The sequence below is a fragment of the Malurus melanocephalus genome, unplaced genomic scaffold, assembly GCF_030028575.1.
Source record: "Malurus melanocephalus ecotype Western Australia unplaced genomic scaffold, MMel_1.1 scaffold_245, whole genome shotgun sequence".
Lineage (NCBI taxonomy): Eukaryota > Metazoa > Chordata > Aves > Passeriformes > Maluridae > Malurus > Malurus melanocephalus.
In genome coordinates this window covers 590931-652388 of record NW_026623477.1, presented here as the reverse complement: position 1 = coordinate 652388, position 61458 = coordinate 590931, and the positions used below count along the sequence as shown (strand labels likewise).

The 61458-nt window shown below is 45.6% G+C and overlaps 2 protein-coding genes across 2 annotated transcripts; both read right to left on the bottom strand.

Annotated features, from left to right (window-relative positions):
• Positions 1–8691: 8691 nt before the first annotated feature.
• SNTN (sentan, cilia apical structure protein) lies at positions 8692–11908 on the bottom strand. The gene is made up of 4 exons (XM_057375326.1): positions 11783–11908; positions 11158–11192; positions 10279–10418; positions 8692–8867 (listed from the first exon to the last, which is right to left on the bottom strand). The coding sequence occupies exons 1-4, from the start codon at positions 11890–11892 to the stop codon at positions 8709–8711; spliced, it is 444 nt and encodes a 147-aa protein (XP_057231309.1). The 5' UTR covers positions 11893–11908; the 3' UTR covers positions 8692–8708.
• Positions 11909–15653: 3745 nt separating this feature from the next.
• On the bottom strand, positions 15654–58158 carry SYNPR (synaptoporin). Its single transcript, XM_057375318.1, has 5 exons — positions 58002–58158; positions 44100–44224; positions 27710–27908; positions 18814–19005; positions 15654–17811 (listed from the first exon to the last, which is right to left on the bottom strand). Exons 1-5 carry the CDS (start codon positions 58023–58025, stop codon positions 17545–17547), a joined length of 807 nt encoding a protein of 268 aa, XP_057231301.1. The 5' UTR covers positions 58026–58158; the 3' UTR covers positions 15654–17544.
• Positions 58159–61458: the final 3300 nt, after the last annotated feature.

The window sequence follows — 61458 nt, the reverse complement described above, 5'->3', positions numbered from 1 at the left end:
CTCCCCATGACCAACGATCACAACTGGGGCTGTGCCCTTCCTTGACACCAGGTTCACACAGGACACTTGTTCTTGTAAAGATAAACCCTTTTCATCTTTGCACTTGCWCTTCCAGACAGGCTCCTTGCAGCCCCAGCTTTCCTCACATCCCCAGGGAACCATTACCTAATGAATAATTGAAATCCCTGATTCTGGAGCATCATCTCAGAGCTSCCACCACGTGAGCATTTGGCTCCCACCACATGCACCTGTGAGAGGGGGGTCTCTGGAGAAGGAGCTGATGASTTTTCCATGGTAATTACCTTCAGCGAGACGCAGTTACAGCGCAGCAGTGTGTCACAGGCAAAATGGCAAAGCAGCAAGGCTCTGCTCTCAGCGTGGCCCCCCTCCCTCTAAACTAATGGGCTGTGTTACAGTGGAGGAGCTTCTGAGGAGGGGRAAAAAAAGAGAAAGGGTATTAAAAGAAAAAAAAGTCGTGTGTGCCAGGAAAGTCCCAAACCCTCATGAAATATTTGGCACCCTTTGGGTTCTAACTAGCAGGGAAGGAGAGAATAGAGATATTAAGCTATGAAAAAGACTGGCTTTGTACTCTTTACACTCTCACGGCCAGTAAAGTAATATTCAGTTCACAGATATTAAAAAACAACAACAAAAAAGAGTATTTTTCAAGGATTTTCCACCACAGATGCCAGTCACAGCTGCCTGTGGTGGAGTGACAACCCTGCTCTCGTTAGTGTCAATACCAGAGACGAGAGAAATGCCAAATGTGAGACTGGGTTTAAGAGAGAGCCTGCTGAAGGTTAGGAGACTGTACCTGCAGGCTGGGAAAAGCTTTGTCAGGAGCAGCAGCAGCAGCAGGGAGGGACCAGGCTGGCTCCTGGCAGAGGAAAGCACTGTCACAGCAGCAGGGAAGAGCAGCAGTGACCAGCAGAATGATTGCCTGCTCCATTTAGCAGCATTTTAATGCCAAAGGGCTTTTAACAAAGCCCCTCTCCAAGGCACTTAAAGCTGCTAGCATGTCACAGGATGAGAACGAGGATCCTTTAATGCATTAATAAATAGAGGGATAAAAAAACCAAAACCCACAAGGCTAGGAATAGGCTCCAGTTTTTCAAAGGAAAAGCAAAGTGTCCAGTGATTTGTACTGCTCACTGTAGTTGTAAGTGGCCTAGAAAGTCATTTAGAATCAAAATGGAGTTTTTAGGTGACATAAGGCAGAATAATGAAACCTGAAAGAGATTTTCTKTGTATATCCACATAGAGATATTTTATGTGTGGATATTTTATATGTGTGTGTATTAGTAGTTACAGATTTTACATGTATACGATATTACAGCTTGTATAGATAAGTCAAAATACATTATATCTATTCTTAAATTAACATGTTTTATGTACATACACTGGTCTACATAAGCAAATACCCCACYCCTTTTTCTAGCACCTTTCCCTGGGTACCAGGCTCCAGGGCAGATGTGGAGGGAAGCAGAACAGCAGCCTGTGGGGCTCCATGGGGGTATGCCAACAGAAGCACCTTAACAGCACGTTAAATACATTCCTCCAGAGCAAACCAAGAGCCAAACCAACTGCCTGGGCTTCCCTGTGACCCCAGAGGCCAAACCCTTCCATTCTCCCCCGGGGCAGCACCAGCCCATCTCTCCTTGAGCGAAATTTGAGCTGTCACAGATTTGAGATGCTGCCATGGGTTCACAACTGTTTCAATCCATTCGCTCATTAGCTGAAGTTCAGGCTCTCCTCCATTGCTTGAACAAACTGACTTCGTGCTTCAATTGATTTTAAAGCACCTCTCAGCCCCTGGTAGCCCCTGGTACTCATTAGGATGCACACATMTGCCCAGGAATCTTGTTATGAAATAATTGTCAACAGCAAAATGCTCCCAGGTTGCAGCAGAGCACACAGACAGATCAAGTGGCTTCCAGCTCAAGCTCTAGGTGCTTACCAAAAAAAAAAAAAAAAAAAAAAAAAAAAAAAAAAAAAAAAAAAAAAAAAAAAAAAAAAAAAAGAAATAAGATGTGCCTGGACCTTTCTAAGGCTACCAGGATGCGAATTTTGTGCTCAAGACAGATAGACAATTGAACCAGGTCATGGACACCAACAACCCCCATCTCAGATTAATACCAACATTTATTTTCTGGTATATTAACAGATCTCTGGTGCAAGGAGACATTTCACATACCTGTAAGGCAGCACAAAATTGCTCTCCATCTGCTCAGCCTGGGAGGCCCAGCACCCTGACCTCTCTCCCAAGAGCTCTGCAGAAAAAGGGTGTTTTCCTTTTATCTGAATTTCCAAGCTGATTTGAAATATGCAGCAGCCGAGAACTCCCAGATAAATGCCTGAGGAAGAGCTGCTGAACATTTTTCTGGGCTTGTAAAAAGGAGAAAAACAGCCAAAATGTTCTCCTGTGAAGGCTTTGGCTGTACCAGTTGGGGGTGAGGGGGCAGCAKGTGCGTCCAGAGCATGGTTGCCACCCATGAAAGATAAAAAACACTTTCCTTAGGCATCCCTTATCATAAGGAAAATGGTCACTTGAGATTTCAAAGATCTCCAGACTCTCCTGGCTTGCTTTCAAGTCCAAAGCCCACTGCCCTGTTACTCCAGTGTCTCTCCACTCCTGCTGAGGAGATGAATCCCCCCAGCCCCTGCATCAGGCAGCACAATCCTGCCTCTCTGCTGCATCTCCCTGCCTGTGCTGGGGCATCAGCAGACCCCAAACACCCACCCCAGCACCCCCAGCCCCACTTTGCACCCACACACTGCCCAGGCTCTGTGGGGCAGCTTCTCCCTCCTCATGGACCAGCTCAGAGCATCATTGCTGCTCCACCAGGGTCCAGCACCCTGACACAGCACAGCCTGGGAGCTTCTGGGTGAATTCAGTTCCATGTGGAAGAGCTTTCCTTTTGACTTTTGACATCCTCAAACAGGGATAAGATGTCTGCAATTCTGCAGTCTCAAGGGCTGGAATAAATATTGGAGAGGAATTAAGCGTTTCTCTTTAATTTGCTGTGCTTACCCACTCTTCCCCTCACGTACACTTGAGCACTCCCAGCATTRCTTGGCCTCAGGCTGCATTCAGCAGAAGGCTTTAGGTGCTCATTAATTAATGCTTAATTTGTGTGGGCCTCTGCTTACAATTCTTATGCAAATCCTTATCAAATTGTGTTCTGTYTTCAGCTGAGCTGGATCCAAGCCCTAAAATGCTAAAAGAGGAAAGACAAATTGAGGAGCATWCGTGCAGGTAATAAAGCCTTTCTTGTCCTCAGAGGTTTTGCAGTGACCTTGGGTCATGTGTACTACAAGTATAAATTTAGAGGAGTGATAAAGAGCACTGTAATGGCTGAGTCTTGCAGAATGTAAGAGCTGCTGTTGGAAAGCAACTACCAATAAACACTTACTGATGTGCTGGTTATTAATGTGATGTTTTTATATAAATGCTTCTTCCCCTAGAAAGAAGATAGATTTTTACCAGAGGAGAAAAAATGAGCTTTTTCCGTATAATTGAATCACTGTGTACATTGCCTGGTATTAACACAGCATTTGACAAAGCCACATCTAGTACGATCTGTTTTTAATTTGTGCTCTTTATTACAGTTTGTTGTAGCTGCCTAATTAAAATTTGTCAGGGAAGTAATCAGCCTTATTTCCGCAGTGAGATCAGTTTAATAAGAAGGTAATTTTGYAATTTGTTTTCATTAATTAATTAGGCAAAACTCTATATAATCCACGTAGTGGTGTATAAACCATGGAAGCCATGACAGCAGCTACAGTGTCCAAGGAAAAAAGGGTATTTACCTGTGGACATTCTTCCCCCAGTGGGAYTTTTGCCCCTGCCAGCTTCAGAAAAACAAGCTGTCATATAATGCTTGACCTGGATGTCTCTGCTAGTGCAGGTTTTCTTCAAACAAACCTCAAAAAGAGCATTATGTGGCAATGGAGACAGAACTGGACCAAGGAAAATTCACCGGCAAATGCAGGAAATGGGTCAGCATTCACACACAGGCTTCCTCCAATAGTCCCAGGTGTCAAAGTAAAGATGTCAAAGCAAACAAATCTCATACTCCTGGGAAAACAGATCAAAGAAATAGTGGGAAGGGTCTCTGGGCCACTACTGGAGGAAGAGGGATGGCCTCAGGGTTGGGCTGTAGGTTTTTCTGCTTGTCCCCACTGTAAGAACACTTGGACTGTTCCCAGTAATAGTCAGCTTCATTTTCCAAACTCAGGCAGAGACCTGGCCTCCATCAGTTTATCCAGGCAAATCTGCCTTTCCAGAGAGCTCCTTTTTCAGTTTGTGACATTGACTAACACTTGACAATGCTCCCAATAATATCATATATCAAGACCAAAYTCTCCAAAGACCATCTAACACGATGCTTGCTCTGCTTTGCTCCAGTGATGCTTGAGCACCCAGAGGCCAAACAGCTTCTATGTGCAAGAGGCTGCAGGAGTGGAATAGCTCCTGGCATTCTGTAGGTCATTTATTGACATCTCAGGATAATCAGAGGCAGGATTTTGCCCTCTGATGARCTGCTGCAGCTGTTTGGGCTGCTGGTTTTACTGGAGGGTTGGAAACAAACCCACTTGAGGAACTGCTTCCCTCCACCCAAGGGGTCCTGCCCTCACATTGATTCCAGGAGCGGCTTCCCAGGGGCACGTGCTGTGTTTTGTGTTTCTCTACACATCAAGACAGAGCCAAGAAAGTGGAATCATGGCAARGGAAGAAAAACGAAGAGGCAATCACAAATGGAAATTGGTGCCTTGGTTCCAGGGTTTGTGCTGTGCGTGTGAGAAATGTGAAGGTGTCCCCATCCCTGCAGGGGGCTGCTGCCATCGAGTGAGAGACACCTTGGGGTCCCTCGCTGCCCAGAGGCCCTCAGCACTCTCCAGGTCCTGTTTGAGAYTCTGTGGATCTTTGACGAACCATACACACTCATTTGTTATAAACCCAAATTTGCATTTTGGCCCACAGGCTGCTGAACATCATTTGCTGATGACCTCTGCTGGATAAGGACTCAGTTCTAGGGCTACAAACATGTGTAGAGGGGTGAGGGAAGAGCAGGTGAGCAAAGTGAGGAGACACAATTTCACTGGAAACCTTGTAAACCACTGACTGCAGTAGAAGTCAATGCAGGATTAAAAGCTGTCAATTCAAAAAGCCACAAAAAAAACCCCTTTTCTACATCTATCTTCCCTGAGCTTGGAATGAAAGAAAACATTCTCAGACTGCCTGGTTCCCTCACCACCCTGACTCCAGTGCCCCAGACATGAGGTCKTGCTGAAGGTACAGTAACTGCAAGACAGTTGAAAATATGTTTCTCTCCCCTGAAAGACTTAGGAATAATTGTACATACAGTGTGTGTGGCCCTGGGCTCCCAGAAGAAAGTTCAACRTGCAAAACCCTGCCCTGACTCCCCTCCTCAAAGTCAGTGCACTGAGATGCCAGAGTTCTCTTGCAATCTGCGAGAGCCCCTCAGAGATTAGRCTAAAGCCAGATTTTAAAAACTTTCCAAGTCCAGCAGGCCAAAGAGTTAAGGCCAGTTRCAAAGAGGTCATGGGGAGAAAGCTGTAGGTGTGCTAATTAAAGTATGAGAAAGAGCCTGCCTTCCTGAGCTGATCTTTGGAAATGGAAGCTGAAGATCTGAGGCTGGAACTCTCCCTGACCCCGCTTTCTCCTCTGGCAGTCATCTGAAAGCTCATATAACTGCAGAGATGATTCAGACTTTTCAGAACAGAACTTTAAGCTTAGATCCAAAGTTACAGAAGCTCCCAAGGTTCACACCTGAACACTCACATGGCACAACCCTGAGAACACAGAGGTCAGGCCTTGACTGGCTGCTCTTCACACACCACKTCCACTTCGAGGGCATCAGATACTRATSTGATTCTCCACGTGCTGAGGCAGAGGAAGCTGTGGATTTTATCAATTCAGCTGCTGCTCAACTCCTCAGGACTCGCTGGGCTCTGCTACGAGAAATCAATGATGAACTCCCTTTGCTTCCAACAGGAGTAAGCGAGGAACAAAATAAAGCACAACAGTAGCCTTTAAAGCCAGCTTACAGCCAGATCCCAGAGGATGCAGCCAGACACGCTGYCTGCACCAGATCAGCTTCAAAGCCAACAGCTGAGAGTGCTCAGGGCAGCCACAAATAGTCTGAGTTAATAAAAGAGCATCTTCCACAGTCAAGCTGCAAACTTCTGCCTACTCTGAACTAAAAGAAGATGCTGGGGCTTTTCCAAGAACGTCCTTCTGCTTTTGAGCATCAGGTGGGACTTTCAAGGATGGATGCAGCTCGAGCCTTGCACATCCTATTCACTTTGCTCAGAAGTCATCACAGTGCCTCTTGGCTTCTGTGTAGCTCCAGCTCTGCTACATGTGCTCAGCAAGGCACTCRATTTTTCTGTGCCTCAGATTCCTTCCCTACCATTTGAATATCTTTGGTCTTGAGTTGTTCAGGAATCGCTTCTTATTTTGAATTTTCACTGTGCTTAGCACAAGGGGCTTTTGATGCAAGCCAGGGTCTCAGGATGTTGCTCTCAACACACTGCATTGGGATAAAAAGAGTTTGCACATGATGAGATGACAAGAGTGAATTGATCTGATAAAAGGCTCTTAAGTCATTRATTCAAGTCGTGCATGATTTAGAAACATTTCAGCAATAACAAAAACTCTGTTAGAGCCTTAGCAGTTTCAAAGAACTTTTCCTTAATTGGCTTCACAATATTTTTCCTTTCAGTCTTTTTTTATCTTTGATAACAGAGGGATATTAGGAAATTTATGCTTCCAGCATCACCAGTGTCTCCTAAACAATCTTTTCAGAGGTGTGCTGTGTTTTCTTTGCTTTAGTAGTGGGAAAGCTGCCTAGAGGCTCACATTCAACCCATCTTTCTACCCCAGAAAAGGAGCATAAGCTGCTATTTTAAGCTTYCACAAATCTACCTGGTCAAAAAACAAGGGAATGGGGAAAGAGACTGAGTAACACCAGGGGCACAGTGTAAGTGATAAACTGAGACTCCTGCACAGATGATGCCAGCTCTGGGAGGTTTGATGGGCAGCAATCACAGCCCTGGGTCACCAGTGCCTCAGTGGGGGGATGCCCTGGAGGGACACACCAGGGGCAGTCAGACAGACAGAAATGCTGTGTGCTGGCTTTGTCACTCCTTGCCACAGGCTGGATGCTGCCCGTTCTTGCATCCCACCACCCCAGCAAAGGGCCTTGCTAACACAAGGTTTTATTTGTAGCAGGACCAGTTGTGAATGTTTAGCCTCCAGACCAGGCCATGTCCTGGCTGAGCTCCAAACCCCACACCTGACCTGCTGATCTTCACTCCAAACCCCACACCTGACCTGCTGATCTTCACTCCAAACCCCACCATATCCATTTGCATTTCTTCTTTCAGCTCCATCCCACACTGCACAGGCACACAGCTTCCTTCTCCAGACAATTAGCTGCTGGTCTCCTACTGCAACAGGTCTTTTCTTCACATCAAAATCCATTACAAAACATCCTCTTAGCTCCTGGAAACACTAAGAGCCTTTTTATGTCAAGGAGTTAAATCTCGTTACTCAGCTGGCATTAATTTCCCTCTTTTAACACCAAAGGATTTGATCCCTTCCTGTTAAAAATTCGTGCACCAAAGCTAAATCAGCCTTGTCTTTTCCTTTCCAGCMAAGGAAGAAGGAAAAATTGAAAGTGCTCCAGTGTTTTGCTGGCTTTTTCATCTGGGTAGAGGCTTATTAAATCCTCACAGAGACCRTTCTGCTCCTGGGGCATGAGATGAGTTTTTGTGTCCTGAAGGGATGTCACAGTGGGGAAAAATGTTGGCTCTGAGCCAGGACCTTGTAGGTAGGAATCAAACCAAATATTAGGATGATGAGCATTTAATATGGAGGCTCTGACATAACCAATATCACCCAGTTCCAATAAAATTTATTGGCCACTCTTTTTCCCCACCATCCCTGGTCTGGACCACCTCTTATCTGATTCCTGCTTTTCAGTTTGATGGAACAGCAGACTCAGCTGAAATGTTTGAGTCRTTCAAGCACAGCACTGTCAAAGTGCCCTGCAAATGATGGACTTGAAATTCCTTCTACTGTGATCTCTAAATGAAGAAGCAGTTGGAGGAAGAAATAAAAGTAAAAAAAAGAAAGCTCCCTTCAGCAGGGTTGATGGTGGGGTGGAAACAGGCTAAAATCAATGTTTACCAAAGACAGCAATGGGTTTTGTGGTCACTGCCCACTGTGAAATCTATCACTGGTAAAGCACTGAGCAGGCTGAAGCCCCCTGGGGTAACTGGGAGAGCACAGGGAGCTCTGCCCAAAGGGATGGAGCTGCACATCTCAGCAGCTCTGTCTCCATCATCTCCCACATCACTGTAGGGAGAGGATGGAGAGGTCTGGGAGAGCATGGGTGCCATACCCCTGCATTAAACTGGGCTGGGAATGTCATCAGCTGTTATCTGGTCTTGAACCCAGCAGGAGCCAGTCACTCTCCCAAAGCATGAACACAACAGACACAAATCCCCGAGCACCACCTTGATCAAGTGTTTTGAGAGAGGAGTAAGTTCAGCCAGGTTTGGACACGACTTTATTCCATTTTAATGGAACCAGCACAAGGTACCCAGGCACGCCGTGGTATCTCTCACTCATGCTTTCCTCATGCAGTGCCGAGCCATTTCTTCTTTAAAATCACAGATCATTTTGTGGTTTTCACATTTTTGATCTCCTGCAGCAGGTCAGACATCAGAGTGAGACTGACTAACAAGATCATGAAATCTTCAAAATCAATTTTGTTCTCTGACTCCTCATCCAAGGAAGAAATKATCTCCTGGTATTTTGGTTTGTTTTCTTGACCCTATGGAGGATTTTAAATGAAAAAAAATTAAGCATGAAGTTCCTTTTTTATTGCATCATTTAAGAAAAAAAAAGACATCTATGTAACTATAAATATATTTTTCTATCTTCCCATTTGGATTTTTATGTCCACATTCATATTAGTTTTTCTAAAGGTAGTCAAAGAAAAAACAGAAGTATTATTGCAATCAGAAAGGAGAACAGTCCTCAAACCTTCCACCAGAATCCAGAATAGATCTTTTAAAAGACACCTAATCATGACTGAAAATCTGACAATGATGATGATATGCCTGGTAACTGCTGGGAAAAAATTGAATCTTGTGTCTTGATAAAACTGAGGGAAGGAAATAGCCAGCCAACCCTCCTAAATTTAATACTCATGTATATACAAATATACATGGTGAAGGTGTCAGAAACTGTTGATTTTACAGGCAGAACTTTAGTACTGCTTTTCTTGGTCCTGTTGGGCATTCCTGTTGGGATGTATTATTACAATTATGTAACACATCGATTATTCATGTTTCCTTATAAAAAAACCTTGCTAGAGTTCCAGGATAGTTTTTAAGCTTAATAATCACCAGACCATCTCAAGATCCCAAGTTTAATTGGCTAGTGATATTTTCAATTATTTTTCAATAAGGTGCCTAGTTTCTAATTTGGTGCCAATTTCCCCTTCCTAAAGTCATGTGATTTTGTTAGTTTTGGAAACAAAGGTATTACCTCTCTCATTTACTTAGYTGAGCTCTTTTACTAGTCCTGTATAGCTTTTCCTACCACTTGATAAAACAGGGGTTTTTGTTTTTGTTTTTTTGTTTTGCTTTCAGTTTCAGGGTTTTTTTTTTTTAATTTAGGGAGGGGAAAAAAAAGCCCAGCAGGAAGTTTACAGCCACAAATGCTGCTATGGCTATTTTTTACCACCCCCAGCTGGATGGGTGAGGGCATTCTGTCCCTCTCTCCCAGCAGCCCCACCACTGACTGCAATGACCGTGGCACAAGGTTGGCTCTCAGTGTGGGGTCAGTGCTCTGGCAAATCACCAAACACCTCATTAAATGCCATGAGTGTCTTCTTTCCATAAATAAAGCCTCTTGTCWTCATCCTCCAAGGGTTTTTATTTGTTTGTTTGTTTTATTTATTTATTTTTTTTTTGCAATTGCCCTACTTTCTCTAAACAAATTCCAGCAGGCATCAGCTGTGGTTTATTGCTGTCCCCCTCCTTCCGCCCTGTGTTGAGCTCAACAAAAAGCAACAAATCCACTGAATATATTTGTACCAAATCCCTGCAATCTCCCTTGGGATTACCCCATGGACTGATGTTTGCCCAGCTGCAGGACAGAGCCTGAGGTRCCATTCCTGCCCCCAAAGTGCCCAGCCAGGGCTGTCCCAGTGCCACCCACTCAGCAAACCCCCTCACCTGTATGAAATGGCAAAACTGGGACTGCAGTAAACTCTTGGTTTCAGATTTGCTCAGYTTGCCCTCGGGGTCAGCACAGTTGTTATACACCAAAGCTGCTGTAGCAAAAGCCTTTTCAAGGTCTGAGCCTTTTCCTAGAGCTGGAGGGAGGAAAAGTTTATCCAAAAAAAAAAAGCGGCTTTTGAGATATAATTGAAAGGAATCTGTCAGAACCATCCTAGGTGGGTGGAAATCTGTGTAGTTTCATTAAAGTTAATGAGACTGAAACTGTTTATACCCACAGAGGACCTGGCCCAGATTTTATTTGGAGTGGGCCAGCAAAATGCCTCATGTCCCGTGGAATCACACCCCRAAGGAAGCTTTTCTTTGGAGCTGTGACACAGCATGGGGCTTGAGACCCACCTGGTCTGTCCCAGCCCTGGGCATCCAGCAAGGRCCTGCCACACCACGGGGACAGGCCATGGTGGCCATCTCCTGGATGCATTTGGACTCCAGAGTCCTGTGTCAGGGAAACATGGCCCATTTGGRAATGGCTGCACAGGAACGTCCATGYCTGAGCATCAGTGCTGCACCTCAGCACTGTGGCAAACTTGGGATTTTGGCTTGATTCATTCCCCCCACTCCTACATGGCTCCTAAAGTCTGCATGCTGACAACCCTCAAAGAGGTTAAACAGATGACTTATGTTGTRGTTTTTAATGAAAAGGCAAGCAGAAAAGGAGAAGGGACAACACAGGAGCACAGGGACGCATGAGACCCTCTTGTCTTGCATCAGCTGAGGATCTGCACGGCTTCTGCAGCCCCGGGACATCACCAGAACCTTCTGCACGTGGGCTGTGGAAGACCTGAACCCCAAAGGGGCAATGAAGGGTCCCCTTACCTTTTATTGATGCCAGCTGCTTGGCTATGGGTATGCTGGTGGTGAGAAAGAAGAGAGGCACAATTATCACTTGGTGAGTTGTGTGTGGATATTTAATTTCTCCATGAATGAGCTTGCTCATTTCTGTTTCATTTAATCCCCCAGGGACTCAGGGCTTCCCAAGGGAGACTGCCTTTCCTTCCCAGTGGGAAACAGCCTCTACAAGCAGCACAAGAACATCACACAGCTCCTAATCCCTCACCTAAGCCTGGAGTTGTTACTGAAGCTGCTTATTAATTAATTTTAAGTGAGGGWCATTGCAACACACTTCATCTAATTTCTTCAGAACATGAAAGTGCTCAARGAAGTTTCCCAGTTTTAAGCCCATTCCCAGAAAAGTGCAGAGGGGTTTGCCATCCCCTCCTTGACAGGGCTGTCATTTGGAGCAGGCACACAGCTTTTATCTCCAGCAGGACTCACATTTGTGCGMATCACCTCCCTGCTTTCAATCAAAACCTAAAACCTGCTTACCTTCCGCTGAAGTCCTAGAAACTAATTACAGAGCATGTGATAGAGACAAACACATCCAGATAATTYCAAGACAAATGGCAGATCACCCAGCTGCCAGAACAAAGCGATGACTTACCCCTTGGGCATGCCTGCAGCAGYCGGAGGGCTTTTTTTGGTGGCAGCAGGAGCCGGCTGATTGACGGAATACTGCTTCGTGCTGGGAACACTGGCTCTGCAGCCACACATCTCGAGGCCAGGCTGTTTGTGATCTCCAAGCAACTGGAGTAACAGCAAGCGGGTGGAGTGAAGCTGTGSCCCGTGGAGGCAGCCTGCCCGCAGCCATGGCTATCAATAATGTAAACACTACCTGGGAATCGTGGAGCCAGCTCAAGACACCCGTCTGCAGCAGCTCCTGGAAGGCACTGCTGGGCTGGCAAGCACTGGGGCTTGTATTTTATAGCGGAATTTGACAGAAACAAAGCAAACTCATGATGGAGTCGGGATCCACTCCGGCCTCTGGGGATGTAACTCGTCAGGAATAAGTTAGACACTGCATCCATTGATCTATATAAATTATGATTTTAATGAGAAACTTTTCYAGTGTGGGATAATTTAACTTGCCCCAGGCTAAAAAGTGAGCTATTCCTAYGGCCAGGACCAGAAACCAAGCATTTCCCAGTTCCCGATCCAGCATTTATCCCAGGTGAGCACACTCCTGCTCTAATATTTATTCTATTTCCCTGTCACAGTGCACAGAGTGCTCTGCCTCCAAACCASTTCCAAAGCAGCTTGCTCTGCTGTGGTTCCTCCTGCCCGAACAGAGAGTGCCTGCCTCCAAAAGCAGCACGGAGCCATATGGCAGAGCAGTCGCACGTTGGAGGAACTGGAAGGGCTCCGATGAACTTTGTGATTTATTGGCATGGATATCGCTATTAGAAAACACAGCTTGTCACGCTGCCGAGCTCCAYGCACGGGCTCCTCTCGGCAGATCCTTTCCCTGGAGGTGTCTAGACAGGATAACTTCACCTTTAATCCCAGGGTGGTCTGTTAATAGGGAGTGACTTCAACTACCTCATCCAGCTCATCATTCCCGGTGAAAGGATACAAAGCTGATGTTAAAACTATCCAGGATGAGACTTTATGTAACAGGACAYACAAAGGAGACTGCAACAGATGGCCTAGAGAATTAAAATGTTTTCCTCATTTAGTAGAAGCTAAATTACTGAAGGCTAATGAATAAGGATGTTCACCACCTTACYGTTCCTGGATTTTAATTATCTTAAAAAGCATGGGAAAAGAGAACCTTTAATTTTCCATCTAAGAGTGTCATTACTCAAACAATTCAGAGCCTTTTTCTGAGAGGTTTAAGCTGTCTTAGATCTCTAGTGCATTCTTTAGGACTGGCTCATGAATAAAACAGAGCCTGTAATTGCAATGACGCAGCCAAAACACATATAATCAATGCTCATTATCCCATCAATTAACACACTAAAATTAAACAAGAATTCAGGCTTAGTAATCTGCCATCAACTAAAAAAAAAAMYMAAAAAAAAARAGAGAGTCYTGATATCATGTTGAAGTGATAATTCCCTTTCACATCTGTTGAACCATACAACGAGGCTTGAAAAGCCTTACATCCCGGTTAATCCGTGGAATGGGAATGTTTGGTTTTAGTGTCCAAGGTAAAAAATGAGAGTGAGAAAGACTCAGTTGCCTGTTTATCAGTGGCAGGCAGTGCTGTGAGCGGGCTGGCAAACGCAGCTCTCTGTGTTTTGGGATCTTTCCACCGTAGATCAGATTTCCGCTCRCAGTTGTTTTAATCTCACCGACTTTTGAGAGCCTGAGCTCTAGAACAGGTGATTTGCTTTGCTGGGGTAGTAACGAGTTCAAACAAGCCTAGGGTTCATTATCCCTCTAGGATACASTAATTAGTGTACGCAGGAGCGTTTTTGCCTGACAGATAAAGGGTAGCATGAGGATAACCCTTCCCTTTGCAGATGATCAGCTTTGAAGACAGTGAGATTTTGGCTGTGCGTGTTGCTCGAGTATTCTGGTCAGCAAGGTGTGTGGGGAGCCAGGCCATCTGCTCTGTAGCTATTTTGATACACACTATTTATGTTTGAAATATCCAGGTGCCTTTATCGGTCAATTTTTAGCATGTTTCACACGTTAACAATCTTGTCTGYGCAAAATACGCAACCTGCCACTTCAAACTGCWAAATCTTTACAGGGAGTTCACTTAMAATAATTGCCACKGTAGAAAGCCACAGCTTCTGYTTCWCTTTYGGTGTTTTCCCAGAGTTTTCCCCTCGTGTTTTAAGGAAATGGTTTTTGCATTTCAGTAAGGCTGATGTTGTGAAATGTGTGTTTGTGACAGAGCCCTGGCTCCCCTAGAGATGACCCTGACCTAAAATCTCATTAAGGSGGGACACAACAATRAAAGTGTAAGAACAGAAACTAAAARCAACCAACAGGATGTCTCCCCACTGAACTATTAAAATTTCATATCAAAATGCTAAGATCTTCATAAGGATAGACAGCACTGACAAATGATGGGATAATCAGCACCAGATATTAATAGCAATATTAATGCTGGRGTTAGAGAATTGCAAAAGGAAAAGCTCTTGGGTTTAGCAGAAGCAGAGAATAAAAAGAAATCCTAAAAAAGAATAGTTAAGTTGGGGAAAGCACAAGCTAAGTAGACCATCCATTCCCAAATATAAAGAATTTTGACTCAAATCTATCTTAAAACTAGTGGACAAAGATTGTGACATGATACGGCATAATAGGAGAAGAACTTTTTCAGAAAAGGATGAAACAATGTGGCAGTTTTTACTCAGTAGTTCTTAATCTGTCTGTCATATTAACTGTGAAACTCTGGAGATATTGTCAGGAGCAGACTACAGGGAGGTGCAATGCACGTTGATGCCACTCTTTCATCAGCACATCACAGCTTCAGCCAAGATTGATTCAGGGCTACAGCCCGGATTGCTCATTCAATTTGAGAGCCTATAAAGATTGGAAATAATTAGCWGGCAATTACAACATGAATCCATGCAACAGGAGCACAAACTTTCTGCAAGTCTTTGCCATCACTGAGGCTCTTTTATGGGCAGATTGATGGGCACGCTGAAGGAGATTTGGTCATCAGGAAAAATATCACACACAAGAAAAACAAACCCCATCAAGTCAGGGCAGAGCCCTGGGCTGGGTTTGCATCTGAACTCATCCTGGTTKCCTTGGTGTGCTGGGCAGGAAGTGAAGCAGGATCCAGTGGTACCCAGAGTGACCCTCTCTGCCCTCTCCAGAGCCTTCCCACAGAGGGAATGATGCTCCAGCCCTGCAAAGTGCGTCCCCTCCCCAGCCAAGGGCAATGGGGAACCCCAAACAGCAGGTGAATGTGCCCCTTCCCTGGCACCTGGGGAGAAAGTCCCGTGCTCCCTCCTCCCCACACACTCACAGACRTACCTGCCTCTCCTCCATAGCTTTACACTTGCTAATGCAAACATGTTCCTAACTTTGGTAGCTGAGAAATGGGCTATAAAGAGTAACACATGGGAAAACAGGAGGGACAACACAGAAGATCAAGGAACATGTTTTTTTTTTTTCCAGGCTGACCTAGTTATTTAACTAACTGGCAGAGATGCTAATGATGAAGTAGGAAAGCAATGAGGCTGCCAGCAGCACTTTCACAAAGGATGCTCAAATTTACTTCGCTGTTTTTCTTAAATCCAGGTAACATCAAGCACAGTCTTTTTCATCAGCTGCTCAACTCCTGGCTGCGCAGTCACTATTCCCAGCTCAAATAAACTTTCAATTTCTCAACAACTGCAAAAGGATGTGATAAGACTCAAATCCAGAGGAAGACAGGAAACATTCAGATACATTTTCTTACATAACACAGACAAACACATGCATCATTTTTACTTTCATTTTTGCTGCTGCCATACTTTATTCATCTGAGAAGCTATAGATGAAGAAATTGTTTTTCCTCTCATTTGGAATAGGAGAACATTTAGATATTCCAGTTTGTTTTCTCTACAGCTCAAACATGGCTTTCCAGCAATCCTCAGAACTGCAATGGTTTGCACARTACTGGGCTAGTCCTACTGACAGTGGAAAGAGAGGTAAAGAGGCAGGCAGGTATTAAACTGCACATTTTTAATTTTTTTAAAAAACTTGTGATACTGACYTTTAATGACAGGTGTCTGCAGAAGTGTCGTACTCCACCGTACATTAAAACAATCCCCATAAAAGTGTCGGAAAACAGTAAGAATATGACCAATAAGGTCAGGCACAGGAATTGTTATTTTTCTTTAATAGTTATCTTTGTTGTTTGGCAGTGACATTTCAATATTAACATACTCTGAAAACATGCATTGTATGCAATAACTTTATTAGGGTCAAATAGATATCACAATATAGATTCATCCACCGAGTAGCCATAAATCGGTTACAACAATCATAGAAGAGACTAAGCTGTTTTAAGCTAAGATGCTTTCAACATTACAGCTCATACAATAAGATTATATACTGATACACTTTGATCTAGAAATGCAGATGATCAGTTTTGATTAGTACATTGTGCTTCAGGCTTTYGTTTGTGTCAATGCATCCCATATGCTGTAGTGAGGGAGGGCTGAATTTCCCAGGGAGGAATCCAAACAGGCTACAAGTCTGGCTCTGGCTCTTTTGGGAGGAGCTCCTCCGAGCCCGAGTTATTTGGTCAATCCAGTTACATTCTCCAGTAGCACCAAGCTAGCGCTCAGAGCAGCGACCTAACAGAGGGATATCTAACAATCTCGAAACAGCACGGACAGAAAGGTTTTCTTCTCGTGAGAGGGCATAAAGGAATATTTATGCTTTGTAAGGTCACAACAACACGTGCGGTTTTCATGTTGCTGTATCCAGCGACAGGGTGTTTTCACATGGTTTTGTATACTGATATCTGCACCTCTGTTATCTTAGTTAAATAAATACCTTTGTAAACATATAACACAGTTACTTGGTCCTTATTCTCCACAGCTCACGTTAAAAGATTCACAAAACATCCATAGAAATAGTGATTTATAGAATGAATACTTAGCGGAGTTAAATGGAATAAACATTGGTCAGGTACCATATATACTACTGAATGCCATTTCAAGGAAAAAACAGTTTAGTTACAAAGCATTCAGAACTTGGGTAAGCCATATATTCAACTCTGCAAAATATATAAAAGATGCATACTTCTTTTAAACAGACATTTAACAAAATGTAGTGGCAGAAGTCGAGAAGTTCCATTTACACAGTCCAGACATTTGGTAGTATGAAACTGCTTATCCATGCACTAAATTACGGATGGATGACTCAGTTAACTGAAATAATAATAAAATCTTCTGAAACAAAAAGGTATAACCAAAACAAAYGCTCTGAAGAGTCACAGACAGGCAGTTTTGAAAATTTAGGTGCAATGTTACATGCATGGATATACAGAATAATCTGTAGAAATCATAGTAAAACACTTCCGTTTTTTCACCAAAATGCAGAAGGAAATTCAATTATATTATGCATATTAAATACTACAGACTTGAGGCTACAAAATGCTTCTACCATCTTAACACATACAAAACTACCATAAAGTTATCTCTACAGTACGTACTACAACAGCGACTCCAGGTCACCAGCGAGGAGCACATCCCCTGTGTCTGGCTAGTCAGGGAAAAAAAAGGCCAACTCCAGCCCACTGGCCACCTCCCATCTGCCAAAGGAGGTGGGCTTAGACCTTCAATGGACATTAAACACYGTGTTGTAGTATTAATTTATGTAGAACCCTTAAAAATCTGGCGCCACTGAAACTTGAGACCTGTTAAAACTCTCTACGTGTGAGGGATGCAAGAGCTTGTGCTTGCGTGAACCCTAAATTTGATTAGCGAAGGAGGTTGGCCCRCTCTGCCCGTAGCTCTGGGACTGGCCATATTCACCCACCTGGCCATAGGAGCCTGGCTGGTTGTAGCCCCCAGATGGCCCGTAGCTGTCTTGGTTGTAGCCACCTTGGTTGTAGCCGCCGGGCTGCTTCTCCATGGTGTCGGCGGCGTGCCGCTGGCCCGAGGAGTGCCAGCCCGTCTCCTTAAACACAAACCAAATGTTGCCTGCCCACAGGATAAAGTTCAAGTAGCCAAAGACCTGCGTGGGAAGAAGAGGAGCTGGTCACCATCAGCCACGGTCTCACAGCCCARCCTGATGTTATGCACAGTTCTGGGAGAAGGCAAAGCTGCTCCCAACCCCTCCTTCCCAAGGACGAGAGGAAATGGCCCCAAGTTGTGTGACAGGAGACTCAGATTGAACATTAGAAAAAAAAAACCTTTTCACTGAAACAGTTGTCAAGCAGTGGAACAGGCTGCCCAGGGAAGTGGTGGGGTCACYGTYCSWKGGGGGTAAGTGCAGATGTGGCACTTGGGGACACRGTGTAGCRCTGGACATGGCAGTGCTGGGTTAGTGATTGGACTCTAAGATCTTTYCCAATCTAAATGATTCTATGATTCTCCCAAAACCCGCTGGAAAATGTTCTCAGCTTTGGAGCAAATCCCCAAATTTACCTCCCTTAGCTGTAGATCACAAGGTGTCTGCTTTGCTTTTTGTTTCCAAAAAATGGTTGAGTTTGAGGCCAAAATAAGGGTTTTTTTTTGTTTGATAACATAATGTAGTTTAAAGAAACTGAGGAAAGATAAAATTGAAAGAAACTAATTAAAAAGAGGTATCTTAATTGGTCAGCTGGCCTGGAGGGGATTTTTTGTGGGTTTTTTTTTTTTTAACATTACAAAGTACAATTTGATATTGGGTTTTTATTTTTATTTTTAAAGGAATCTGTAAGGCACAAACCTTTCCTTCCTAAAGCAGCACACAGACCCCTTCCCAAAAGCRTCACAATGATCAAATTAAAAGCAGAGGGGCCAACCAACGCATTTGGACAGACACTTTGCCTTCTCCCCATCCCAGCCCTGCACACTCATCCTGCTGCTGCTCCTGCTGTGACTCACAGCCTGCCTTTCCCCGCAGCAAGGCTGCACTTCCAATTAAATCATCTCAGCTAACTGGTTTGCACCAGTCAATTTAGGTCAATACACGGCTAAAAGATGAAAATACATCGCAAGGTAAGGGYGAACAGCAGCAATCAAAGTCACTTACAACCGAAGTGTTGAGGCTTGACATAACAGGGCTGCGAACGGGCAAGCATTTGTTGGACTGCTGTTTGCAGGCAGACATCAGCAGCAGCACCTCATCGGGGTCAGTGGCAACCTTTACATCTGACAGTCCTTTAGCCCAAGCGGATGAGCTCACTAGCCACAAGAATGAGAAGACCACTGTCACAATGAAATCCTAAAAGACAAATTAGTTAGAAGCATTATACTGGTGTGTCCATTGGAAAGGAAAAAAAAATATTAAAAAAATCACCAGAAAAAMCGAAAGCTTGTGTCAGAGGGGAGAAATACCAAGAGCTTGTTATTTGGTGGAAGGTTGTGTTACTGTCATCACCCACTGAGCTGATTTTCAGAAATGCTTGACATGCCTAATGGAGCAGAGCCCCTTGGCTGACATTTGCACCTCTGGCCTTGAGGCAAGATTCCCACAAACACATGGCTGGTACCCAGCAGGCTGAGCTGYCTTGAAAATGTGTCTGTTCACAGCACCAGGCTGATGGATTGGGATGAATTACAAAATACACATGCCTGTAAAGAAGATGGGCCCTCCTAAGGGCTGGGTCTTGCCCTGGTTACTCCTACAGACAGCCGGGGTGGRTTTGCAATAGGAAGTGTTTCTGTCTCAGGGAGAACCTGAAATTGGCTAATCCTCAGGTACCAGATGAGGAGTTTTCTCACCAGCCACAGGTAAGGCCAAATGTCCCTGCTGCATGAGCCATGCAGCCACTAATTACCATGAGTGAGCAAATAAACAGCAAGGCTTGCCAAGCAGAGACACCCCCCTGGCCTGGTAAGGCACTGGTTCCTAATTCCCATCCATGTGAAAAGGAGGGAGAAGGTGTGCTGTCCCTCCAGGTTCCAGCACCTCTGAGCAGCTCTGCTCTGATCCACTCTGCTCACTTTCCCCTCGGAAGACTCTCAGGAGCACGCACAGGCATAAACTTCTCCTTGTCTTAGCCAGAACAAGTGGCCAAGTGACACTRTTGTTGTGTGGGTTTGGGGGGAAAGGAGGGAGGAGGTGTGATTTTTCAAGCTTTCTTGTGTCTTGCTAAAACAGAAGAGCCTTTCTGCTGTCATATTTCATCCCATCTGTCAGCCCACAACAGATGGCAGAGGTGCCAAAGTCTAACATACCACTAACTGCATCGCTGCGTCTTGATATCCCACCTCCCGTGGGGCTGCCTCCCCTTCCCCCTTGCAAAATGAAGGTGTGCATGGAAGGAAGGGAAAACATTCATCAAAAAACCCATGTTTTGGGTTGCCACCAAAGAAATCAGCAATCCCTAGGAAACATCCTTCTCCAAGCACTCCTGGCATTTGGGGAAGGGGCACCACAGGGGTGGAAGGGGCACCAGTCGCCGCRGCCGCCGCACGAGCGAGCCAGGAACAAAGGATGCCTCCACTCACGCAGATGGGATTGAATTAACTGTGCTTGGATGCTTTCCCAAAGGACACATCCTTCYCTTTTAACAATTTGTTTTCTGCAGGCCTGTGTCTGCCACCGAGCTCTGAGTTCCCCTGACCTCCTTCACGCTGCCCAAATGGGCTCTCTTGAGGAGCGTGACGCCCAGGAGCTGACAACTCTCTTAACACCCAAAGAGACTCCGTGTGGGCAGAGCCATATAGCCCAAAGTAATTCTTCCTCTCAGGGAGATTTCCAGCTAAAGAAATTATCGTATCTCGTATGTCTTAGCARTGAATGAGAAACAGATTCCTAGAGGCAACAGTTCAATTGCAAACAGTTCCTAAAAATTCCAGCTGGTGGAAACACCAGACACCCGCTGAGCTGCGGATGATGGTGGGAGATGCTCTTTATTTGCTGTGAGGTTTGACATGCTGTCCAGCCAGATGCCAAGCCCCCAGACAGGTTCTGACTGACAGGACATGGGGACACAGCAGAATTTTGGGGAATGTATTTTTTATATGACAAACAACCCTCTCCCAGTGCCACAGCACTTGGAGCCTTTGCAAACTAAATCCAGCTCTGTAATCAGTGCACTGGCAATGCCAAGAAAAGAAATRCATAGCAGCAGGTAGAAATTTGATGCAAGCAGAGGCAAACTGACTAAAACTAATGTAACACCGGAGATTAAACTTGCTAAAAAGAGAGAAATTTTAAAAGCAAGCCAAGTTCTTGAAGCAGGTGACAGCAGCAGGGGTAGAGACCTGTTGAGCTCACAGGCCCTGTGTTGGTGAGGTTTTTGCACAACTCATGGCACAAATGACTGCATCTGCATGAGCCCCCTCACTGACTGCTGGTAGCCCTGGGCTGTTAGTCCTTCTAGGAACATCCCATCCCACCATCTGAAGGGATGGTCCTAAAGGCATTAAGTATTTCATGTTATTTCTTATGTCTTTTCTTCTCCATCACAGCCCAAGCTCCAGCCTTCTCCTGAATTCCTCTCCTCCCCTGTGGCAGGGTGCTCACAGCCTTATCTCACCCCCAAATTCCCCTATTTCAGAGCAGMTCAGAGCCTTGGGGAAAGGGTTCTTGCTCCTGGGATGGCAGGATCAGCTCTTGCATAGAGGAACTCCCAGAAGCTGTGAAGTCTGGCTGGGTGCAGGAAACACACAGAGCCAGAAGTGAAAGGCAGCACCGGGGACTCCAAAGGAAACCACACAGCCTGGCCACCAGCTGGCCAAGGGAACAGCGCCAAAAACTCATGGAACACTGGGATTGTTTCAGCAGGTGTTCTCATCAGGGCTTCATGGCCAGATTCAGGCTCTTGAAGGATTTGTTCTGCCTCCTCTGCACAGTGCAGAGAGCAAAATGTTCAATTCTATGACTAGAGGAAACTTGCATCTTCCTATTTATTTTGAATCTTTGCGAACCTTCAGCTTTGGCTGGAACTTGAACCTCTCTTGTTTTCAAGTGGGTTTGCATTTCTGGCTGAACATTTTCACAGCTCTGGGTGGAACAGAGTTACAAKATAATGACATGCTGAAAATAAAAGTGAATTTCAAGCTAAGCTGTTCTGTGGCTTAATGTCTATCTGGGGAATTTCTCCTTGGTAATTAAGGCCGGAGTGCCTGCATACTAAAACAAATCTTGCATTTCAATGTTTAATATCCCTATAGCAAGGGTGAGTCTTTTTTTCCTTTGGAACAAAGTAATTTTTTGTAGTTGCTCTCTTAAAGTGGTGTCGATAGATCTCTTCAGTGTGTATTGTTTTACGATTACACTACACTCCTAATTGCTAAGTTTCTCACTCAGATCTCAGCTGAGATACTTTGCTCTGCCTACAGGTGCCTTTGGGAAGGAAGGAAAATAGGAACATGTAAAGAAAGGCAAAAACTGAAATTTAAAACACTCAGAATATCCAAGGAGGGACATTTTAAGATCCTGAAGTATGTGCAAAAAAAAAAAAAAATTCTTGCTGCCTTTTTCAAGTTGAAACTAGTTATTACTGAGTTTGCCAAAAATGCCTACTTGGAACAATTTTATACATTTTAAGTTTTAGAATAGAACTGWGAATACCTTTTCTTTTCATGGTAATTGAAATTCTTCTCCTTGCTATCCAGCTACCGGCTTTTGCAAGATGTGCCTCTTTGAAAGGGACAGTCACTCACAGTCCCTTGAGCCTCCTGAGCACAGTTTTGGATTCCCCAGTGTCTGGCCCAACCTCAGCCAGCCAAGAGCCTCTGCAGAAGCTGAGAAAGCTCAGAAAGGGGCTGTGTTTTGTGTGTCCAGTGGCTGCCAGCACAGACCCCTGAAGGCTGTGACACTCGTGTCCCTGTGTGCCCTCCCAGCCAAGCCTGGCTGGATGGTTTTGGGCTGGAAACAGCCAAAACCTCTGCTCTGGCCTGGCCAGAGGGCTTCTGGCACCCTCCTCCCTGTGCTGTGAGTGGCTTCCATGCAGGGCTCGTGCTGCAAAACCTTTCCTTTTGGGAAAACCTTCACACATCCACAGCATCCAAGGGAGCGACTCCTCAAATGCTCCTCAAACCCTTCCAGTCAGTCTAGCGCTGCCAGCAGGTTTCATGGCCAGCCATGAAGGAGCAGAGGGAGATTTCTTCACCCAGTGGGGGCAAACCTCTCAGAGGATTTGCTTTCACAGTCACAACCAAGCTAAAAGCTCAACAACTACCCCAGCAAGAGGCACAGCCCCGGTCCCAGCCGGGAAAGCGGCCAACAGCAGATTGCTGCAGGCAGCAAACGCCTTCCTACAGTGGCATTTTAGCTCTTTTTTGGTTTGAACGAGGTCCCATCCCAGATTTTCTGCCGAATGAAGCTTTGAAAGAATTACATGCTTCTTGCAATGGTGTAAGGCCTTGTGAGCTTGCTTCTGGCAGGAAAGTGCCGAGCCCTTTGGGAGGCACCAGCATGTGCAGCAAGGTCACCCTGGCTTGTGCTTCAAAAGGAGATGACAACAGCAGCCTGAAACAGCTCTCTGAAATGCAAAAAAAATCTCAGGTTCTTCCTGACTTCATTTTTCAGCTGCGAAGGATTCAGTGTTTGTTTTTATAGATGGCTCTTGATCCTTGATTCTTTTCCTATCTATTTTCTAGACAGCTGGACATGGGTGAGGAAGTACAACACGTTYAATCAAAAAGGTGTCCAAGGAGCAGAGCAGAGTGTACTTAACTCACTCGATCTGCAACATATGTAAGGAACCAAATGCCTTTCTGCATAATATGATTATTCACAGGACTCGAGATGCAAAGGAAAGATCTCATCTCCTTCTTAAGATGCAAGCATCTTTATGCACCATAAGATTATCACGTAATCACTACAAAAATGAACTATCTCTTTTCAGGGCTATGTCAGTCACCTTTCATGGCTGCATAATTTCATGCTTCTATATTAATTGATTGGAATATTAATAACGTGATTTACATTTATACATGAATAAATGTGGCTTCTCATGGCCAAGCYGTAACTTCCCAAAGACAATCCTGAAGGCACATAGGGCTGTCAGCATGTGGATTTTAAATGGAGCACATATGGGGCAAAGGATTGATACACATTGACTGTGCCTATTTTTTATTTTCTGAGAAATATAGAAGCTTCCTATCCCTGATCCCCTAAAACTCCAGCACAGCTGTAAAGATCTTCATGTATAGAGCTGAAGCAGAGCATCAAMACAGGGGCCTGGGCTGGCAGTCCCAGGGTGCAGCTCATCTCTGCTCTCATCACAAACCAGCAATCCTCCCCAGGTATGTTCTGTTAAACAAGTGGAAGCCAGCTGAGGTTGGTTTGGTCTGAGAGATGGGGATATACTGAAAACWGGTGGGATTTTGTACATCACATCCTTTAAAATCTAAGTCAGCACCTCCAATTAATTCTTTTGAAAAGTTTCTGGCTCTTGAGCACTAACCAGCCACTTGAGAAGCTGCCTTGCCCTCGTTGTRCCCACCAAGGTGAGCCCCCAGCTCCTTGCTGTACGTATGCACCGTGAGGGAGCTCACAATGGAATGAAAATCACAGCTGTGGTTTGCAGAGCTCACAAACACACAGCACATATCTATGAGATATCAGCTCCCTGGAAACCTGCTCCCTGCTCCTTCAGAACCTGGCAATCCAAGGTTCCTCCATCCATCTGTAAGAACCCCCTCAGGGAGCAGAGGGTGCATAAGGACTCGCTGCTGCCAGCCCCRTGGGAATGGATGAGCAACACAACCCTGCACAGCCAAAATGAAGATTTTATCCCCAAAACCTGGGAGGCAACATTAGCAACAGAACTGGCTCGCTGCACAGGGAATAAACACACCACTGCCATCCAAACAGCCAGAGAAGGAGTTAACTGCTTCTCCCACTGGAAATATTTCCTTGCCATCATGCCTCACTTCACACTGAACGCTAAAGTATTTTTCCACATTTAAAGTGATGCTTCGCTGAGATCTCAGCACATGCAGTTCATTTCCCTGTATCTGTATAAACAAGGTAAACTTGAAACACCCGTGACTGAAATTTTCCCTGCAAGTTTCTTGTGACTTAATGGTCTTTAAATTCCTTATAATCATATCTCCTGCACCCAGTCAGGCTGCTGCAATTTGGTWATGCATTGATGGTGTTCTGACTGCCTGTGCAGGGGCTTTTTGAAAAAAAAAATTTAAAAATTTCAGGTGAAAGGGTTTTTTTTCCTCTCCCCACTTCTCCTGTCATACTCATTTTTCAAATCCTGAAAATTTGTCAGCAGAAAAGGCAGCTCTGAGAGGGTGCTGCTTAAAGGCAGATGTCATCCCAGTCTGAAAAAATATGAAGCCAAGAGGAAGTACAAGGCTTAAAACAGGAATGGTTTTAACAAGGAAATTGTGATCAGGCACTGCAGMAGAAGCAAGGATGGATGAAACTATCAAACTCTTCACTAAGAGGGGGAAAACCTGGTAGTCTGGAAATGGTTCCTGATGCACTGATCCTGCCTGGTGAGGAAACAGAGTCAGGGCTGCCCTGCCTCCACCAACACGTGCTGGGCACTGCTGCTGCACCACAGATTCCTGCAGCACTTTCCTTTGGAAGGAACAATCTCAGGGATGAGGCATACTCACACATCTGATCTGATGCACGTCAGATCAGAGCAGCATCTGCCTGGAGCTGGAGGATGCGCCGCCTGCCTCCTTCACAGGGCGYGTGACATCCCTGAGGTGAGCACTGCAGCCCTGACAAGCTGCTTTGCACTCCAAATTTCCTTTTCCCTTGACCCCTGAATTCCTCCTGGCTACARCTGCCAGCTTTTTCTCTGCCTGGGGCTCTGCATTTTCCCTACAGCTCCTCTGCACWGGGGGAGTCACACCCTGTCCCCAGCCAGGCTGTGGTGCTGCAATCATTGCACTGGACACTCTCCAGGGACACCAGTGAGGATGTGCTCCAGGCAAAAAAGGTTCTTTTTTTTTCTAAAAATACCAAATACAACAGAGCTTGCAGCACACAGGGGATGCTGAAGTGTGTTGGCTGGGAAGATGGGACTCTCCTCCTGTCAGGCATGAGYTGATCATAACCCTCAGCCACTTCCCAGAACCACTCACCGACAGGAGCTGCTTTTGCTGTAGGACAAACTCAAAAACATCTTCATATTCGGAACAAATAAGGTCACATAGCCTCGGTTTAAATAGTGGGAAATTGCAAACAGAGGCTTTGGTAACAGACCCTGTTAAATTTAACCTGTGGATTCAATTACAATCCATTACACAGAACAAATTAAGYCAATGTGACGCTAACACTGTAGTGGATTGTGCAGCACATCCTGTGACAGACACGGCTGCAGCAGCTGCTTCAGGACAGTCCTGGACAAAGGCAAGTGGCCACATCATAACCTGACATAACAGTACTATGTTTCTCTCCCCTTTTTCTATTTCTACAGAGGGTGATGTGCTTGGTCAAAAGCAAGAATTATTTCCAGCAAGAAGATTAGGATGGCAGAATCTTGTAACTGATCCTTTGATGGGACAGTTTGAARTGAGATATATTTTTGATACCAACTGCATCAGGAAGAAGCAAGGCACTTTATTTATTTACTCTTTCTGTAGGGATCCCTTTATCTTGCCTGYTCTTTTTCTTCTCTGTGAAGATTTCCCCACCTTTCCTCACCATTTTCTAGGACAGGAAAGGTTCCAAGAACCTCCAGATGAAGAGGATTAATTTCCTTTGATATGGAGAAATAATTTTTTTGGTAACGATTAATCAGTTTTGAATTATGCAAACTTACAGAAAACAGCTCACATGTCCTTGCAGCAGGAAAATCTTTCCCTCAAACCCCCATGATGCTAAGTTTACCTTCCTACAGTTTAATCTTTTGCTGGCTGTTATTGTAGTTATTTCCTTTAATAGATTCAGCTTTTCTGCACTGATTTATTTTTCTTCCTGCTATATATTTGTGATATTCTTTATTAATGGCTTTTAGCCACTGAATGCACAAGTCTCAGCAAAATGTCTGGTTTCTGTCAGTCCTAAACTTTTGATTTTTCTGAAATCCAGAACTAWTTTTTTCCTTACACTGGTCCATGATAAACTCCTCCCATCTTCACACCAAGACTCCAGAGAGCTATTTCCTCTCTTAGGAACCTTCTCCTTGCAGTCATGAGGGAGAGGGATGTCCATGGAAGGGAGACTGTGCTGCAGCCCYGGAGATGCACAGAGCTGACCCAAATTTGGGGCAGGTGAAGGTCAGCAGAGCCTCAGCAGCCCAGCAGGAGCACAGGGTGCTCATGGGCCACGATGCACTGACAGGCAAMAAACACCTGGACCAAAACAGCCCTCACTGGCTTTACAGTCTCAATTTATGAGAAAATATACTCACAGCAGCACTTGCTTTTTATCACAAGCCTTCAGGAATCAGTGAAAAGAAAAATAAAGGCACCAACAGCCACAGCTTGATGGGTGCAGAGGATGATAACTCATAAACCAGAGGAAGGCTCATAAACCAGAGTAGAAACACAGACATGCTGAGAGCTCCGTGTCATACTAGAAAAACAGCCACATMATTCTCCAAAGCAAAATAATTTGGCTGGACCCTGCAGTAATTAGCAGTAAGCAATCTCCCTGGCTGGGCTTTGATCAGGGGCATGGTTTCATCTGTTTACTAGGACGAAGCCTAAGATCTCCTCTTCCCTTTTTTCCCCATCAATGAAGCTCTGATGTCAGAGACACAGGGCTCAGACCCCAATCCTGCTACCACTCAGCTACATGTTCATTATTTGTGTGATTATCATCACTGTGGGCAGGGGGGAGAAGTACAGAATTTCACAAATACATATAGGATTAGGACTAAAGTTCTTCTGTTAATGGTGTTAAAATTTAAAATCACCATTAAGATAAAAAAGCAGGTGAATGCTTTGGGCAGTGGGACACTTGGAWCTCCCAGACCACACCAAAACCTCAACAACCAAGAAACAGGAGGTGCAGACCTGTGCCTGAAAACACCACAAATGCTGAAAACACTTACAATTAGAGGCCCTCTGTTGTTCTCACGGTACTTGTTCTGGAAGAAGATATAAACCACRGTGGCAGCCAGCGAGTAGAGGAAGGCGAAGACCGCGATGGTGACGAAGAACTCCGCCGAGGAGGAGAAGTCCCCTATCAAGGCCAGCGTTTCCCGGCGCTTGCCTTCGCAAGTGGGAGCCTCGAAATTCACTTGATGCAACCTGGAAAACATCCCAAAGAGCAGCAGGTGAAGTACAGAAAGTGGAAACTGCTGTCTGAACAGAGGTGAATACATTTGCTCGGTCTCTGCCTCGTTGCTGATGCGCATTGATCCCCGTGAGTAACTGGGGGCTGTGCTCCTCAGAACCGCTGGGACACGTGAGGTTACTTTCCTGGGAGTGCCAAGGTGAGACTGAGCACATCTTTTAATCAATCCCAGGGAAAAGTTGTTGTTCCAGTGGTTTGGTACAACCCTCCCCGTCCTCTCTGGGGTTTTGCCATGGCAACAACTGAAAAAGGATAAAATGAGAAACAATTTGCTTCCCGAATTCTTACAATCCAGGCAGCTGAAAACAGGTCTTGTCCTCGGTACTAAGCCCGCGGGATACCTGTGTTTGGACATTCACAAATTTCCTGTATAAAATTTCCTAGTGCAGAGTTACCTGTGGCTGTTAGCCACACAGTTCTTCTACATTAAAGGCTTTTAATATCCAGCTGCAGCAGAAATACACAACTTGGATCAAAGAAAAAGTCTGATAGTCCTGGTTTAAGCAACCTAAACCCCAACTTCATAGTCAGACACCGTTTAKCAGTGACCAAGCTAATAGATTTCTAGTTCTGTCTGGAAGCTCCTGTGAGAGCCTTTTTGGCTTTAATAATTTTAATTTTAATAATTTTAATTTCTGATTCAGAAAGAGGATACATGGAGGGGTCATTTTGGCAGGTCCTGCTGCATGGCCCAGATTCACATCAGTGGGGAGGTGGAGCCCAATGAGGAATCACGTTGTTCTGCTCCATGCAGGGTGAGCGAAACCAGCAGCAATTAAAGAACTGATGATCTGGTGCTGAGAAAGGACTGGGCCTTCTGGGAGACATTCCTCTGCTCAAGGGCAATTAATGTGTGCAGCAGCAAGCCAATGGCAGCAGCAGCCATAACTATATTTGGCTAAATAAAAAGTTAATTCCCCAGAGGAAAACAAAGTACCCACAGCAGAAATCACAGAAGATGGATTCATGGACATTGGAGGATTGGATGACTTTTTTGCTTTTGCTGGTCCAGACTAAATGTACCCAAACGTGTAGGCAGGACCTTTTCATCAGTGGCTGATGAATAACACCAGTTATTTGCCTCAGAGATTTTATTCCCTGTCATTGTAGTATTGGTGGGATGAAAACAAAAACCAAGTTTGCCCAGATTGCAGAGATGAGCAGTGGCTGAATCGCCTTTCCTGCGTCAGGGCAGCAAAGCCTGATGAAATCGGAACACAAGAGAGACTTTAATGCTCATGATCARTTTTCTGACTTCACTGTATCCTGGCATCACTGCACACATACTTTTCATCAGGGCTTATTGTTCTTATCTAAATTTGAGGCATAAAAGGAGAAGTAAGATCTCCTAGTGCCTGTCATGCCAATTTTGCAGTCTGGAGAGAAAGTGGCATTGTTCTAACCATCACCACGATAATGGAAAGATTTGAAATTCATGATTTGAGCCTAAAAAGGAAGCTTTCTCTGCTTTCCTCATGCACAGCTGCTTGGGTGCTGTATTGACACCGAACAAAACAGTGTTTCAAAGCCCCCTAAAAGCTGTGGAAGACTCTGTGGGGTTTTCTTTGGCTGGTTGCTGTTGTTGGGCCAAACCTCCAAATGCCTGAGCATCCTTTTCTGGTTCTTCACTAACTCATGGCATTGGCTGTGCTTGAAGGGCCACACTCAGGTACCACGCTGCTGTTTTAGGATGTGGGCTCTGTGTCTCCAGCTGAGCCCAACAAGGCCAGGCTTTGCTGCATTGGGGGAGCTCTGTGGTTTGTTATCTCCTCCCCCCACATCACTGGCACAAGCCCTGTGAAACTGGGCTGAGCTACATTAAATACAATCCGAGTGCTTTGAGGAAAAGAAAAAGAAGAATGAGGCAATTCTTCATGTGTTTTGTAGACGGTTTTTTTTCCTCTCCCCTGAAATTCAGGCTGGACAACACATGGTGTTGCAGTAGCTCAAAATCCTGTGCATATCAGAGGAAATAATTTAGGGAATGTTTTTGTCCAGATTCAGGCTGGGAGTGGCCCACACTTGCCCCTCTGACTGTCCACAGTCAACACAGCCCAGACTCACCATCAACAACCACCAGCTTTTACAAAACACAGTAAAGTAACTGAGACAATTTTCCTTTCTTATTCTCTGTTTTCCTGGCTGCACCTCAGTTCTGAATCATAAGCCAGAAAAAAATCTTCATATATTAACATCACACTTGTACCTTCCCAGCAGTGCTTTTGTGGCCAGGCACCTGTCAGGGATACAAGATCACAGAAACCTTCTTCCATCAAGTTATTTTTATTCACTTGCTCTTCTTTTTAGATTYCCCTGGCCTCTAAGAGGATGTGCAGTAATTGGTGCCTCTTGTGGCCACCTCACCTCTGCCAAAACAACCGAGATCTCTGTTGTGCAAAGGGCCCCAAAATAGACCATGATTCAGACCTGGGAAGAGGAGATGTGACAGGGAAGAGAAGTGAAGGAGCCAAGCCCTGYGGTGGTTGGGGTGGGTGCTGACTTTACATGATACATTTGAAAAGTTTCTTTAAGGCAGGGGAGGATCAGTGACAGAAAATCCAGTTTCACTAATCGAAMCCTCTTTGATCTGGAATGGCATCTCCAAGAGAAACTCTGATTTTTTTCCACTGGTGCTGCTGAGTCAGCCTTTCTGGGGGCAGGATTGTTTGGTGATGACTCACAACACATTAATTGCCTCTGCCTCCCACTTTTGATATAATTCCACTTGTTCTGTCTCTTACTTCCCCCTGACTTGCTCTTCTTTCATCTTTTATCTCTCATTGTTTGCAGCCCCCCTTTTTCCTTCAAGTCATCCCTGGCCAGTGCCTTCCTTCTGCTGCTTTTCTCATTTCCAGCACCACCCCTGCATTCCACCTTTGCCTCTCCATTTCCTAAACAAAATCAGGAGCCCCAAGAGTGACCCTTTGCAATCACACCCTCTGCACTTTGCAAACATTTGTTGGGCTGCATTAACAAGTGTGATTTTCACAGATTGATGGACAATGCAAATAAGGAACACAACAGTAATGAAGTTACTTAATTAGGGAAACCTTTCCCCCTCTAAGTTTCTCCAGGGTTTTTCCTGCCTTTTACTGCCCTGAGTATTGCTATTAATTCAGAAATAAAGCTCCTGATTTTGGAATGTGATCTTGCACCCCACACTCAGCAGAGCAGCACTAAGGTCATCCTTGGTGCCCATCATCACCATCACCGTCCCCATTGTTAAAAACTGCCATGGCCAAGCCACCCAGGCCCAAATTCCCTCAAATTCACTTCAATCTGAAGCAAGTCCACCAAAGGCAGTCAAGTTTCACTGATGAAGTCACAGTAATTAAGGGCTTCTGAGGTTTCTTCCACCATTTTGCAAACTCTCTGTTGCCGTGGGAAATATGATGACAAGACAGCTGTATTGTCTAGCTTGACAAGATCAAAAGAGGGCAGGAATGTTTTACACTGAAAAAAAAGGGATTTTTACATCRTTCCACAATAGCAAAGAGCAGTTACATTTTCAGACACTAATTACCCTTGCTCTGAAAACAATACATGAAGCCAGACACGTTGAACAAAGCTACAGCTGTTACGTGTGCGTGGGGGAGCAGGAGCTGCGCTCTCTCCATGTGAATGTGAAGTTGCCTTTTCTTCCTGAACTTCCTCAGCACAATAGYCAGGATTTCTTTTAATCACAGCCCACCAATTTTTGGAGCAGCTGAGTTCCCCTGATGATCCTGGAGCATGGAAATGGGCAGAGCCAAGTGCCCCAAAGATCTGTCCTGTCCCAATGCTCACTCCACCAGCAGACACAGAAGAGCAGGAGGGTGAGTGATCTGATCTTGCTTGACTCAGCCCCTTCAGAAATGCACAAAGGACTCAGACTTGAAGCCAACAGAGCATGCAATTTACACAAATACGTGCTCAAATGGTATGGATAAACCAGCACAGATTTCCTCCCCTGGGCTTTGATCAGTGTGTGGATTAACAAATAACAGATAAAGTTCTGCCTCCAAAAATTCTCAATGGGGGTTAGTGTTTCTCCATTCCTTTACTAGGATCTGGTGAAAAAAAACAGGCAAAAAAAAAGCTCTATGTTTTGGCAGGTTGTCCTATTTTCTGAAAATAGCATCTTGTAATCCACCCTCCAACCTGTCTACAACATGCTGGAACAAAATCTGCAACACCCACACACGTGCTTGCAAAAACCCAGAGATCCATTATCTTTTCATTGGGCTCTATTTCCCCCCCACTTGTTTCTGGTAGTCAAACTATCAATTGTCTTTACTGTCTGYAAATCCCTGAGAGAAATACATCGCTAGAAATGAGTTATTGCAGCAGTGCCTGYGGAGGGGTTGCTTGGGAAATGTTTATCTCGGCTGATAATCTCCAAAATGRGGGGAAAATGAAATTTCAGAATACAGTAGTGAAATGCTGACATGCACAGAGCCCCTCAGCAAGTCAAACTGCTCTGCTGAGGCACAAAAACGTGACAAGGGTTTACACTCCCTTTCTCTGGGATAYAGAGTAAAGGCATTTCTTTTAGTTAGCCCTGAACACACAGGATTTCCCTCATTTCAGAGGACTGTGCTGGAGGGCTTTGACACCAGTACCTCCAGCCAGTCAGTCCATGGGCAAATGTACCTTTTTACAGTGCCAAATATGGAGTTTTTGTAGGTTTAGTGGAAGAACACAAGTAAATGGGAGCCTTTCCTCACACAACAGATYTCGTCATTCCTGTAAAACTTCTCTAGGGATATTACCCGCACTAAGAAAAACTCTTTGGAAGACATTTCTAATAGTCAGGTGAAAGTAGAAATCTACCTGCAAATGAGAAGTCTTGTTTTTAATGGAATTGAGGTCCACTGACTCTTCCAATATCCTTCATAGTCTGCTCTTCTCACTGCAAAGAACATTTTCCCCAGTGCTGGGCATTCCTGAACTCTTGGTGCTAAATCCTGGCTGTCTGCAAGGCTGCTCACACAGCAAGGAACAGGCTCCCTCCAGGCTTTGGGAGGATGGGTGAGCTCTGCAGCTTTCTCCTCCTCCTCCTCCTCTCCCCAGATCTGCTCTCCAAGGACAAACTGAGAGGGGGAACCCTGCAGGGATGAAGCCATTACCCAGCAATTCCCATAGGATGGGAACCTTTGCTCCCAGGAGCTGCTGAAGGCAGCCTYGGGCAGCCAGACTGTTCATGCCTCWCCTGAACACCTTGAAGCCATTGATGCTGATGTTCTCCCCAACCCTTCAAACAGCTGAGATGTTACTCCAGTCCTGGGCAGCTGTGGGGATGGGATGGGGTTTGCCCAGCAGCAAGACAGCAGCTACCCTGGAGGTGACTGCCCCTTCTGCATCTGTGCTGTTCCAGTAAAATCAGAGTTTTCCACCCTTTTKCTAACAATGACAAGACTGTTCCTCACACTGAGCTGCTCTCCAACAGCTCTTTTCCCAAGATGAAGGAATTACCACTCACTCAAGTATTCCTTTCCCTTTTCACTGCCCATCTGCCACAATGCATGTTCCAGTGCTGCCTGCATCTGCCACAGCCTTAAAAAAAAAACAAACTGTGAGATGCTTATCCATCCTTCCAACAATCCCAGCAGTTTCCATACCTCACCCTACTAGCTGCCCCAAAAAACACCACCTTGCAGACTCCCCAGCACCCAGAGGTGCCTTCAGTACCCTTCTCCCCTACAGAGCAGCAGCACATTCATTCCTACCACATACCTGTCCCTACAAAATCAGTTCATTTTTCTCTGAAGACAGAAAGCAAAATTAAAATTCTCCAGCTGATTCAGCAATCCAAGCCTGATCTTTTGTTTCTTTGCTTTCTAGAGGAAAAAAAAGAATAGGCTTGGCTGATCAAAGAGTATTTGAAAATATTTCACTTTGAACTTCCGTCCGCTCAATAAAACCTCTCCATTTATTTAAAAAAAATATTCCAAAGCCCACATCAGTCTARAATTATTCAACACTACCAGTGATTTCTCACAAATACATATATCATTTTGCAAGCATTTATTCCTAACTCCTATCCTGGACATTTGAACATCCTAAAGATATTCTCTTTCTCACAGCTGACTTCAGTTTACACCCATCCAAATCCACATCCAGAGCAGCATGACCAAAAAAAAACCCAAAACCTCAGAAGATGCTGTTGGGAAGCTGACCAGGAAACAAGCTACACTCTTTTCTGGTTTATCTCCAGTCAAAATAATGGAAATATTTCCCTCCTCATACTTTAAATTTCTTTGCTTGCCAGGCTCTCAGCTCTCGCTGTGCTGCAGATATTTGGGCAGAACAATTCTCCTACCTCCAAGGTTCTCAGGCCTCCAGAATGAGAAGCTCCACAACCCTTTTGAGGATGGGGTCTGGAGACACTGGAAGAGTGGGGAGATGAGCCCAATGCCTCTCCCCAGCTCGGGATCCCTCCTGCAGGACCCAYTGCAGTGACTGCACCCAAAAAGCTCCTGTGAACAGTGGGCACAGCCCTCCCTGGGGAGGAACACCCTGACTCGTAGCAGGAATGCAAACCCTACTACTCGAGCGTAGCACCRACACAGAGAGCTCGTTATAGAACACACGCCGCAGGGAGAGCTCGCAAAGCTGAGTGGGTGATCCCAACCCCACTTCCAAGCCTGCATCCAAGACCCAGATTTATCTCCCGAGATAATTTCACAGCTCTTCTCAGGAACACATGCTTTTCCTTGCTGTGCAAGCAGAGGACATGACATGCTCCACCAGTCTTTACAACCCAAATACAGTCCCAGATTGGGCACTTGCATTTTTTGTGCTACAGACTGGTGGCATTACACTCTGATTTCCCTTCACTGAGCTATTTTCTTGGGACAAACTGCTTTCTAGTCTCTGGGAAGCTTTGCTACTATCTCTGAAGGAAGGTAACCCTTAATTATCTCTAAAACACTCAACATGTTCATAGAACAAGGCAAATTAGAAGACCTGGAAATGCCACTGGCCTATGTTTGCAGCACCACATAAATAAATATCCAGTGTTACCTGGTGCCACCATGAGATCCTGGCTGAACCCACTGGTCTCATGTCCCTCCTGCTGCCCTCTCCTCTGGACAGACASAGGAATCACCTTCCAAACCACAAAGCTCCCATCAGAGCCAAACAAAAGCTTCCATCTAAGATCTACAGAAATCTAAACATCTATAGATAAGAAACAAGTTGTAGCAATCATAAAGAAAAGGCCTAAAAAGGTAATTGAATCTAATAAGACCATTTGTGAGAAGCGATGTGCCAAATCCCTGGGCAGAGTTTTTGCATGGGGTGATGTAGGACTGCTGATCCCCTGTTCCTGCACCCCAAAACTTTCTGCTGCTGCTGTTCACAGCAGTTCAGAGCTCTGACACCACCCCCAGGTCACCTTCCCTTCCACAATCAAATGGGCCATGAACTCTATGTAGAAGAATTCCAAATTCTTGGGCATCACCTGGTGCTCAGCCAGAACCACCTGAAAGCACAAATGCTTCACCCTGTGACAAACAATGTTCACACACTTTTAAACCCAGACCTATAAACCCTGAAAGCAGCAATTTCACCCCCAAGACCAAATGAGATAAATGCAAGACCAATTACAGATGATGCAGCAACATTTACTCCTTTGTATTCTATTTGAACATTACTTTGTATTCAACTGTAATTTTCTCAAGTATATTGTCCTAATGTACTTAAAGCAATCAAATTAAGTTCTCTGTAGAGTTTTAGAGCATGACTCCACTGGAATTCCCAGTGTTGGAAGGATATCACAAATCCTTTTCTCAGGGTGTGGTGGGCTCCAGCACAGGCTGAGCAGGAGCCAAGAGACCTGGGGGTGTTTTCATGGACCTGGGGGTGTTTTCATGGACCTGGGGGTGTGCTCATGCACCTGGGGGTGTTTTCATGGACCTGGGGATGTTTTCATGGACCTGGGAGTTTGCTGATGGACAAATTGCCAGCACTTCACACCCTGAACAGCCCAGGAAATGTGAACCCAGAAAGGAAGGCTCTGAGTTCAGAGTCTTCAGAAATATTGAATGAAAAATATTGCATTAAACTCCTGGCAAATAATGTAGAATCCAGGTGTGAGAGGAGACCAAAAMCAACCCAACTGTGATCCCTACAATCCTGGGAAAGCCTTCAGGGCTGCTGCCCAGCAAATGCACATTTTGGGGCAGGAGAAAGGGGAAAGGTGTGTGTTTGATTGTCCCCCAGCCAGGGCACCATGTGCCACCAGGGGTATGGGATCAAATGCCAAACAAAACAAAGCCCAAGGGTGGCTGCTTTGGTTGYTTCTGTACTGACAGCATGAAAATGTGCAAAAATAAATTTCCAAGGGAAGTTGCCTAAAGTCTGACTTTTAGGAAAAGCCTTTGTGGCAGGCACAGATAAAACACCACCARCCAATACCACAGAGACCATTCATRAATATATATTAAAAATTCAAATTGKGAAAGAGCTGCATATATTAACAAATCCAAAAGCAACTTCCACTTTAAGAACAAATTTGGCCTAAAGAATTAATGAAGAATTTTTCTGGCACTAAAACGGTGTTAAGCATAAAATATTGCCTCTGTGAAGGAAAATCAGCCAGTACAGATCAATTGGACCATCCAAATTCATCAAAAATCCAATTTTTGGGTGCCAAAAGAAAAGCTCCACAATTTAACAAAGACTAAARGAAGTGTTCTCCCTTATCTGCAGCAGACACCATCTCCAGAGAGTTGCTGCCACTCTCCTTCCTCCTCCAGCTGTGTGTCCATGAACTCTGMGATGTTTGTACATGGACAAGAAGACAAGAACTGAGCAGTCTGAAGAGCTGCAAAGCAAGACAAGCCTCCTCCATGGCCCCAGGATGTGTTTGCTTCAAGCTTTAAGGGATTAAAAACTACAAAGTAGAAGCAGAACACTGATGATGATAGTGGCATAGATGATGAGGTGACCTTGACATCTGGAGAAGTCATTTTGTCTGCAGAGCTGCTGCCCCATCACAAAAACACTGCCTGGACCCATCAGCCTATCCTTGGCAGTGCAATTAACTGGAGATTTCATGAAAGTTTTACAAATCCTCCTCCTCTGCTCTCCTCAAGCACCGAATCCCTGTGCAGAGCCCAACACAGCAGCAGCAAGAACGAGCAGAGATTTTGCCACTCTGGGGCTGCAGATTTTTGGCTGTTAATAAAATAGTTTGACCCAGAAGCCAAACCATCYAGAGCAGCAGTGAAATTGTGGGCACAGTGAGTGTTCTCTTGCTTCAACACCACAGTGGTGCTGAGGACCACAGGTCAGCCCCAAAGAGAAGCTGAAGGTGTGGTTTTATCAGATTTCTGGTGGTTTTCTACAGATCTCATGCAGGAACAAAGRGTGACTGGAAGCATCTCTGGTCCCTCACTTGTGAGAAAAGGGCACTTGCCTTTATCCACAGTTCCAAAAGTGCAAACTGGCAGTAATGACTGTTCTTTGGTCAAGTTGCCAGTCCTGACAATTTCTACAAAGTGGGGTTGGAGACTGTAATTGGGGTCAGGAGGAGGCTCTCAAAACTAGAAAAGTCACAAAGTCATCCTTATTTTTATCTGTTTTAATAGAACCAGCGATAATTACATCAAACTCTGACAAGAGGAATTAAATTGTCCATTGTGCTCGTGGGCAGCTGCTGCCGCAGACCACAGCTGTCTGAGTAAAAAAAAAAAAAAAATCCCATTTTCTCCCATTCTGCTGCCCTATTTGTCTAAAGACAGTATCCCCAGAGTCTGGGTGGCCCTTGAAGACCACTGGAAATCAAAGAACACTGATTTGCAGTTTTTAATTACTTCAGTAGTTTGTAGCCATGCACAAGCAAGCAAAAATCACATCAGGGCTCTGATTTATGAGATGCACTCCTTAATCACTGGAGCCAGTTACGAAAAWGTGAAATATCCTTTCCTATTAAAAACCATGCTCATTCAAAGCTGCAAACAAAAGTACTTATTCTGCAGACCTGGATCACCTTTTCCTCATCTAAGAGCAAACAGCTCTGACTAAACCAGCAGCTCATTTATCAGAGCACAGTTTGGGTTTTGCAAGCTCCATGTTCTGGCTGCTTCCAGACCTGCTTCAGTACAGAGAATTGACCAAGGTCTCTGGTGCCTTCACTGCCAGGGAAATGCTGGGGCCATCCTTTAAAAAACTCACAAAGTTCTCACATTCACGTCACAATGGCATAAAATCTTTAAACTGCCTTTCCATGGGAAGGGAAAAAAAAGAGATTTTAAAAAATTGAGCTACAATTTTCTGGATAGCCCTTTAAATTCCCATAATGTACAAATCACAACTGAGGAAAAAAGGTCTATTTCCTAGTTAAAAATATATCCTAATGCTAAGTTTGCATCATTAAGTCACGTTAAATATGAAGCTACTTTTGTGAGGGTGTCASAATCAGAGACATTTGTAACTTGAAGGATTTCCTGAATTTTACTCAGCAGGATGCAAGATCARCATCCTCATTGAATAATTTCCAGTTTCCACTAACAGTCGTTAAAACCTAGAAGTCCTGCTTAGGCAAATTATTCATTAAGAGGTCAAAATTGGGGATAAAAAGCATTGGTGAGATCAGGGTTTTAAAYAGTTGTGGGAGATAATTAAAGCCATGACTGAGCCCTCCGTGCCCATCCTACAGAGCCAGTTTATATAACAGGGATATTGGTGAAAATCTCCAGCTTTGCTGATGTTTTATTGAACACTTTTCCTCATCAGATCAGCTGTTAGCCCCAGATCTGTAATGCCAGATGAGGTGGCCACAGTTTGGCAAGAAAAGGGACTAAACTGATGCAGCTACTGCAGATCCAGGAGTGACCACTGCACCCACTGAGCTTGTGCTCTTCTTTGCTGAACTCCACTGATCATCCCTGCAACTCCTGCTTGTGCAAAAACAGCTTCTTAAAAGCGCCAGGTTCTGTTGCAAGAAGTTGCAGGGTGGAGATTTCTCCCTTCACTGAGCTGGAATGGGTCATGCAGAGTTTAACCTGCACCTCTCACCTTCCCGGGAGCTCTGCCAAATCTGCCTGGGAATTGGAGCATCCACATTTTGGCACAGAGCACACCTGGAGCAGTGCATGACTCCTGCTGGCTTGTTTTTGCTCCTGTCTACCCACAGGAGGTTTATGAGGCCACRGTCTGGTTTTTGGAAGGGGCATCTTCTGTAAGATAACACACAAACCTTAAGGAGTTCAGTTTTATTCTTTCCTGTCTCCAACCTTCCAAGAAATCTGGGAGGAGAGCCCACCATCATTGCCTAAAAGGAAGCACTGCTGGCAGCTACTTAGTTGAAAGACTTTCTATTTATCAGCAGCTCTCAGTCACTCAGCCATCACAGACATTTATAATCTTTCAGCCAAAATTTTTTCATTTCTGAACTCTGAAGCAAGATTTACTACAAACGGAGGACAAAAAAATAGAAGGATAGTACAGACTGCCAYAGAAATGTGCCTTTGCAGAGACCTTTTCCAAAGCAAGATAGATGCAAAGCTCAAAAAGTTAGATGGTTTCTCCTTAATTATAATYTGTAGCTTCTAAGTAGGCAATTTGGATCTGGCTGTCATATTTCAAATGGAAGACTAGACTACCCATYGCATGCAGATGAGGTGAGCACTTTCAAGAGTGCTCAGTGGGACTGTGTTTATTCAAATGAGCTGCTTAAAGTGAATGAAAAACTCCCATAAAATACAATTTCCTCTTCCTTCAGAAGGAAKAATCCCTTCAAGAGACAGCTTTACTTAGAACACTGAAAAGATACTAATAGRTGATTTGGAATAAAGTGGAAAACATTTGTTTTGCTCACTGCTGTGATACCGAGATTTTAAGGTGTCTTTTCATAGGGTATAGGTGTATTTTCATCAGGCTCTCATGTCAACAGCACCAGGAAATAAATCCCAGTCTGTCCTAAGTGTGGCTCAGTGCTCCCAACACCTCTGCACACACTTCAGCTAACCCCTGTTTAGGTGAGACTGTTTAAAATTTAGCAATGYCATCCTCCAGGCCAATGTTTTCCAAGTGGATTTCAGGGTGAATGCCCAAGAAAAGACAAGAGATGCTCCAAATGAATGAAAAGCACCTTAAAATAGTGAATACAACTAACAGTATGTACTATTCAATCACTTACTATCAAAAGAAACCCAAGGAATAACAACGTAAACAATAAAAGTGTTGCTGGGAACAGAAGAAAAAATAAACAAATAGGACCTTCACCAGGGCTCTTATGACAGACAAAAAAATATTGCTGCAGGGCACTTGGAWAAGTGACAAATCCAATCTGAAAGGGTGATGGACTGCAAGAGCAACAAATAGTTCCAAGATGCTGACTTTTTTTTTCCACCCCACAAAGGATCACTGCTTGGGTGAGGGTCARGATGATGAATATCCTAATGTGTGCCAAATTTACAACAGACTCTGTATTAAGCACAGATCCTAATGCTGAGGAAAACTGCCAGTGTAGGGTCAGAGAAATTGATTCCACATTTAAACATGTAAAACTTTCCAAATGCATACACAGGTGTCCAGAAGAATGGCTGATTTGTGCTTTAAAATATGAAGAAGAAATGCTTTGTGATAAAACTAGAATCAGGCAGAAAAGAGAAAAAACTTCAGGTGAATATTTGAAATATCCTTATAAATACCAGCTTCGGCATGGCAGAGTCTGGCAGGATCTGTAGAAAAGTGTGGCAGGGCTCCAGGAGATGCTGTTGGAAGGTATTAGGGTTTAGACTTCAGATTAATTTCCACATTACAGGGTGACTACAGGGTCATGGATGTCGGCTGCAGGAAGCAAATGAATCGGTGTAGTTGTGGATGGAAAAGCATCCATCCCATCTCCTGTTCCAGGAGAGATGCTGCAGCCAGATTTGGGGTCAGTTACCTCAATACTGAGGGGTTCTTCTGTGGTTACTGCACCCAGAGCAGGAGCTCTGGCACAGGGCATCCCTCAGGTGGAAATGGCTCATTTTCCCCTCTCTGCTGACACAATTGCCCTCACATGGACTTTTCTCCAAAGGGATGCCATCTCCCAGCTGTGCAGGAGCAGCACTGTGGGCTCTCATGGTGGGTTCTCGTGTTTACTGCAGCTCTGTGCTCTTCCTCACTTCTCCCTTTTCAAGGGGCAAATTCATTCAAGCCCAGAATAAAACTGAGAAAGTGATTCCAGCAGAAAGGAGAAGCAGCCACATTTTGAAAAAAGGCTTCTTTGGGTTTTCCTTTTGGTGCCCCACAATTTCCTGCTGCCAGAGTTACAACAGCAGTAAGACAGCACAGGAGCCAAGCACAACTTCCATACAGCCATAACTTAAAAAACCAAAAAACAGTATTAGTTTAAAGGTACCCTTCAAAACTCCCTGTCTAATGATATCAATTATTTGTGTTGGACTCATTTATATTTCTTGCAGGAGATTTTTGCAATTTGTAGGTTGGGGCTGAGAAAAATCACAACAAGCAGGTGTGAAGATGCTCCTTTGTTTAGGGAGCTACCTGCTGTGGATGTGCAATGCTGCTTCAGTGCATCCCAGACTGGCCTGGACCTACAAGAATCACTGCTTTGAACTCCTTTGGCATCCTCTGTGTTTTAGCCACACATCCCCACACCCCACCAGCCCTGGTTTTGCCCTCCTGCATCCTCCCTTTCTTTGGCTCAGGTGATTGGCCCCAGAAGCTCGTGGTCACAGTGCAATGCCCCTCCTTTCATCCTGGAAAACTCCCTCCCCATTCTRATCTTGCTTTGATGGGAATGTTTTCAGGCTCCTTCAATCTCATTTCCAAAACATCCAAGCCTTCTTGCTTTGCCAACCTGTCCTGTTCAGCCTTACCACTTTGTTTACTGGCTTAAAGCTCTTGACACTTGTCATCTACYGGCCAAAGTCTAGCAGTTCATCCTCTGGGAGAAGGAAACAAAGCCTTAGATTCACAGCAACAGGAATGAAAGCAGCTGGTAGCACAGCTTTCTTCATTTCAAGCCATGCTGGAAGGTGCAGCTCATAAAAAGCAGCGCTCAGGTATTTGACTGCTTTGGTGTCACTGCTGACAGCCCCAACAGCAGCGGGGTGTCAGATGTCTCTCCTTCCACCTACACCTCCCCCGGCTGACAGCCAGTAATCAGGACTGTGAAGGCWTCTGAAAGGAAAATGCCAAGTGAAGATGGACCTGAATGCGAGACAACCAGTGGGAAATTCATCCTGCCTACACAATGCCTAKGAGCCCATGCAGGGAGATGAGCCTCAGGAGCACAGCATTGATTAGAGAGCTTGAACTTCTCTGAGCTGCTTTTTCCAAGTGTATTCCCTGCTCTGTTACCTTTCCCAACTAATCTCACTTCTGTTTTTAGAGCATCTCATCCCCATCCTGCAGAAGGAGCACTGGAGAAAAGCAAAAAGAGCAAATGCCTGAGAAAGTCACAGGAATATTTAGATAAAACACTGAGATGACACCAAGTTCCACAGGTAGCGTTGGGATAGATTTTCCAGGCACACATCTGCTGCCTCATGTAATCTGCACATCTCTGGACACTTTTTATATGTGCCTCAGGTTTGCACACAAAACCCCAAATTGCACCAAATCTAAATATCTTCATGATTCTCCTAAACCAGCAGCTGGGCAAGTGTCATCTCCCTTCTCACCTGCACATTTTGGGTGTATTTACACCACATGTCCAACCACCCCACTGCAGTGCCACACATCCCATCTGGGCATGCTGAGTTCAAGGGCCAGCCACAGCCTCAGCTGGATCCCTCCTKCAAATAAACCTTACTTTGCATCATCCCTGCAACATGCTGGCATGTTACAATTACTCATCAATTATTCCTAGTTTTCTAATAAGCAAGACTGTGGGAAGTTGCAGATCCAGCCATTTCCTTCTAGAAACAATGGTSGATGTGCCTGGTGAAACACCAGGAGACACTTGATGGCTACTTCTCTCTGTTTTATTAACTTTTAAAATAAAATACTGTTTTATTATTATGCAAACTAAAAGCACTTCACCACAGGGTGTATTTGTCATGAATGTTGGAGAAATGACCTATTTGGAAGTGAATCAAATTACAAATTTGATTTTCACATAACTCAATTTTCAGGATCTCTCCTATGCATACTAAACAGAAATGAAAGAAAATGTAGACAAGTTCAAGACAAAAAAAATAAACATTTGTAAAACTAGGAAACGTGACTTTTGGAGTAATCAATGTGTGTCAAGCAAGAACAACAATTCAAGGAATCAAATTCAGTTCCCAGAATATGTTAAAGAAATAGATGCTTTCAAGCCTGGTCTATGCACAGCAATCATAAGCAAAACAGCATGTGATTTCCCAAGGAAACAAAATAATTTTGGAGTCACAGTGTACTAGACTTAAGATTGAATTATGCATTCTTTTCTTAATCATCTCAATTCCTTGAAGAAATTACTTATACAAAAGTGAACTGCTTCTGCAGTGGACTTGACATATCTAAAACCAGAAGACTGTAGATGCTCTTTTGAAGCAGGATCTTAAATGGCATGTACATTACATATATATATATATATACATATATACATATATTACATATATATATATACACATATATACATATATATATATATATATATATATGTGTAACTGCACTACATTTTTCAGATGTATTTAAACATAAAAACTGTTTTCCTAAATCACTCTGTTCAAAGCATTCAGACACCAAGAGATACAAATAGGTAATTAGTAAAATTTTCAACAAATATTTCAAAACTATGGTTCAAACTCATTTTGGTTTTTTGCTTCCCCCTCCCCTGCAGTAGCTGTTTCAGATCCTTGCTACTCCAATGGATTGGAATCCTCTCTCATTTCCAGCTTAGTTAAAGGCTACACTACACTTAATGGATATTTTTTCCCCATTTTTTATCTTGGGATGATGTGTTGTTTTATTTTTCCTTGCCTGCCRTTTTCCACTCCCTGAGCTTTCCTGGGGGCTGGAATCTCTCTGCTCCTTCCCTGAGCTCCCACTCCCAGCAGTTCCCATGGCCCCATCCACACCAGGTCTAGCCAAACCCATCCCTCCTGCACACACAGGAAAATCCTGGAGCCCCAAACCAGTGYTTAAGCAGAATGTGCCCTAAAGGATGGGAAGCAGCCCCGAGTGCCGAAGCGCCGCGAGCCAGCCGGGGTTACCTGAAGGGGTAGGCAAAGGCTATGTCAATGCTGAGGTCACTCTCGGACTTGTTTGCACAGTCCACACTGAGGCGCAGCTCTCCAGAGTACCCACCGCATGTTGCAAATGCAAAGATTGCAAAAAGCTGTCAAAAACAAACAACATTTTTATTTTATTTCGTTTCAGCGACCASCACCACAAGCAGATCCATGCAGTAGCTCTTGCTGCAGCCCCAGTCCCCTCGGGTCAGGTTGTCCATCACTCCCTGTATTTAAATACATTTAAAGCATTGCCATTTATTATTCCTGCACCCTTYCCCAAAAGCAAATGCAAAGAACCATGAAAGCTGAGGCTCTGCYGCTGCACAGACACATCACCATTAGTCCATGCCAGGCATCTCAGCTCTTCCCTCCTGTCTTGAGCCCCATTTGGGATTCACAACCAGGCAATTATTCAGATCACCCCACTGACAGGCGAGATTGGACAAGAAGGGAAGGATGAATATTGACTGAGCATAACGAGTCAGTCTCAACCCGAATGAAACACTGGCAGAAATATTTAATAGGTGCAATAGCAAACCAAGAGAGTTCACACAGTCACCACCCCATTATGTGGCAAAACACAGAACTGAGCTCTTCCAGTTCATGTATGACTTACTTAAAAAAACCCACAACTTATTTTTATTACTTTTCCTTAATTATTACCATAGTCCAAGATGAACATAAAGGTATAGTAAACTGACAGCAAAGCCGAAAAAAATTCCAGACAGGTTAAAGGCAGACAAACAGGAAAGGAGCAAAGAGCTGGGGTGRTTCTGATGTAAACCCATATCACATCTTAATCTTCTGGAGGAAAATAAAGAAGGAGTGTGCAGGGCAGAGACACATCAGCTTTTATATCAAGGGTTCAAAGAAAGGAATTGGAAGCAGGCATAGGTGTCTTAAAGCATCACTGACGTAGGCTTCCTTGGAAGATCCTGAGCAGAAGTGGGGGCAGTTTATTTATGCAGCTGTAATTTAAATTAAAGGACAGGTTAGATTTTGTTGATTGCAGCACTGTAGCTCTGAAATAACTCCATTTGCTTTAACACAGTTACTGTGAGATCTACAGAGGGGCAGATATGGGAAATGAGAAGCAAATGCCCAATCCCAGCCACAATTAAATAAACTAAAATCAGCAACCCAGAGGAAACGAAGGGTGCACACATCCGGGAAAGAAACTATGTTCTTGGACACTGAAAAATTATGCAGCAAGCAGATGTAATGGCAAAATAACGGACTGAAAATATAATAAATAGAAAAACKAGATCTCTTCTTTCTGCACAAGGCTTTGCAAAACATGCCATTAATCTTAGTTCTTCCAATTTGCAGCATGAGCGAAGCCGCGAGTTTCACCAGCCTCCCTGGAATTTAGCTTTGCATGTGCACCTTTCCCCAGAGAGTGACAGATTGTAGGGGTGACAGCTGAGCACTGGGGCAGGGAGACCCTCCCTGGCTGCTGGGTGATGTGCTGAGCATGATGGAGCACAGGGAACAACAGGGGAGCAATGCAASTTCCCACCCTGCTACTCACTCCCAACATGAGCAGGGCGTATCATATATGGAGGATAGATTTGCAAAGGTATTTAGGTACCTAAATAGGCAAGAAAAGTTAATAAAAACTTCGATTGAATCAATTCTTCTTGCTCAGCTCACTGCAAAAGAGGAAAGCTGAACTTAACTACGGATTGGATTGTTAAAATATGTGCCACAAAATAAATGTTTTCACTAAAACTTAAACAGTGTTCCTTCATCCTAAATGAGACACTTCCTCTGCATACGCAAGAAATTTCTGCCCTTACACGTAGCACAGYGCTGAAAATCAGCATTAATCACCTCAGGTTAATTTGTGAGGTGATATCAGAAAACAATATATTAAGGAGAACAGGAGAGAAAGCTGACCTGCTTTCTGGCCTAATTAACAGAGTTGCAAATGCAAATGTTTTGCAGGTACATAGAGAGGCACAAAGATTAACAGTGATATATTAAGAGGGAACTTGGAAACCTCTGGTGTGAGGCAGAGCAGCCATAAAGAAAGAGCCATCACCTCTCAGCAAAGGGACAAGCASAGAAAAGAGGTGCAATTGAAATGCATCTCCTTTAATTGTGCATTGGAAATCAGCATCATGCATTTTCACCAAGAGCCTTGCCCAAAAACACAGCTCAGGCTATTCCTTCCCACAAAGTATCTCCTCCAGAGTTCCCAGTTGTTCCTCTCCCCATTGAAAGGAGCTCTGATAGCAGACCTGGAGCCTTGATCCTTCAGCCAGTTCAGATCCAGTCTTTACTCACCCATCAGCCCCACAACCAGAAAAATTTCAGCAAAGCCCTGCAGGCACAACCACCAGCTCTGACCTCACCCAGCACACATCCTGCTCCAAGCACCACCAGGGCAGATGGGAAAGGGAAAAGGACCACGATGGAGATTTTTATACCAAACTTCAGCTGTGCATGAGCCAACCCCAGCCTGGCTCCTGCTGTGGCTGCAGCAGATGCTGCGGATGGCTGGGATCACCCAGCTGCCAGGAATGCCCAGCCAGCTCCCACAGCTGCRTGCTGAGGACATGAAGCACCTTTTGGAATCATATTTACAGTTTCCATCAAGGGGGTACACAGTGAGGGTCATAAATCAACGGTATTTCCCTGGCGTATTTTGGCCAAGCAGCAGCATGATTCCCCTTCCTCTCCTGCCTCTGCATTTCCCCTTTTTCCCCCCTCCCCAACAAATTGTGCTGCTTTATGTTGTCAGAAGAGCACCCGGTGCAATAAGCCAAGAATTACTCGCTGTTTTTTCATGCACACAGTAATTCTGTGGCCGTCTCAGGAATGCTGTAAACACCACTGTATTTTATTATAGCAGGATTTGTGTAAATGGCAGTTGTAAACCCCATAATGGGAGCTTTATGGGCCAGATTCAATAAAACCTCCATCTGTGAGATAATTTTATTGAACCTGGCCGCTCTGAAATTGAAAAGTTTATGGAGAAAGGGAAAGTGTTTCCCTGTGTTCCTATTTACTCTTTGCCTATAAATCCACACCCAGCACTAGTCCTATCAGCAGTGTGCACGCATCCTGCTTCTCCCTTCGCAGCAGATAAATCTCCCCACGCGCAGTTACCTCTGCTTATCACACGGCTGCTGCCTCCCAAAGCTCAGACTTGACAAAGCCTGGCCTCCCTGGAGTGGGAGTGGAGAAACACAGAGCCCTTGAGGCAGCAAATCCTCGCTGTCCTGGCTGTGCCAGGTCACTCCTGGCCATTGGTATGAGAGCAGGGCAAACCCTGCCCTCTCCTGCGCTCCCATCCCTCCTGCAGCTGCAGGAATTGCTTTGCCATTGTCACACAGGGGTGAGGTTGGTGCCTTCACACGCTGCAGGGAAATGGAAAATGCCTGTTCAGTCCAGCCTGGAGCAGTGGTCCCCATTCCATGTGGGATAACACAGCAGCACCCCACCAGCTCAGTGTGGGCCRTGGAAGCAGTTGCCAGCCCACCTGATGAGGAGGGAGGGACAGAAAGGGACATTATTTGTGCTCCCCAGCACAGACTGGARCAGTGCACACCTCCCATGTGCAGCCTGGCTGGAACATCACCCCTCTTCCTCACAATCTCAGACAGAATGCCACATCACAATGAGAGATTAACACCATTCCTAGATCCTGTCATAGTGATATTCCCTCTCTGACCTCCAGCCTTGGCCCAGACTGTTGGTATGTTYTTGTAAGGAAGCTGGGTAAATCCCACAGTATAACAACTAACAGAAATGGTATTTATTATGGTACTGTGCAACAATAAACCAGCCTTCCCTGCCAAATCAGACAAGCATTTTTTAAAGACCAATTGGCTCCTTAGCTCTCTGAGAAAAATAGCAATGCAATACCCAGCAGAGCACATCGCTGCTTCTCACACCAGCACAGGGCAGGGAAAGGTTCATAATTTGATTTATGGGATCACCTCCCTTGCTCCGATGCCAGGTTTCAGTGCAGAGGCAGAGGATCCTGTAATKCAGCATTCAGGGGCTGTCCTTTGTCCAGACTCAAGGCTGGTCCCCTCATTTCCCAACCCTGTGGCCAGGGGCATGGGGTGAGTGATGCCCTGAGGGAGCCCAAGTCCCAGCTGTGCATGAAGCAGGCTGTAGCACCTCAGTGTGTATCCCTGGACATTGCTCATCTGGCTGTGGAAAGGGAAAATGGGATGATTTCCTCTCACTTCTCCCTGTTTGGCTCCCCGACAATTCCCCTCGACTCCTGCTGAGCGCCAGGCTCGCTCTGCGCACCAGGAGAAGGCAGARCAGCTCTGACAGGGAGAGTTAAAAGGCTTGTGTGGCGCATGCTGCAGCTAAAACATCCCGGTAGGGGGATAACACTGTCATTTAAAATTGATGGAAGTTCTGGATAAACCACTTGCTTTTTTCCGGGAGCACGCCTGCCCTGTGGCAGCTCCTGATGGGATGGAGCCATGCTGGGGATGCACCCCAAATCTATCCCGCTGCAAAGGGGAGGACCTGCTCTGCCTCTGGGCTCCTTGCTGGGTCCTCCAGGAGGGCAAGGTCTTAAAAAGAAAGTGTTAGTCTTGCCTGGAGCTGTGGTGGCCAAAAACAGGCTGTGAGGGATGCAGTTCACAACGTGGTTTGGTCTCCAACACTTTCKCTTGGTATTGAGGAAGGAAAACGGGAATGAACCTGCTGGACACTTTCCCAGAGAGGTCCCCCCAGCCCCCTCCTCCTGCCCTAAAGCCGAGGGGAACTCCTGGCACTCTTCTAAAGAGCAACCTGAAATATTCAGAACGCCTACACTATTATTAGTCATTTTACACGTTCGGAGTGTTTTAAAAAAAGACCTATTTTTCTGGCATCATTTCTGGATCCGAGACCTCCCTTTCTCCATATCACCATAACAGAGAGACTGCAAAACCTTTGCCAAATGTTCTACTGCCTTACACTTGCTGCTGCTCACTGTGGCCAAGAGAGCAAGGAGGGAGCGCGTTGTTCCGGGGGCTCCGATGTCCCCCCGCAGCCGGCATCGCTCACCCGGCAGAGCATCTCGTTAAACTGAGATTATTTATTTATAGRGCTGCACCAGTAATTGAACATTATTATTAAGGCTGTAAAGGGAAGGTTGGAAGGCACTAAATGACTGTACGGGAAAACATTTACTGCAGAACTGATGGCCCAAAATATGTCACCGCTGAAGGATTAGGAAGCACTCTTCTCCTCTGGGTCTCTGCCTGTTTCTTTTTTAAAATCTGGCATTTTTCCTGCACGGATCTGAGCTGCAGACTTCCTGGAATCACTTCTCCTACATACAAGCCTTTGTGCACTGGAGATTATCAGATTATTGACTTTGGGATTCCTAATTATATCAACTTGACTGGTTGATGAATTGGAGGTGGATGGCATCGCAGCCGACGCAGTGCTGGGGGGGTGATGACTAGCTGGAGTCATTTTCCTTCAACAGCTATACAGGCAGAAAGCTGAAATGTATTCTGCTCCTGCTGAGAAACAAACCCTAGAGCCAGAGTTCACTAATTGCTGGGATTTAGTGTCCCCAAATAAACAGCAGCATTGCTAAGAAGGCTCCTGCGCCAGCCCAGCCCTGGTTTGTTCGGAGTGAAAACCCCAGGGATGAGGGAGCAACTCAGAGTTCGGGCATGAAGAGCCACACGTGCCCCTGTCATCCACCTGGAGAACACCAATCTGCTCCATTTCCCCACAGGGCTGTCGGGTTTTCACTGGGGCATCTGCAGCAGCAAACCTCTGTTTGGCACCTACAGAGAGCAACCCACTAGCTGGACAGAAAGACCTGACCCCAGAGCAGGCAGGAACCCCACAGCATCCCCTGTTTAAAGCACAACGCTCCATTTAATGCTTAGCATCTTTTCAAATGAAAAAAACCACACCCTTGATTTGATTTTTAATGGAAGGATTTATGGAAATGAAATTGGGGTATTTTTAGTGAGTAAAGATCATGTTATAATAATTTGGTTATACAATACTTTAATCCCAACGAGACAATTTTCTCTCTTTTTCTTTGAAGAAAACCTTTATCTTTTTTATTCRTCTTCCATTGATTATTCTAAAAATCCCATTTAGCTTCACCAAATAATGGTATGGTAGTCTTTTCTCATTATATTTTAATAGAATAAAGCCTAACTGTATAGGAGAGGATTAGATAGCCTAGCCCAGCCTTAACCCCAGATTCGTTGGGGTAAAGAACACTGCTCCTCCAGATGGCCAGACAGAATCTCTGTAATGCTTTTCCTATTTATTAAGTTCAAAATGTAATGCAAGCTGATGAGACGTGTTTCACCCAGTATTTAATGGGTCAGCCACAAAGTTGAAAGCTAATGCTAAGGCTGGCAGCATGCATGGAAGAGTTAACAGGCAGGAAACAGAGACACATTTAGAACCCCTCTTCTTGGGTTTGGCAAAAAGCTGTCGGAGTACAAAGGTACTTACACAAGCTGGGCAGAGCTGCCAAGCTCTCCCAGCCCCTCTAACCATTAGTCAAAGGTTTGAGGTAAACATTTACAAGGACCTGAGGGGTTTTTTAAATTTATTGTATAAATTGCTTTCARCTCATGGACATTGACAGATTGGTGGTGAGTCTTCCATGAAACAAAAGACACGGATAGGTGCTGCAGACAGGYTTAGGAGTAGCTGGGGTAATTACTGGGTGTGCACAGCTTCATTTGGGATGGCTCACAGCCATATCCACAGCCCTTCTCCCCTCTGGCTGCAAAACAGCCTGGAAGTTGTTTCTCTTCCTCTGCAGTCTGCACAACTCCCCCTTTGTGCCCCCTTTGCTTAAGGACGTGGGAGCACAAGTCGGACAGACATGTTTAGATTTGYACATGTAATCCCTCCGTGACTCATGCTGTGACATATGTCACTGCAGCAGAGATCTGCTCCTTTTTGGGCCTGAGAGCTCCTCCAGTCATAGAATTCCAGCAAAAAACAAYGACCGGGGTGGTCTCTGTCAGGATCCACATTGTGACCGTGCCCAGAGTTTGGGAGAGCAGCCACTCCCAGGCTTTGTCCCCTTCCCCTTTGAGCTGTTTTGGCACCAGCCACAYGTGASCACTGCAGGCAAAACCATGGAAAGYCRTGGTGAGGCACAGGAGAGCTTTCCTAATAGGTCAAATCAATTCTTATTTTACCAACAGGTAATGTGCAACAACCCAGAAAACAGATTAATGCATAAATGTAACTCCTGCTCCTGCTCCCTCCAGAAAACAACAGGTTTTGTGGAGAYTTTACAGCCTGATTATATGGGATTTATTGTGCAACAAGTGTAAACATTTAATTATAAAATAAAAAAAGGTTGGATGGCTGCTCGTTTCCTCTTTTGCTTGGTGGGTTTAAAAGCATCTGGGCTTAAAATGGCCCTTAACGTAATATAAATGCATACAGAGCGTGATCCAAGTTATTACTAAGTAGGATTTACTCCCTCTGATAATCACAGGGATTTACATTATGGCTGAGTGACGTGCACACATGGGAAGCACTCTGTGAAGGGAAAGTGCCCTGAACTTAATGTCCCTAAGCCCCTGATGGTCAATACAGGCACAGGGGCTGAAGGACAACYGAGGTGATACCACACCCCCTCCACTGCAGCATGGGGCACAGGGGAGCACAAAGCACAACCCAAAAGCTGTGTTGTACACAGAGCACACCCCAATGCCTGGGCTGGGGCTGGGACAAGGCACCTCTCCCAGCCAGGAACCCATCCCCATCCCCATCCCCATCCCCATCCCCATCCCCATCCCCGTCCCCATCCCCATCCCCATCCCCATCCCCATCCCCATCCCCATCCCCATCCCCATCCCCATCCCCATCCCCATCCCCATCCCCATCCCCATCCCCATCCCCATCCCCATCCCCATCCCCATCCCCATCCCCATCCCCATCTCCATCCCCATCTCTCCAGGATCAGCACCACTGTGCAGGTCCAATCCCTTGCCTACACTCCCTGATGGCTCCTGGAGCTGCTTCCTCTCCTAATTTGTGCCTTTGTTCTTCCCATTCGCTTCAGCTCCTTTCCCAGCACTGCTCGGTGGTCCTGGGCTCCCGAGGAGCATTTTCCTGCTCCAGTGGCAGATGCACAGAGCAGAACTGAGAGGTTGGAGCACTCCTGTGACCAGAAAATGCTGCAGCAGCTGGGTCCCCACAGTGTAGCACAACCAAACCCTCCCCGGGTCAGCACCGACGGAAAATGATCATTACAGGAAGGGCTCTTGTCCTTTAATCACGCTGTATTATTTATGACCTAATGATTGCCCATTGACTAGCAGGGATTATACATTCCTGAAGATGTTTCTGGGTGAATGAAAGGGCATTAAYCTCATTATTATCACGTCCTGCTCATCAGGGGCCATTAGTGGCTTCCTCTCAGCTCCCTGGGCTCCCTTGGAACTATCTGGTGTCACCTGCTGCCTCTCCACCCGCTGTCCCACAYGCCTGCACTGGCTCTGTCCCCAACATGGGGCCCATTGCCTCACCTCAAACCAGTTTTCGGATGGAAAAATCCACTGGAGCTGGCTTTGACCTCAACACCCACCTCYGCGCAAAAGGCTCGGGTAACAATTYGCCCCYGGCTAAATATCAGCCCACATGGTAAAAATAATTTATTTTTTAATAATTAAGATGATGGGCTACAAATGAACATTTGCTTTGCTGAGCTCTGGGAATTCAGGGAACATTCTGAGCAAGAAACATTTTTAAAATTAAAACCTCCCTCTCCTCTTCTTTTCTGCCACTCCTCTCATGCTCTGTCCCCAGAGATGGTATTGCTCTCCTTCCCACACTTAAATCATAAAAAGCAACACCTAAACAGGACATATTTAGGAAATGTCAGCAATATTGTCCTTATTTCACTAGCTCTGGCAACTTCACCTGGACAGCTCAAGTTGTGCTGTTCCCCTACATCCTCCCCCTTCCTGTGCTGCTCCACACCTCTTACTTTCTCTGTTTTTTCACACCCTTTCATTCACAGTCCCAAAAATCAGCACCCATACCTGCTTCCAAACACAAAGAGAAAAAACTCAAAAATCTCGCCTGAATGTTCTCCATTTCCTTCATGGCTCAAAATACTTAATTCTGAGACAAACAGTCATCCTTCCCTTTTTCTGCACTGCCAGCAGCTGCTGCAAATCTTCTGCGCCACTTCCCAATGTACTTCAGATCCTCCCAGACCACGGAAAGAAAACAGGCACTCGTACAAAACCAATAATGCATCAATATGTTTTTGGCTGTTGCAATCTTTACATCTGCACTGCTGGAGATGATTATCTGGCTTTTTTTTTTTTTTTTTTTTTTTATCTCTAGACTCTGGCCTGTGGAATAAAGCCAGGACGACTAAAATAAGGAAGCAGAAAAAACACAAGCAGAATGGAAAAAGCGATTGAACATGCTATAAACTCAGAATCAGGTGAAAGCTAATTATGGCCATGCTCGCTGAAAAGATAAGGACACGGCGAGGGAGATAKACTTATTAATTATTTGTGTTATGGTAGCACTTAGAAGCCCCAATCCTTTATCTGGGACTAGCTGTGCTATACATGGCAAACACTCAGATATATCTTTGGGTAGTGGTACAGAGTTTTAAGGAAAATGTGCAAATGCTCTCTTCCTTCGCCTTCAGCAGTTTCTGGTTTGTTAATGCTTTTAAAGGAACCCRAGTCCACCATCAGCCACATTCTGAGCAGCTCACAGGATGGTCTCASGGGTCAAAGAACAAATCATTGAGCACRAGAGCAGCCTGCACCAGAGCTGGAKTGGGCAAACCCCAGGAAAGCCCCCAAAATGGGCATGAGCCACATCCATCGCCATCCACATGTCCTGGTGTGGGGGCAAAACGCTCGCTGCTGCCAACAGAGACGTTTCATCCTCATTGACTCCCGTGCAACTTTGATTGCTTTTCTAATTAAGATACATTTTATGGTAATCTACCAAGCCCCTTAGACTAAATCACTCACTTAATCTGTTGTTAGTGCCCATATGTTTACAGCTTTACAGCCTGCTGCAGCATATTTGCTTTGCTGGGGCACCAGGGAGTTTTGGTGACAGATGAGGCATTGCACAGCTGCTCAGGTGGGCAGGACAGCCAGCCTGGGCAMGGACAGAYGGACAGACAGCCCCCACACACMCCCAGGGSTCTGCAAAAGASAGGAGAWGGAAGGCACAGCACTGCAGATACCCCATGCTGATCACCTGTCTCTGTCTCTRCAGACAGGTTTAGCACATCTTTCTCATTTTCTTTCCTCGCCCTTTTTATTTTTCCTCCGAAATAAGAGGTTACACATGAAAGGACAGAGAGCTGAASAGTTTCACAGTTCTGTCATGTCTCTGGCACCAGAGCTCATTTACCAGAGTTTCACTKCAGGTGCAAGGGCTCTTTGCAGCCCTTTGGTCACATCTGCACACCGAGGACAGGCAGAGCTGGACCCTCCATCCGCACTGGACACTGCAGTACACAAAAGCTGAGCGATTTCCACAGCTCCACAGAGGGTGTGTGTCCATCCCAGCCTCTCCTGCAGCCCAGACAAAGCCACGGGTCCTTCCAGCCTCTCCAGGGCTGGCACTGTGCCACACACAGGGCCAGGAGCCGCCTGTCCCCTGGGCTCTCSAGCAGCRCTGGCAGGGAGCAGCTCCATCTCCYCATCTCACACCAGGCTGGCTCTGCATGAAGRAGCAGGGAATCTCTGAACAGGAACATGGCCCTTTCCTCTTCCCAATCCAAGGGGAGCCCTGCTCCAAGTACCTGCACCCTGCCATGGTACCTCAGGCTCAGGAGGGACACAGTGACCCCAATTCTGCTCACACCATGCACATCACACGGGTGTGACACCTTAGTGTTTGAAACTACTTGTGCTCAGCTTGMTGAGGGAAAGAGAGCCCAAAAGCAAAATCAGGAAAACCCAAACTCCAGACCAGGTTGTCAACTACCATCCTGTTTTCACAGAAAAATTCCCTGGGAAAAAATGGTCCTGCAATTGTACAGGAGGTCTTAATCAAGAGTGACATGAAGAATAAAGAACCACCTGCCAYCACCAGCACTGACAGGCAGCTGCTGCCCAATATCAACACAAATACCTTTCCCCCTGTAGAGTTTCTATTGATCTGAACAGGATTAACAGAGGTGAGGAAAGTACTCATTAAATCTTCCAAGGACTTGGCTAAAAAAAGARTAACTGGCATTCAGAAGGAGCCAGATATTTAAGAAATCAGTCTTTTAAGGATTTTTGGTTTAAGGAATTTCTCTATGAATTGTTTGAGCTGCTAGAGGAGCAGCCAAGAAGATATGTCTCAAAGAAAATGAAGCTCCTAGGATCCAAACACCCCAAAAATAATATTTCAAACCCCTTTCAAAGTGTGATGCACCTGCTAGCAGCGGACAGTGAGTCTGCCACAAACCTCACGTTTTCAGCCCCGAGGCTGGCAATGCRCCATGAACCTGTCCCTGTCCCTGCAGTAGCAGCAAGCCCTGGTTTGCACATCAGCCTGGAGCCCTCTTGCAGAGTGGATATCAGGCTCTTGGGGAGGGATGGAGGCTGCTCCGAGCTCTGAGAGCTCAGTTACAGCTTCGGGTGCTGGGCAGGGGAGCAGCTGCCCCCAGAGCTGCTGGGGATGAAGGATCAGCACACTGCAACACGAGGGTGGGCAAAAGGACAAAAAAAACCACAAACACTGAAGACTTCTGTATGTGTAACATGAGAAACAGGGCGAGCTGGCCTGTCCCCCTGAGTTTGTGTCAGCCATACCCCGTGGAGATGTAGGGCTGACGGGAGCATTTCTRCTCCTCAGCCATGAGGAAGCCTTGCAGCAATGGACTTCACCACATTTTCACTTTGTGCCTCAAGTCCCCTGGCTGCTGGCAACCTGCCCTCAGGGACAGGGGTCACACTAGCCCCTGCCTGCAGTCAAACCAGCCATTCCAAGCCACTTTCCCTGCTTCAAAGCTATTAGGATGAGATCAACTGCCTTTCTTAATAAACCACAACCTGGCTTCAGGGCAGTCTGGCACCCCTGCTGTGATGAGTTATGTGGCACAGAAAAAMCAGGCCTTTAGTTTCGCAGGGTAGGAGCAGGAATTGTGCTGCTCAGTGCATACCACCCAGCCCCTTCTCCTCCTGGGTCACCCAAAGCCCTCTGACCATCACCCTGCTCACCTGGAGGACGCTGCACTGAGCCAGGGCTGAACAAAGTGAGAAATGCTGTCCTCAGGCAAGCAGGGTTATGCTTAGAAAGCGTGTGAGATGTGCATTGCCCGGACAGCCCTGCCCTCCACACCTGAGCAGCTAAAGGACTGTGAAAAAGACAATTATTGCCAGGTACCCTCTGTAACACAGTGGCACACAGCACATTTTGTGTACCACGTCCTCCGTGCCGAGCACACTCACCCGAGCTGTGCAGCCAGCTAAACAGACACGGTCTAAATAGAAACAGCAACCACAAAAACACCACAMAGCCTCTGACCTCAGTGCCTGCTGACTACATTTTCAGGAGCCAAGCACATGGGCTCGCCTGTGGAATGCCCTGGCTGCCCGTGGGACGCTGTGCACCGGGTTCAGCTCAGCCCAGGGATCACAGACCAAACACTCCACCAAATATTCCCATCTGCTGCTCTTAAGGCAGGTGAGAAGGCAAGTGCAGCTATTACATTTAAAAAAATAAAAAAAATTAAAAAAAAAAAAAGGAACAATTAAAGCTGTCCAAAAGCAGCTTAAAATGACTAAGCAGTAATTGCCAATCTGAAATTTCTCTGGAAGAGTTCAGCTTGGGCTTCCAGACACAACATGCTTGCCTTCTCCTGTGGGTTTAATAAACTCAGTTACAGCTTTCTAACGTCTTATTAAAGTACACTTCATATAACTATTAGCATAGCCTGGTATCATGAGAGAAGCAGACTATTCTGGGTCTAATCTGTTGATTTTCTGAGCAGATACACACTCAAGCTTGTTCTCACAGCAGCTCCAGCTTGTGCTGCACCTGGAGTTCTTAAAGACTCACGAAACACCAAAGATATCAACTCCCATGGATACGGTTCAAGTATGAAAGAATTAAAGTGTCAATAAATTGATCAATATAATGCTGCAAACTCAAATATTATGCAGTCTGCAAGCATTAAAGCTACACATCTTGTTCTCCTCAGCCCAGAATTACAGYCCCTGGCTTGTGCTGCCTGGAAAGMTCACCRGGAGCTGTCATGGGGACAGAGAAATAACTGCACCTCGCTGTTATTCACAGGTAACAAGGAGGACTCCAAGTTAGCCAAGAGGGCTGAGGAATGAGGCTGCTGAGCKGTGAAAGCAAAGGCAGGGTGCACAAAGTCAGAGCAACAGTCTATTGACCTGTATTAATGATGTTACACTCTGAAAAGCAAGCTATTTTCTTAATTAAAGGTTTTCTTTATTTTATTAACACATTTTGATGAGGAGCATGTTGCTGCCGAGCTGTCACACTTTAGATTGATCTAAGGTAATAGGCAGTCAGATTTCATATTTCAGCTTGATCAATATTAAATAGCTCTTACTCATTTTTTTAAATATCAAATACTGCTGCATTATTTTGGAGGCACCTTTGATTTAAAATGCCAGAAGGAACACGATAAATAGGAATTCTTTTTCCCTTTAATCATCATTGTCCATGCTTCTGCAGTAAAATGAAGCGCAAAACAAGTTTTCAAAGCAGGCATCCCTCTCTGCAAAGCAAAATACAACCTGAAAATATTCCAACGCACCTAAAAATCACAGAACAGTTTGGCTCGGCATGAGACTACAAAGAAACGAAGCCTAAACACAATTTTGTGGGCTTCATGATTCCTGAAAAACCCCACTTTTCCCCCAACCAGCACAGTTCCACAGATAAACAGAGATGCATGTAACTTACCGGAGCAAATATCACCATACACATTTACAAAAGGATTTATAATCCAACTTGCGTCTCCTGAAATAAAGCAAGGTTTGTCTCATACTAAAAATAAAGGCTCCCAAAAGCTTCTCACAGGAGAGAGAGAGAGAGAGAGGGAGGGAGGGAGGGAGAGGGAGCAAGCGAGCACCAGCTCCTTGCCTCGCTTTTTATGAAGCAAATAAGGAGAGCAAGAAAATCAATGCTGAGAGAAAGTGAGATGATATACCAATCAGGCAGCAGCCTCAGCCTTGTTTGCAGAGGGATGGCAAAATGCTCATATTATTAGACACTGACTACACACAGCCTGAGTGGAGAAACCCTTTCCCCTCGGCGAGGGGCTGATTGCTTTGGGGTGGTGCAGGTACCACCATGGTGGGCTGGGAGATGCAGCCCCTTCCCACCCACTGCTAATGCAGCATCGCTCTGGCCCCCACGTGTGCTCCCTGCAAAAGAAACAGCTCACAATTTCAGGTTAAAGTTGAAATAAAAAAAAAAGCTTGAAGACCCTCCAAAATGCTACCAGTTAAAGATTGTCATTGGAGCAGCTCTTCTTCCTTKTGGGGTTTGGGGGCTGTTTGGGCTCTGCTAGGTTTTGAGGTTTTTCACTGCACTTCAGACAGCTGCCCTGCAGCTGCAGCAAGGAGCCCATCCAGAAAGGGGAAAAGACCTCTCAGGTGTCCCATAGGAGAGAAAAGTCTCTCCCTTTCATGTGTGCTGAGCTCACCCTGTGCTTGCACAGGACCAGACCTCCTGGAATCTGAGCTTTTGTCCCTTTTCGGGTATCACAGAAAACCGGTTGGAAGCCCATGGGTTCCCTTGCACCAAGAGGGAACATTTTTGTACCATAAATCCACCCAAACAAAACCTTTGCCATGCCCCATGCATGTTGGGAGGAGAAGGAAGAGCTCAGACACCTGTTTGTCCACAGGCCACACCAGTGGCAAACAAACACCGCTTTTTGGGAAGGTACCACATTTGCTCCCCCCACAGCCACACACAGATGCCAACCCCACACCCTGTGACAGCAAACCTCCCCACAARAGGGGCTTCAGCCAGCCCCCATCTCTGCTCTGCATTCAGGATATCAGGAATGGATCCATGGATATCCCATGGCAAGGTGTCTGCTCTGCCCTCACCCCTGCCCCAACACYGCTCGGTGTCACTGAGACTGAGCTGTTTCACCCTCTTTTCTACGCAGCGTCAAACATTTTCAAACATCTGTGACATAAGGCAAATTTCCCTTTTATTAGGAGACAGAAGTTACATGCTGGTATACAGAAACACCTGTGGAGTGACAACAGCTCTCTACACAGCAAAATTGGAGCACAATTGCTTTTTCTCAGCAGCTTGGGATTTATGTTGCTCAATAAGTGCTGGAGTTCACAGGGAAAATCCTCAAGACAAAAGCAAGGATTGCTGAATTCATCTGCTATACAGTTTATCTGTTGGGGGCTGGCACTTGCAGCACAATCCAGGCACAGAGGAGGCTCYGACAGCCCTTTRTGAGCAGAGCACTCCAGGCCCCTTYCCCGCTAGCAGGAGCTGCACTGCCAGGCTGACAGATGTCACCGCTGTCCATGTGGCCCTGTGTTTCCAGCAGACACAGCCTGATGCTGGTGGGTGCTGTAATGAGGAGATGCTGCCATGCTCGGAGACTTCTCCAGCCTGCTCTGCTGCGTGGTGCATTTTAACACTCACAGAATCAGTCACCAGCTCCCTGCACGCTGCCTGAGCCCCTGCCATGGAGATTAAACAGCACAGCAGCTCTGGGCTGCAGAGCTGGGCAGCATCTGCCTCCCCTGCACCATGAGCAGCCTCATCAGGAGCTGCTGCCACGCTCCACATGGTCAAAAGTGACCAAAGACCACACAAAACTCCTCACCCCCTGCACCAGCCCCAAGGGTGATGCTGCCTCTCCCAGCCCTGGGAGCTCTTCTCCACCTGCGGGTGCCTGAGTTGCTCCCACACATCGGTGGAGGATGGCAGGAGGATGCTCAGCTTGCCTCAGCTCCCCAGCTGATGCATCTCACTGCTGCTGGCCTCCTTCACTGCATTCAGCTCTCCAGCTGGCACTCAAAGGCGCTGTATCTCATGGTGAGCAGCCTCTTGCTGCAAGGTGTGACAGTAAGTGAAATGCAAACACCTCTCATGTCATTTTTTCCGGCGAGAAAATTTATTTTCCCTTCCCACAGCTAACAACTGCTTACTTAAACTCACTMAAGTATTCTGAAAACTTTGAAAAACATACATTGAAAGAGTTTTGCTGAGCTGAGAGCTGCCACAACTCTGGCCTCTCAAATCTGTGCCCACCTGGGCACCTGTGTGGGGTGCAGGGATGCAGCTTTAGCCAGAGCACAGTGGCTGCAGCAGACAAGGAGCAGTTCTGTCACACACCTCCAAACAACAGTGCAGCTCAGACTCCACAGGATGCACAAACCAAAGCCTGCTTTTTTTCCCCCTAACCTGTAACACACGGTGAACGCTGTGGATCAGCACTAACACTGCTGAGAGCGAGTGTGCTGGTGTYTGCTGACAAGGCAAAACACTTGTCAGGCTGCGGCAGACCCTGCAGCACTGCAGCCTGGTCCTTCCTCCAGCTTTATTGGATTCCTTTTCAAAAATTCATCTGAAATACTGGATGGGGTACTGAGCATCACCCAGCACAAGAAGAGCTGCTGCTCTGTGTTGTATCAGACATTTTACTTCTGATTTTTGAGTTGGGAGTTTCAAAGCAAACTCAAAAACTTTCTGGGATTTAAGCCCCAAACGACTTTAGATACTACCAAAAAGCAGAACATGTCCAACAGATTTGCACCAACTTTGTGCAAGGTGTGGCTGAAAGGGATGCAGTGACACCAGCAACAGGACAGGCAGCAGCCTGGAGAGAAATCCCTGGATACAGGGATACCCAGGGGAGGCATCTGCATGAGGACAGCCCAGAATGATAAAGTTGGAAAAGACCCCTGAGATCACTGAGTCCAGCTTAATACAGCACTGCCAAGTCCACCACWAAACCATGTCCCTRAGCAGCACAAACACACTGTTTGAACATTCCCAGGGACAGTGACTCYGACATGTCCCTGGGCAGCCTATCCCAGTGCTTGACCACCCTTTCTGTGGCCACATCAACGTGTCCAGCTCTGGCCACACTGCATTGCACCCACACTTGTTGTGGCCAGGTAAAGGCAGGAACAGACAGCACCACCAAAGGCCCTTTGGACCATGAACTGCGTCAGTGCCCGCTCCACACTTGGAAAATAATTAATAATAATTAATAATAATTAATAATAATTAATAATATTAAAGTGTCCATCACACCTGTGCTGCAGAAAAAGCATCCATCAAGGCAGCAGTGGTGTCCAAGCAGGATGGAGCCTGGAGCCCCAGCTGGGAGAGGATAATCAGCCTACCTGGAGCTGCTGCTGTAAACAACCCA